Source organism: Ipomoea nil, unplaced genomic scaffold, assembly GCF_001879475.1.
Source record: "Ipomoea nil cultivar Tokyo-kokei standard unplaced genomic scaffold, Asagao_1.1 scaffold1262, whole genome shotgun sequence".
In the NCBI taxonomy this organism is placed as follows: Eukaryota; Viridiplantae; Streptophyta; class Magnoliopsida; order Solanales; family Convolvulaceae; genus Ipomoea; species Ipomoea nil.
The window spans coordinates 1,156,529-1,228,617 of NW_017617690.1; the positions used below are offsets into that span (position 1 = coordinate 1,156,529).

Below are 72,089 nucleotides of genomic sequence, written 5' to 3' on the forward strand. Positions count from 1 at the left end.
TCTTTAAATATTTTACCAAACTTATTAATATATAGATCTTGAAAATTATTGATTTTTTTTTGTTCAAATTCAAATTCATTTTTGTCGTACCCAAAAAAAAGGAGTTAATACTTCAAATAGTCCTCTAACTATTGGGGTAGTACTTCTTTTAGTCCTAGACTTTCAATTTGACAAAAATACATACCTCGACTTTTATTTTTGACCACAAATAGTCCCGTTAGTCTTTATGTTAAGTGGGTGTTAAACTTATGGGTATTATCGTCAAAACAAAGAAAAATAAATAAAATAGTTAACAACAAGTCCATTTAAGCTACCTTTCTTTAGATTTTCAGTATTGCTATTTTTAATATTTAAAAGTAATTTATAAAAAAATTATGTTTTTGAATTTTTATTTTTGTTATTTTTAATATTTAAATGTATTTTATATATTAATATAAATTAATAATGTTGAGAAAAAGATATTAATTTTTTAAAGTTGATTGAATTTGCAATTAATGATATACTGTGATTCTGTGAATACTAATTGATTTGCAAGTTAGATTATGTGAAAGTTAGACATTTTTTAAAATGGAATAAATTTGCATGGGATAAGGATAGGCTTATGGGGGCTTCTTGTCCTTCGTGTACTTCCAACAATCTCTTCTAGGATAACTAAAAAGATAATTAATTAATGTACTGAAAAAACTACCCATTTAAATTTTGCATGTTTTTTGTGAAGAATTCGAAGGGTTGGTGTTGTATCCAATTCGAAATTGCCTATAAAACACCTTCCTTTACGATAATATTTTTTCTCTATCTCAAAACAAAGAACATATACCCCATTTAAGCTGATTCATTTCTTGTTCGTAAAAATGTCTTTGCTAGAAGCTAATGTTTCAAAGCTTCTCCTTGTTTTGCTGCTCGTTTTTGGGTTGTTTGGTGGGCTGACAAACTGCGAGAGGACGACAGTGGGATTATTGTCGTCGGAGAATCATCATCGTAAATCTCCTAGGCCTTATGGTACGATGGTGTTGCCGAAGATTGTACCCGTGCCGCCGTCTGGGCCATGTTGCTGAAGGGAGAACCCCGGACATAACCGTCCAGTTGGAGCATCTGCGCCGCCACCATTTGGTCTATGCAATGAATGAATAAATCTGTGTCGTTTGATCTGAGGATTTTGGATTGTTAGTTTCTATTTTTAATTTGTGCTTTTCGATCGTTTCTTTTAATGGAATCTTTGTCGTGTCGTCTAAAAATTGTCCTATTAACTAGGTAGGTATCCAAAACCATATTTATGCTTCAAATACTCTACTACAAAAATTTTACGCTCATTATCTAATACATGCTCTTTAATAAGAGGAAGAATGCTACAATCAGGACCGTTCAATTAAAAATAGCAGTCCTGTTTAATAGATTAATTTAGACTTTCATTGTTTTTAAACTGCGGTAATTGAATTTAAATCTATTTTAACTCCAAGTTTTTGTATTCTATAACAAAAATAAAAATGTAATTAAAATATTTTGTCCAAATATAATGCATAAAAATTTAATAAAAAAAGAATACAATTCAAAAGTTAATTTAAAAGTGTCATTTTTCGTTTATATTTAAATACAAAATCATTCACCAAAATTTGAAGTCAATTCGTTTTTTTTTTTCAATTACAATTAAATCTAATTTATGAATTCAAAAAAAAAAAAAATTATCAAGTATAAAAAATAATGGATTATATCTATATATTGTTAGACTAAAATATCACATGCATCATATAATATGTGATAACAGGACCGACTAACCTCCGGCCATAACTCTTAACGTGGTTGAACTATCTGGGCTGTTGCAGAGATAACGAGTATTTTGTCTCTAGTACTTTAAAGTATATTAAAGTACGATTATATATATAAATTCACTAAACACCACAACAGTCTGGTAGAGTTCCTCATGCAATACAACAGGGCAATAGAAGAACAGAGGCATCAACAGCAAAAGCTAGATGCAAGGTATGAAGGTTCATTCCCTGAAACGAAGACCCCAATGGCCATAGAATGCCAAGCTGCTGCAGTATACACCATAGCCATCTTCTACGATTTCCAAAAAGAGCTATGGGAAGGAAGTTTCACATGTAGAATCACCAACAAAACCATGGATGATAGTGGCTGAAAGTACATTGTGCACGAAATAGGTGCAAAGCTATTTGAGGTAACGTACCAAGAAACTACACAAACAACAGAATGCAGCTGCAATAAATTCAATAGAGTAGGAATCTTGTGTAGGCATGTGTTGGCGGTTTTTAAGCATGAAGATGTAGTACAAGAAATACCGGGAAGGTATATTGTTCCCCGATGGACTAGAGATGCCTGTGCACAACCCATGTACGATATCGTGTGGAAGGCAACGAGTAATACGCAAGAGGGAAACGAAGGGAAAACATTTGCCAACAAACTTTGGAATGAGTTTTACAACTGCATGGGTTTGGCTAATGGATGGCCATACCAAATCGAGGTAATGTTGACAACTTTGCAACAGCTAAAGTCAACGTTACAAACTGCAAGAGAACCATGCAACCCCAGTGCCACCCCCCGAACAGTGATTGAAGCAATAATCAACTCCACTACACCTACTGACATACAAATCAAGCTAAGCCACCAAGAGTAGCAAAGAACAAAGGTAGTGGGAAAAGATTAAAGAGCAACAAAGAAAAAGCATGTGAGGAAAAAAAGAAAAAGGTGAGGAAGTGCGCTACCTGTGACCGGCCAGGGCACGACAGCAGGAATTGCATTGAAAACACACCACTCCCAGAGGAATTGTACCACAGGCTATTGAATAGAATGAGAGGCAAATTTATTTTACCGTGCGTATCTAGATATGTGTGTCAATGAGACAAACATCCATTATTATTACTGTTATTACCATTCCTAAAATCCGTACTACAATTAATATTATAACTACTAGTATTACTGCAAGTATTATTACTGTTATTTTAAACCCAAGGTAGCATATTCATTGCAAATAATATGACTGCAAATTGACGCATGCATGCACACATATGAACTACTGCGTGCACAGGTTAATATGCACAGGAAAACGTACAACTTAATAACCCGAGATGGAAAACATGTTATCACCGTTGTGCACACAACCCAGTTTGCAAATAATGCGTAGTTAAGTACTCGTTTTATGTGCACACATAGCAACAGTAATACGTACACGCTCACCACAAACTACGACCCAGGTAGCATACTCATTGCAAAGAATATGACTGAATTTTGACGAATCCATGCACACGTATGAACTACTGTGTGCATGGGTTAATACGCGGAAAAAACATAGAAGTTAATAACCCGTGAAGGGAAACATGTTACAACGGGTGCGCACATGAAAACAGGGATCCATGCACACAAGCCAGTTCTAAAAATGCATAGTTAATTACGAACGAGTGCACATATAGCAACACTAATACGCACCCACCAATCCCTCCACCAATTAATAGTATGTCCATCGCCAACTTTCCAAGAGGCATTGGAGATGATAATGTTCTTTCCTTTGGCAATAATTCACCATGTCCACGAGCCGCATGAAGGGATTGGGGCCGAGAAGAAGTCCCACTATTTGACGTATTTATCCCTCATAACCTGGACCCAGATTTTATCGGAGTTGATACACATTTGCCACGAAAGTTTGGCCATTAGGGCTTCGTTGAAATGAATTGCCTTCCTTAGGCCAAGGCCCCCCATTCTTGCGGTTGACAGACTTCATCCCAATTGACGAGATGAATTTTCTTCTTGTCCTATGTGCCCCCTCAAAGAAAGTCTCTACAAATCTTATCAATGTTGGCGCAGACTTTCTGAGGAAGAGCTAACGCTTGCATTGTCTATACCGGAATTGAGGCAAGGGCCAATTGAGTAAGGACTCTTCGCCCAGCTAAGCTGAGGGAGTCTCTCTTCCATCCCGAAAGCTTTTATTTTCATCTTATCAAGGATGTACCCAAACGAGTGGTTGGACACTCATTTTTGTAGGATAGGAATGCCAAGATATTTACCCAAATTTTCGGTGATCGGGATCCCCACAATTTCACCCCGCCGGCGCTTAGTTATGTCATTGGTATTAGGAAAACAGTAGATTAAGGACTTAGCGAAATTAATATCCAAACCTGAGATTATAGAGAACTTATCAATAACTGAAAGGATGACCCGCAGCTGATGTTCATAAGCTTCCCCAAAAAGCATTAAATCATCGGCAAAGAACAAATGTGAAACTTCTGTGCCTCCCCGCGAAACATTAAAAGGTTTCCAAAGATTTTTCCTTACCTCTTCCTGTATAGCCCACGAAATAAATTCCATAGCTAATATGAACATGTATGGAGCCAAAGGGTCACCCTGTCTCACCCATCTACCAACCCCAAACGGAGTTAGTTTGCCACCATTCCAATTAATCATGATCGAACTTTCTCTGAGGGAGAAAAGGATGAGAGAAATCAAACGCCTGGGAAAATTCATGCTAACAAGAGCTGATTCAAGAAAGCTCCAGTCCAGACTGTCGTAGGCTCTATGTATATCGAGCTTTAGGATCATGAAGCCCTTCTTGCCCTTTTTCTTTCCCATACTATGAACCACTTCTTGAACCAACACGACATTATCTAAAGTAGACCTTCTTGGGAGAAAACTATTTTTGAACGGTCCAATTGGCTTCTTCATGATAGGTCGTAACTGGTTGACAAAGACTTTAGAGATAATTTTGAAAACCACATTCAGAAGTGTAATCGGTGTAAAATCCCCGGCATTTTCCAGCCTATCCTTTTTAGGAATGAGAGTCATGTAGGCATTCAGGATCCCAGTTGGCACAGAGACAGAGAGGAGACAATCATTAACAAAACCTGTAATAGAGTGGCCAACAATACCCAGTAATTCTTATAGAAAGCCGCTTGGATCCCATCCGGACCCGGACTTCCAAGCCGTTTCATTCCAAACACCGCTTTACGTACTTCCGCCCACGTGGCTTGGTTATTAAGGAGCTGCCTGTGATTATCATCAATGGTGCGTCCACACATCAAAGGGGTAATTGGGGTACCACCTCTTTGTCTCTTGTCAAATTGAGTTTTAAAAAAGTTAGTAATATGATCTTTAATAACCTGATTATTGGAAGTCCACTCACCATTGATTTTCAGCATAGTCACTCGCGACCGAATTCTTCTAACCAGGGTGGCACGGTGATAGAAAGAAGTGTTTCTGTCCCCGTCATGGATCCAATCCTTGCGGGATTTCTGACACCAGAAGAGTTCCTCTTGTTTTAGAATATCATTCAAATATGATAAAAGACCCGATTCAAGTTTTTCTAGCCCCCTGTCCGCCCCATAGGAAGCAGCCGCTTGAATCCTAGCGATTCTTGCCTGAATTGTCTTTTTCCTATAAAAAAATATTGCCAAAGATCTTCTTGTTCCAATCCTTTGAGAGGTTGGTCACTTTATTGATAGCTCCCGGGATATCGTCCCCATGATTACTCCACGCAAGGTGCCAGATGTTCCGATAGTCTTCCCTTAATAACCAGGCAGCTTCGAATATGAAAGGTTTCTCCTGACGTGAAGGGGGGGAACTGGCGGCACTGATGAACTGAACCGGATGGTGATCGGAATGAGTCCGCGGGAGAATATGGGATTTTCCCTCCAGGAAAATGAATTGGGCCTCCATGTTCCAAAGGACTCTATCCAACTTTCTCCAAAGTGTAACCCTGTCACCAACTTTTCTGTACCACAAAAACCTTGGACCGGACGTGTCAAGATCCATGAGCCCGCAATCATTTAGGGCAACCAGGAACATATCAACCGCGCTAGGGACGATCTCTCCGTTACCCCATTGGTCAGTCTGCCCCGTAATATCATTAAAATCCCCTAACATAATCCAAGGGTCATGAAAGGAACTAACATAAACCCGGCACTCATGCCAGAAAATTTCTTTTGCCCTACGGTTAGGCCTAACATAAGCAAAGGAAAGACGAGTAACATTACCGTCGATTCTCGGGATCACCGTGTGAATGGTTTAAAAGTTGTGCCCTACTACCGAAAGGGGGACACGCTCTTTATTCCAAACAAGCAAAAGACCCCCGCAAAGCCCATGGGTTCCACCACAAAGGACGAAGAGAACCCCAAACTAGCAGCCATTTTTAATAACCTGCCAACCTCTTTGGTCTCTGTCTCCAGGAAGCAAAGTGCTCCAACCTCCGGCAACTTCAGAATCTCTCTAGCATGCCGCCGTGTACCACCACTCCTCACACCCCTACAATTCCATGAAGTAATAATCATTGGGAAACCACAGGGGTGGAGAAATTCGGATTACCACTTTCCTCCGGAGTTATGTTCAAGTCCATCGGTTGAGAATTATCAGAAGAGGACTGGCCGAAGATGAAAGTCCCATTTCCCTGTCTGCCCCCTCACTACGAATATTCGGCGGATCATTCGGATGCTGCAGTAACCCTCGATGCCCCTCTCTTGGTTCTAGCCGTGCTGTTTCCCTGATTATTGGACCTAGCCGAGCCTTCTGTCCTTGACTGTGTCCGCTTGCTACCATCGTTAACCTGTAGCACAAAATTAGGATTAGTTACCGTAATATCTAAAGGAGTGGATACTCTACCTGGACTGCTTTGTTGCATCCCTTCTTCAACGGCTTTATTGCTGCCAGAGGGACCACCTTCTTCGACTACCACTGGAGGCACTTCAGACTCCTGGAGGGCAGCGAACTTATTCATAGACTCGCTCAGAGTCTTCTCTTTCGGTTGAGCTTTCTTGGATTGAATCCCCCGGGCATGGTTTCTCTTTTGATCCCTCTTGTTTGGACAATCATCCACTGGCCATACCGTTTCATCTCTACCAGGGTCAGACTCGGGATGATTTCGGGAACCTCTGCCTCTTGCGGTTGATTCGTGCCATCTTGGGAAGACTGTTTCTATTCTTGGGGCATGTTCAAGGGACATTCGCTAGATCGATGCCCCATTTCACCACATTCGAAACATATGATGTGGATGTTAGACTAAAATATCACATGCATCATTATAATATGTGATAATAGGATCGACTAACCTCCAGCCATAGTTCTTGATACGGTTGAACGATCCGGACTGCTGCAGAGATAACGAGTATTTTGTCTCTCACTTTACTCAGCTCTCTCTATATGGTGTATGAGGTATGTAATCTGAGCAGTGAGAGGACTAGTGACCTTATATAACCACTGGCCATCATTGTGGTTGATTGTCTTTAGGTCTCCTAAACCCTAACCAGACTCCTAATCATAATGGTAGTCTAGCTATTAGGTTATTAGTGTTGCACCACATATCAAACACTGAATATTATCATAACTTATCCTAATGTTATAATAATAGTGACGGATAAATGTTACATTCTCCCACTTGGTGCAAGCACTACCACTCAACAACAGAAAAACACCAACCATAATGATATGTTCTCATTAGCAAGAGTAGTATCCATTATGATCAAATGGAAACTGCTATTGAGCACTTAATTAGGAAACAAAACCCAATGAAATAAACCTTATGTTTATTCCAAGTCTCTGAAGTACATTTTCTCATCAATATGAAGCAAATGAAGGTGTACACACTTAATTGAGAAAATGTCTGAATGCCAAAGAATTTTATTGAAATTGAATGTATATAGGGAACACATAATAATCTCTTCTTCTTCTTCTTCACACTTCAGACTTCAGAGGCCCTTTGGCTCCAGGTCGCCGAGTGCAAATTTGCAGGAAACAAAATTTAAAATAGAAATAGAAAATAAATAAAATCGCGCACCTTTTTACTGGTCTTTCTTCGATCTGTGGGACGTGGTATCTGTAAGGGAAGAATCATGTCGGCTTCGAAGGAGGATGATATCTCATCTCATTCTCAGCTGCCATCTCATGTTTTCAATGAACTTCTTGATTCCATTATTGTTGATGTTGCATCTGAATGTCACCGAATAGCAAGACTGGGACTCGACCGCAATCTGGACGAAGTGGAGGAAGAGCTGCATTTGTCAACGCAAGCTCGGGCCAGGGTTGCTGATCCTAGCAATAGTGGTGAAGCAAGTAGTAAATATGTTGTAGATATATTTGGACAAACCCATCCTCCAGTGGCTGATGAAGTATTCGACTGTATGAACTGTGGTCGATCTGTTATGGCTGGACGGTTTGCTCCCCATTTGGAGAAATGCATGGGGAAGGGTAGGAAGGCTCGTCAAAAGGTAACAAGAAGCACCACTGCTGCACAGAATCGAGTATCGCGAGGAAGCCCTGTTGCTGCCTACTCGCCCTACTCAAATTCCACCGGCATGAGCCGATTGTCGAATGGGAGTTCGGGTGTTGCAGGTGATGTGTACACAAATGGCACAACAGAAGAGCCTTGATCTGACCTAAGTTGAGCAATGCAAGCTGACAGATCTAATCCAAACCAGAGGGAGTTAAAAAGGGAACCATAGCTTAGACCCCCCCCCCCCCCAGTTAAACAGGGAAGTGAATGTCACCTGCAAATGACCTTGTACAGATTTTGAAACTTTGCAACCTAGTAACTGTTATAACTATTTTCCTGTATTACTTAACTTAAAAATTAGGACAATAACCGGGTAAAAAAAATAATAATAATAACAAAAAAAAAAATGTATATACAAATCACAAAGTGGATGAAAGTCTCATTTTCTAAACCAGATCCTTGAATTTAACTGAAGGCATGCATTTAGTCAAGGGATCTGCTAACGCCAACTCAGTATGAATGTGTTCAAAGAATACAAGTTTATTTTTTGACACGCTCCCTAATTGCTAAGAACTTGATGTCTATGTACTTAATTTGACTACCACTTTTGTGGTCTTAGCTAGGAAGACTACAGCTGAGTTGTCATAGTAGACTTTTAATGGCTTAGACATAGAGTCCATAATTCTAAGCCCAGAGATAAAATTCTTTAGCCAAATACCATGTGAAGTTGCCTCGAAACTGGAAACGAACTCGGCTTCCGCGGTAGAAGTAGCTATTAAGGACTGTTTAACACTACTCCATGAGATAGCCCACTGGCCATAATAAAGACGCACCCTGAAGTTGATTTTAAAGAATCAACACAGCCAGCGAAGTCCGCGTCTGAATAACCGACAACATCTAAATTGTCCGTCTACTTAAACCCAAGCTTGTAACCTTTGGTTCATCTTAGATACCTTAGAACACTCTTTACAGCTCTCAAATAGTCTAACCCCAGATTGTGTTGGTAACGCCCAAGCATTCCAACTGCAAGAGCAATGTTCGGCCTTGTACAGACTTGAATATATCCAAGACATCTAACAAGGGATGTTCTCCAAGGATTCTTTCTCCAAGTCATTTTCCGGACATTGGTCCAAACTGAATTTATCCCCCTTAGATATGGGAGTAGCGTTTGGTGAACAATTTCGCATATGAAATCTCTCTAAAACTTTGTTTATATAGGTTTCTTGAGATAAACCCAGTATACCCCGGGACCTATCTCTCTGAATTTTAATGTCAATAACATAAGAGGTATCACCCATATCCTTCATATCAAAGTTCTTATATGCGTGTTTGGGCAAGTAAGATGTCATCCACATATAAAACAAGAAAGTAAATTTTACTCCCACTCACCTTTTGGTATATACAATTATCTGAGGGATTTTCAAAAAAACCAAATGAAGAAATTACCCCATTGAACTTGATATACTATTGACGGGAGGCTTGTTTTAAACCGCATATGGATTTCTTAAGCTTACATACTACATGCTCACCACCCCTAGAAGAGAAACCTTCAGGTTGTTTCATATAAACCTCCTCTTCTAGATCACCATTTAGGAAAGCGGTTTTCACATCCATTTCTTGCAACTCAAGATTGAAATGTGCAACTAATGCCAGAATGACCCGAAGTGAATCTTTCTTTGATACAAGAGAAAAGGTCTCCTTGTAATCGATTCCTTCTTTTTGAGTAAATCCCTTGGAAACAAGCCGGACCTTGTATCTCTTAATGTTGCCTAATGAGTTTCTTTTAGCCTTAAAGACCCATTTACAACCAACGGACTTGGCCCCATTAGGCAACTCGACAAGATCCCAAACACCATTTTCCTTCATGGAATTCATTTCATCTTTCATGGATGCTAACCATAAGTCAGACTGTACACAATTTGTGGCTTGAGAGAATGTTTCAGGATCATTTTCGGCCCATATGTCATATTCTTGTAGATACGAAACATAATAACTAGGAACTGCTGATTGCCTTATCCGAGTAGACCGTCTTAAGGTTGGACCCTCATCACCTTGTACAGGCTGTGGGGCAACTACCTCTTCAGGAACTGGTGGCAGTTCTTGAATTGGTTCAGTCTGCATCGGCTCAGAATCTTGCTGTATATCCTGAGTTAGTTCAACCATTGGTTCGAAATCTAGTTCAGGCGGTTGCTGTAAGTCCTGAACTGGTTCTTCCAAAGGCTGATCCTCAACAGTTTGTGGAATCTCAACGGTAGGTGGTATATCTGCAGGCAGAACTAAAGGAGCATTGCGGATAAGTACAACCCCACCAGATGACGTAGAAGGTCGAGAGTCAGTATGATCGAAGGAAGGAACTAAGTCCTTAAACCGATCACTCCCACTAATCAAGTCATCTTCAAGAAATTTAGCATTCCTTGATTACACTATCCTAGTAGTATGAGATGGACAATAGAATCTATAACCCTTAGAAGATTGTGCATATCCAATAAAGAAAGCACTAATCGTCCTTGGGTCAAGTTTCTTCTCGTGTGGGTTATATATCCTCACCTCAGACGGACATCCCCAAACACGCATATATTGCAAACTCGGTTTCCAACCTTTGAATAACTCAAATGGTGTCTTAGGGACAGCCTTGGTTGGAACACGGTTTAATATATACGTTGCCGTCTTAAGTGCTTCATCCCACAACGACTTTGGAAGCTTAGAGTTGCTAAGCATACTCCGCACCATATCCAGAAGGGTCCGATTTCTTCTTTTAGCTACACCATTTTGGTCCGGAGAACCAGCCATGGTGTATTGGGCAACAATCCCATGTTCTTGAAGAAACTTAGCAAATGGACCAGGTGCTTGTCCATTCTCAGTATATCTACCATAGTATTCACCACCCCTATCAGACCTAACTATGTGTATTTTCCTGTTACATTGGTTTTCAACTTCAGCTTTAAGTGATTTAAAGGCATCCAATGCTTCATGTTTATGATGAAGTAAATACACATAGGAAAATCTTGAGAAGTCATCAATAAAGGTGACGAAATATTTCTGACCAGGTATTGTCATATCAGGACAACATATGTCAGTATGAATAATTTCCAACAACGTTGTACTTCTATTGGCACCTTTCTTTGACTTGTTTGTCTGCTTACCCTTAATACGGTCAATGCAAGTCTCAAAGTTAGTATAGTCTAGAGTAGAAAGTACTCCATCCTTTACTGACCTTTTAATACACTCAAGGGATATATGACCTAATCTCCGATGCCACAAGATTGAGGAATTATCGTTAATACTGCACCGTTCGGTGCCGTTTTGAACATGTAAAGAATTGTAAACTGAATCATTCTTTAATTTAAGACGGAAAATACCATTAGACAATGTACCAGTACCAACACAAGTAGAATAATGAAATAACTTGATATTATTGGTATAAAATTCAAAAGAAAATCCGAAGGGTACAAGTCTAGATACTGAAACTAAGTTCCTAGAAAAACTAGGAACATAAAATGTCTTTTCTAACGTCATTACAAAACCATTGTCCAAAACTAAATTGGAAACTCCGACAGCTTGGACTGGCGATGCAATCTTATGTTTCCAGAGAAGATGCTACACTCGGTTCCCATTGGCTGTCTCAATTTTGTCAAATCCTGCAAAGAGTTTGCAATGTGGATTGTTGAACCAGAGTCAACCCACCAAAAATTAGTATTAACTTCTTACATATTAGATTTGAAACAAACAAAAGAAGATGGAACATACCCAAGCATAGCCACAAGCCTTCGTTCCTCCATTGCACACCTGGTTATCAACTCATTGATAGACCAGTCCACTTTATGTGTGATAGACCAGTCCACCTGAGGGAGGGTATCCAGTGCAAAATGCACCAAAAAATCATCTGGTACAATGATTTCCAACTTCTTTAATTGAGTCGCAATATCCCTGAGTTGCACAATGTGTTCACGCGTTCCCTTGACAATGAAAAGACGCAAATTTCCGAACTTCATGATTAGAGTTACTGCCAAAACTTTCTTTGATACAATGAAGTTATCATCGATAGCTTTGAGCAAGGGCTTAGCTTTCCTAATGTCCTCAAAGCAAAAACGAATTTTTCTGGAAATTCGTGACTTAATGAAGACCACACATAATCGATTGGATTTCTCCAATCGTGCGCGAAGCTGCTTAGCTTCGCTAGTGCTTTCTTCAGTAACCTCAGGGGGTTCATCATTGAGAACAGCGCAATCCAACTCTAATAATCTTAATTGCAGGAGAATTGCATCTTTCCACTCCTTGTGATTATCTTCAATAAGGATTGGAACATTAATTTGAGTTTGGGTGACAGGATGAGTTGCTGTAAAGAATAATAATTAATTTTTGGTTAGAATTTTTTCGAGGCACAAAAAATTAGAGAGAGATACTGAAGTACATAATATTACCAATGTAAAATTATGCGAAAGATAAATTCGGATGCCATAAAAATTGCCTGTGGACTAAATTTTTACTCATAGTGAATTTACCAAAACCGAATGGTGGAAACGGAATGGGCGCGATTTGAGTTTGATTCCACCCTTAATGACAAAACTACCAAAACTATATGCCGACACATAATCCTTGTGGGCAAATTATGATCATAGTATGGTATTTCATCCTAATTAACCCTACAAATATAACAAAATTGCATGTGGGCTAAATTTTGCTATATCACGCAGAGTGAATTACAATATTCTTGCATTAACTTTATGTGAATAAAACTAAATATGTAATTTTGGAAAATTAAAGATGTTGTGGCTACTCTTTAATTAACCAAAGAACATAATCACATTAGCAAGAAAGCCTAATAAACAAACAGATTAAACCAAAATATGATAGACAATCCTTAAGTATACTCCCAGGAAAGTTGGTCGAGACGAAGCTCGGTTAAAAACCAACTCCTTAGACAGAGTAGCGTCGCAAGGGGACTAGTAGCAACAAGGCTTTAAAGCCAGGGCCATAGAACTAGTATTCCTCCCCAAGAAACTTCCCTAATTCATGTGTTCTCATTTTTGAAGTAAAATCGTTTGAGAGATCTAAAGAGTGTAGTTTCACCTATGATAAGGCTTTGAATAGGGTGAACTACGAATTGTTTATGTACTTTATGTGCTTTTAGGAACTTTATAAGAGCACGAATGGAGTAATAACTGAAGAGTGAGTAATAATATGCATAATCTAACCTGAAAGGCACTAATTCACCTAAAGGCACTAAATCATGTAAAGCATATAATTCAGACCTAAAAGGCTCTAAATTTTTCTTAATGAACATGCTTTTCTTTAGGCATATAATTATAACAATCAAATAATTATTGCAATAAAGACATAAATAGCATGCTCAGATTATACATATTACTCACAAAATACTCCACAATTAAATTGTAACACTTAATACAATTTAAACTGAAAAACATTATTAAATTAAAATTCAACTGAAAAATTAAAACTGAATAATTATTCAAAGTTGAATAATAATTTAATAATAAACTTAATAAAAAGAAATTCAATTGGATAATTTAATTAGAAGAAGTCCAAATATGATGAAAATGTTAATCTGAATGAATTGATGTGTTCCAAATATCAATTCAGGTTTGACCCAAAACCAAAACAGGCCCAGTTAAAAAAGAATTGTTTTATATATATAATAATGAGCCCAAGTCTGGCCCAAATGGCCAGACCTGGACCATTACATCATCATCTTCATTCATCTTCTTCGTGAGAGACCAGGGACCAGCAGTAGCGCAGACCAGCGACACAGCCGGAGGAAGAATCAGCTATAAAGTCTCTAACGTCGCCATTAGGGAAGCAGATAGTAGCAACGACGCCGGAAGCCCAGCGCCGCCGCCACCACCTAGCCTCCGTGCAACGCTAAAGCCGCCGCCGTCCGTCCGCCGTAGCTATGTCTCGAAACAGTCCGTCCAGCCAAAGGTTCGTTTGCGCCGCCGGAACTCCATCAGCGGTGCTTCAATGTCGACGGCCAACTGGACAGAACGACGAACCAAATTTTTTTGTTTGTTTATGAATGTCCGTCATCTCCGCCAACAATGGCTGCCCACGACCGAAAGAATTCCGGCGAAGCAGCAGAAGAAAATAATTATCCAATAAATTTTTTTTGTTTCTTAATGCGGAAAAAACTTAATATTCCAGCAGCCCAGACAATATAATTGAAAACTCAAGAATATTCACATAATCTCAATTATATAACAAAGTATATAAAATATGCAAATATTTAAGCAATTAAAAAAAAACTAGGCAAAGATTATTTATGGCGACTGATACCAACTGTTAGACTAAAATATCACATGCATCATTATAATATGTGATAATAGGATCGACTAACCTCCAGCCATAGTTCTTGATACGGTTGAGCAATCCGGACTGCTACAGAGATAACGAGTATTTTGTCTCTCACTTTACTCAGCTCTCTCTAGATGGTGTATGAGGTATGTAATGTGAGCAGTGAGAGGACTAGTGACCTTATATAACCACTGGCCATCATTGTGGTTGATTGTCTTTAGGTCTCCTAAACCCTAACCAGACTCCTAATCATAATGGTAGTCTAGCTATTAGGTTATTAGTGTTGCACCACATATCAAACACTGAATATTATCATAACTTATCCTAATGTTATAATAATAGTAACGGATAAACATTACAGTGGAGACCCTCGAACTCCACGTGTTGGATCATATTTTCAACAATAATCATGGATGCCAACGATTTCGTGAGGTCAATTTCCACCGCAGCTCGTGCAAATCACCCCTATTCCACCCCGGCAGTGGTCCTATCGAGCTTGATCGGAGTACCGACATTATTGAGAATCTCTTTGATGGCAACATCCCGGAAAAGCTCCACTAGAAGACCCGGGAGCTGTACCCAGACCGTCATCTTCTCCACTTTTGCTTTCGCCGGATCAAAACGAGGAGACCAACGTTGGGGCACGACGTAATGGTCTAAAGCCTTCCAAGGACCACCCGTTAGCACTTTTTAAATTTTAGAATTTAACAAACACAACTAAATCAAAGCTCACCCCGTCTTTTTTGTAAGGTGGGACGAACTAATCTAATATGCTAAGTTTACTTTAACGGCTCTAAAAAGAACTTTTATGGAACACATTGACCTCTAGTATCCATCTCATTAGATGAAACAACTTTTTAAATTTTAGAATTTAACAAACACAACTTATAAACAATTGCTGGTTTGCTCGAGAGGTTAAGGGGGAAGACTTAAGATCTTTTGCACAAAAGTGCGCATGGGTTCGAACCCCAATAGCCAGCATTATTTCCTTTTCGAAAATAAACACAATGTTTTTTTTTTTTTTAATGCAAACACAAACCATTTATATATGATGGTGTTATATATTAATAATATACACATTAACATAGTTAACCTTTAAAATTAACAACATTAGTACTTACTCTTAATTTTATGTAATTCAAATTAAATTGATTACATTAAACAAAACCATATAGTATAAAGACTTTTTCAATACATAATTGTGTATGAACCTTTTCATTAAACAAGTTACTTTTTACATAAGATAAAATGTTTTATGGACAAATATATCATATAGTATAGGAAGTTCAGTTTGTGTAGTAAAAATTAAAAAGAAGTTTGAGGTATATTGGGTCTTGGATATGAATTCTCTCTTTTTTATTACAAGGGAAGGGGATACCCAAATATACAAACTACACATCCACTGAGCGAGACTCAAACTCAACACATCTCACATAGGGAAGTAACGTGATACTAGTGGACCACACGATCCTTGGTTTGGATTCTCTCTTTAACTTAATTTAATAATTTATTTACCCTTTCAAAAATCATAAATAAATCATTTTGAATTTCACATAGGGAAGCAACGTGATACTAGTGGACCACACTATCCTTGGTTTGGATTCTCTCTTTAACTTAATTTAATAATTTATTTACCCTTTCAAAAAGCATAAATAAATCATTTTGAGTGAAACGAATTCATTTTTCCATACGGTCTTATATTTAAAACTTATAAATAAAGTAATTTGTATTAAAAACTTTTTAAATAAATCACTCTTATACAATTTCACTCCAAATATAGTAATAGAAATACCTAAAAATAGCCCGCACGGATTTAGCTCAATGATTCAGTAGACAGTATTTGGGAGGAGAGATCAAAGTTTGAACCTCAACAACGGCAGTGTGGGAATTATGCCCAAAATGAGAAAATCTCTTGTGTGCACCATCATCGGCAATGGAATTAATTGTACTTTTGGGGCGTTGTTAATTTGAGTACTTAACTTTTAAAACTCTCAATTTAGTCCTATAACTATGCAATTGTTAGCACATTTGGTCCTGCCGGCCAAAACACCAGTCAATTTTTACCTAAAAAAATATAAATCACTTTTAATTATTTAATCATGGGGGCAATTTGGTCATTTCAAGCTCTTCTTCTCGAGCTTCTCCTCCTCTGAAGACCATTGAATTGATGATCTACCCACAAATTTTCCCAGTCAAATCGCTAAAGGAAATGCAAGAACTCAGTGAAATGATTGCTTAAAAACCAAGATTAACAAAACCCCTCTAAGGCTCTAATTGGGTACTACAAAGGTTAATGCAGATCCTTGATGTTATTTTCTACTTCTACTGCGTCTTGGACTCTTCATTCTCCGTATTGAAAGGAGTCTTGGCCTATCTAAATTAAGAGAGATGGTCTTAGCCTAGGGATTGTTTGGACGTGAAGGAAATATGAATCTTGTTGGGGGAATTGACCAGAGGCAATGTACAATAGGAGAAGAGATATCATAAATCCATTGCATGAAGCAGAGATTTGCCAAACCCAGTCTTAAAATATAAGGAGTATATATATATTTTTAGAAACAATCTTAAAACTCCATAGCTGCAAATTGTCTTCCTAAATGCACCTATTCCGCCATTATAGCTCACCAACCCCACACGCACCGGGATGGTTCCGGTGAGGGAAGTCCCGAATCCCCTGTAGAATCCCCGGCACCCTTTGTCTTTTAAGATCAAATCCGTCATTTTAAGGCAAGGGATCTGAGCCAACAACTGGTGGTGCAATTTCCTGCAAGAAAGAAGAAGAAGAACGAAGAAGTCTGGGGAAGGAAGAAGAAGAGCTTGAAATGATCAAATTGCCCCTATGATTAAATAATTAAAAGTTGTTTATATTTTTTCAGTGAAAATTGGCCCACGGGACCAAATGTGTTAACAATTGCATAGTTATAGGACGAAATTGAGAGTTTTGAAAGTCAAGTACTCAAATTAACAACACCCCAATAGTCACAGGACCAAAAGTGCAATTAATTCATCGACAATGTATCAAATATTTATCCATAAAATAAAAAATAAACAAATTTGTTTAACAATTTAGTAGGAATATTTATCCATAAAATAATAAAAAAAAAACAAATTTGTTTAACAATTTAGTAGGATATAATCTTTTTGTTTTTTTGAGTAGTGAATGTGTTAGAATGTAATGTCTTTCCATACATACTTTTTCAACCTATTAAAGCACAACTATTTAGCTTGACCAAGGACTACCGTTATCCTGCTTGACCACTGAACATGATATAATCAATTGTACTATATCGGCAGTCCATTGTAGTCTTGGCTCTCAACCGGAATGAGAACTTGCCGGCGACAAGATGGACAAGAGGAGTGAGAAACTACCCACGTATCAACGCACCCTACATGGAAGCCATGACCACACGACAGTAGCACTCGAATTTTGTCTCCGACCACATATACCGTCAGACAAATGGAGCACTGTAAAAATTTCTGGGTATGTTCAGCTGTGAAACTGAGCTCCGGCAGCGACTGGTTATTCAAGCATTCGTTCGCCGGAGCTATAGTCCGGTGGGACATCCATTGGTGGAAGGCACAAGAAGCAAAAACTAAAATAAAGAAGATAGTTCACTACTACACAACAGGCTTTTAATGTCGGCTAAATAGCACCTACAACGTCGGCTAAATTCCGAAGTTGTTCTGGGCGACGTTGTATATAATATATATAACGTCGGCTATTTAAAAAGCCGACGTTATATATATTTTTTAATTTAATAAATAAATACCTACAACGTCGGCTAATTAGTATTAGCCGACGTTGTAACTTTTTTATATTTTTTTAAATAACTTACAACGTCGGCTAATAGCTATTACGTTTAATTTTTTAAATAATTTTCTAAAAATTACGTTTTTAGATTTTCAATATTGCTATTTTTAATAGTTAAAATTATTTTATATATTAATATAAATTAATAATGTTGAATAGAAAATAATATTTATTGAAAAAAAAATATTAATTTTTTAAAATTGATAGAATTTGTAAAGATGTAGTGTGAATAGTAATTGTTTGAGAAACTCAAGGTATATTGGTAAGACGTGAAAAAATAAGATGAGGGAAAAGTATATTCAATTACTGACAATAGCAAAGAATAAATAAATGCAAAGAAACTAAGGTAAGCTACTGGAAAGGAAACTGAATCACTATATACAAGGAATATACAGTAAAGAAATCTGCAAGATTTGATCTGCATTATTTGCTTCCTCATTCATCATTATATTCAGCATTATTTGCTTCCTTATTCATCAGTATCCAATTCCAAATTGCACTATAAAACACCTTCGTTTACGATAATGTATTTTGTCAATCTCAAAACAAATAACATATACCCTATTGAAGCTTATTCATTTCTTGTTAATTCGTAAAAATGTCTTTGCAAGATGATGAAATCAGTAAACAAATAAGCTGAAAGAAGCTACTGGCTTGTGAAGTGTTGAAGCCTGATGAAGCCTCTTCTGCTGAGCTGTTCTGCTGAGCTGTGTGCCTAGCTGTGCTTAGCTGGATTCTGTTATAACTACCTGTTAGTTTCATAGATATATAGTAGCTTGTCCTCACCAAGTTCTGTAACATACATATACATTCTTTTCTTTCTCCTCTTCTTCTGCCCCAATGAAACAGTAACCATCATGAATAAGATTTTCCTTCTTTCCATTCCATCAGCCAGTTTAATGCTCTGAATTCTTCATCATGGTATCAGAGCGATATCGGAGCTACGCCGCCGCTGTGATGACAGGCGATGTAACCGGAGAAGGAACCTCAACCGGCAATCCACCACCTCCGGCGAATCAGATTCCAGCAACCTTGAATCAAAGGAATGATGAGTTCGATGATCCGTATTACCTTCACGTCACAGAAAATCCAAACCTGGTTTTGGTGTCTCCTCCCCTCTCTGAGCTTAACTACGCTTCATGGAGCAGGTCCATGAAGATAGCTCTGGAAGTAAAGAACAAATTCAACTTCGTTGATGGAACGATTCCTAATCCAGGAGAGTCAGATCCGAGATATCCAGTTTGGAAGAGGTGTAACAACATAGTTTGCTCCTGGATTTTGAGGTCTTTGAATTCAACCATAGCTGAGAGTGTTCTGTACTATGAAATAGCAGCAGACATCTGGAGTGCTCTTAAGAAAAGATACTCACAGTCGGATCCACACAAGATAGCTGAGTTGCAGAATGAAATCTTCAGGAATCTGCAAGGTAACAGATCTATAAATGAATATTTCACTAAATGTAATGGTTTATGGGAACAATTGAATTCTATGAGGCCATTGCCTGTTTGTGAATGTCGACCTAGATGCTCATGTACTTTACTTAGCAAAATTCAAAAGGAGAGGGAGGATGACAAAGTCATCAGGTTCCTAGAGGGATTAACTGATGAATATGAGTCTATTAAGACAAGCGTCTTGGTCATGGATCCGATTCCTTCTGTGGAAAAGGTCCTCCATATGGCCTTGAAACTGGAAAGGAAGATCAAAGGTACCATCAACCAAAGGAGCACTGATCTGATTCAATCTAATGCTATTCAGAATCAGACTCAGTCTGCCGATGATCAAAACTTAGTGGCAGTCTCAAGCATAAACAACAAGAAGAGATATGGGAATAATGGGGGGAAGAACATACCTAAGTGTACCTATTGCAACATGAGTGGCCATACTGTGGAAAAATGTTACAAAAAGCATGGTTACCCCCCAGGCTGGATTCCAGGGTATAAAACCAGAAACAAGAACCATGTTGATATCCCAAATGCTGTTAATCAAATTGGTGATATAGGGATATCAACAGATCAGCTCCAAAAGTTACTGACACTCCTGCAAGGTCATAACCAAGGGAACCAAACTGATAGCCAGTCCTCTAGCAATGCTGCCATCACAGTGACCAAGCCAGGGATGAGATCAGATTTCAGAAGTCATTCTGAGGAGTTGAATGAAGGCAGGTTTATTTCTAACTTGCATATCAATGATGATTTACATTCTCATGTTGTGTGGATATTTGATTCAGGAGCCACAGACCACATAACCTGTTCTTTAGACTACCTTGAAAACTATTATGAAGTGCAAGGTACTTCTGTCAAATTACCTAATGGAGAAGCTGTGGATGTGACACACATAGGGGAAGTCAAACTGCATTCAAATGTGTTGCTAAGAAATGTGTTATGCATCCCCTCATTTAACTTTAATATCATATCTGCCAGCAAACTAACCAGGCACAGTTCATGCAACATTGTTATAAGTTCTAACTTCTGTAATATTCAGGGGCCTCATGGGACAATGATTGGTTTTGCTAAGGAGAGAGGTGGCTTGTATCTGCTGACTGATCCTCCTATTGGAAGAAAGAAGTTCCAAGTTAATAAGCTTCCTGATTGTAATAAGCTTTCTGATTGTAATAGTGTGTCCCTAGAAGTCTGGCATCATAGACTAGGACACTATCCCATGAATAAAATACAATCCTTGAAAGGAATGAATCATATTATGCGCAAAGCTTCTGATTTCATCTGTGATATCTGCCAATTTGCTAAGCATAAAAGATCCAAGTTTCCTCTCAGTGAGTCTAGGGCTGAGAAATGTTTTGATTTGTTGCATTTGGATGTATGGGGACCCTTTGCAGTTGCCTCCTTGAAAGGAGAGCACTATTTTTTGACCATAGTGGATGATCACAGCAGGTTCACATGGTTACATTTGATGAGTAGCAAGTCAGAAGTTAAGGGATTAGTTCAAAAGTTTTACAATTATGTGAACACACAGTTCTCCTCTAAAATCAAGATGATCAGAACTGATAATGGCAGTGAATTCTTCATGGATAGTTTCTATGATGAAAAAGGGATAGTGCATCAAAAGTCATGTGTATACACACCACAACAGAATGGTGTTGTAGAGAGAAAACATCAGCACATCTTGAATGTGGCTAGAGCCTTAAGGTTTCAGTCTGGCTTGCCTATGGAATTCTGGGGGCATTGTGTGTTACATGCCACCTACCTGATAAATAGACTACCCACCTCTAAAATAGGTGATGAGACTCCTTTTGAAGTGCTTATGAGAAAATCAGTGGACTATGATCAAATCAAGTCTTTTGGATGCTTATGTTATGGCCCTACTGTGGCAAAGGGAAGAAATAAAATGGAAGCCAGGGCAAGGAAGTGCATTTTCCTAGGGGTTCCTACCAACATTAAGGGTTATATTCTCTATGACATGGTTAACCATCATGTTTTTGTTTCTAGGGATGTTCAATTTCATGAGCACATCTATCCTTTTGCACAGAATCAGTCTCCAGGAACTAATGATGTTGAGTCTTTCAATCCCACTTTGCCTCTGATTCCTATATCAACAGAGGTAGCACATCCCTTGGAGATCACAAATCCCTTGGAGGTCAACCTTGATGAAATTGGTACTGCATCCAATTCCAGTGACAGGCCTACTCCTTATGCTGCTGAAAATAGTGAAGATAGCAGTACTGGAGAACTGTCTATGAGTTCCAACACTGATGCCCAACTGGGAGATGAAGCATTCACAGTTGACAACAATCATGGTATTCCTATTAGAAGATCAGAAAGAGTAAGAAGTGTTCCTACAAGATTGAATGATTACTATTGTCATTCAAGTAAGTCACAGTCTAAGTCCTCTCCACACACCATTGATAAAGTCATTTCCTATAAGGGATTGCATCCCATACATAGAATATGTGCCTCATCTATTATGACCACACAAGAACCCCAGTCCTACTCTGAGGCAGTGAAGCATGAATCATGGAGAAAAGCCATGGACTCTGAGATAGCAGCCTTGCTTGAGAACAAAACTTGGGTCCTAACAGACCTACCAGCTGGGAAAACACCTATTGGATGTAAGTGGGTGTATAAAGTTAAGCATAAGGCTGATGGATCAATAGAGAGACATAAAGCTAGGCTTGTGGCCAGAGGTTACACTCAACAATTGGGTGTGGATTACCTTGAGACATTCTCTCCTGTGGCAAGGATGACTACCATAAGGGCTCTCTTGGTTGTGGCTGTAGCTAGGGGATGGGATATTCAGCAGTTAGATATTAATAATGCCTTTTTACATGGAGATCTTGAAGAAGAAGTTTACATGTTGTTGCCTCCTGGTTTTCAGAGTGAAAAGCCTAATCAAGTGTGTAAATTGTTGAGATCTTTATATGGCTTGAAGCAGGCCAGCAGACAATGGAATGCAAAGCTCACAAAAGCTCTACAAGATAATGGATTCTGCCAATCCAATGCTGATCCTTCCCTGTTTATCAAAGCCACAAACACATCCTACATTGCTTTACTCATCTATGTTGATGATATAATAGTGACAGGCACAGATTTCTGTCAGATACAAGAACTGAAAGGGTACTTGGACAGAAGGTTCAAGATAAAGGACCTTGGTCCCTTGAACTATTTTTTAGGCATTGAAGCTTTCAGAACAGCTGCTGGTCTCAACCTATGTCAAAGGAAATATGCACTGGACATTTTAATGGAGAATGGTTTCTTGAATGCTAAGCCTGTATCAACTCCAGCTACTGCTGGACAGAAACTTACTAATATGGATGGGACAGCCCTTGCTAAGCCTGAGATTTTTAGAAGATTGGTGGGGAAACTACTCTATTTGACCAATACAAGACCAGACATCACTTATGCTGTCCAACAGCTAAGTCAATTTGTTGACAAGCCCCTAGACACTCATCTCATGGCTGCTCATAGAATCTTAAGATACATCAAAGGATCACCTGGAAAGGGCTTATTTTATCCTGCTGATTCTCTAGTCAGGCTACAAGGATTCTCTGACTCTGACTGGGCTACCTGTGCAGAAACTAGGAGATCAGTCACTGGCTACTGCATCTTCATTGGGCAATCATTAGTCTCTTGGAAGACAAAGAAACAAGTGACTGTGTCAAGGTCATCTTCTGAGGCAGAGTATAGAGCTCTAGCATCCACAGTGTGTGAGATTCAATGGCTCTTGTATTTGCTGCAAGACCTAGGGGTGAGATCAACCAGTCCAACTGCATTGTTCTGTGATAATCTATCTGCCATTGCCATTGGTGAGAACCATGTATTCCATGAGAGGACCAAGCATATTGAAATAGATTGCCATGTGGTCAAACAGAAAGTTAATGAGAAGATTGTTAAGCTGCTGCCCATTTCTTCACACAAACAGATAGCTGATGGTTTCACCAAAGCTTTACCAAAACAACCCTTTGATGTCTTTCACTCTAAGCTGGGCCTTCAAGATCTTCATGCTCCAGCTTATGGGGGGTGATGAAATCAGTAAACAAATAAGCTGAAAGAAGCTACTGGCTTGTGAAGTGTTGAAGCCTGATGAAGCCTCTTCTGCTGAGCTGTTCTGCTGAGCTGTGTGCCTAGCTGTGCTTAGCTGGATTCTGTTATAACTACCTGTTAGTTTCATAGATATATAGTAGCTTGTCCTCACCAAGTTCTGTAACATACATATACATTCTTTTCTTTCTCCTCTTCTTCTGCCCCAATGAAACAGTAACCATCATGAATAAGATTTTCCTTCTTTCCATTCCATCAGCCAGTTTAATGCTCTGAATTCTTCATCACAAGAAGCTAATGTTTCAAAGCTTCTCCTTGTTTTGCTGCTCGTTTTTGGGTTGTTTGGTGGGCTGACAAACGGCGAGAGGATGACAGTGGGATTATTGTCGTCGGAGAATCATCATCGGAGATCTCCTTATGGTACGATGTTGCCGAAGAATGTACCCGTGCCGCCGTCTGCGCCATGTTGCCGAAGGGAGAACCCCGGGACATAACCGCCCAGTTGGAGCATCTGCGCCGCCACCATTATATTTGGTCCTATGCAATGAATTAATAAATCTGTGTCTGTTAAACACTTTTGTTCGTTTGATCTGAGGATGTTGGATTGTTAGTTTCTATTTTTAGTTTGTGCTTTTCGATCGTTTCTTTTAATGGAATCTTTGCGTGTCGTCTGAAACTTGTCCTATTAGCTAGGTTGGTATCGAAAACCATATTTATGCTTGAAAATTGAAATACTATACTACAAAAAGGTTATGGTCATTATCTAATACTTTCTCTTTAATAAGAGGAAGAGTGCTACAATCAGGACCATTCCATTGAAAATAAGAGCCTTATTAATAGATTAATTTAGACTTTCATTGTTTTTAAAGTGGGGTAATTGAATTTAAATTTATTTTAACTCCAAGTTATTGTATTCTATAATAAAAATAAAAATGTAATTAAAATTTATTATCCAAATATAATGCATAAAAATTTAACAAAGAAATAATACAATTCAAAAGTTAATTTAAAAGTGTCATTTTTTGTTCATATTTAAATACGAAATTATTCACCAATGAAGTCAATTCGTTTTAATTTTTTTTATTCAATTACAATTAAGTCTAATCTATGAATTCAAAAAATAATAATAATAATTATCAAGTATAAAAAATAATGGATTATATCTATAACTAGTTTTTTACGCGCATTGCGCAATTTGGATAATACCAGATATTTATTTTCAAATAAATACTTTAAAGTATATTAAAGTACGATTATATATATTGGAATTGTTCGTGCATAGATTATATATATATATATATATATATATATATATATATATATATATATATATATATATATATATATATATATATATATATGTCCACAACTCTATGTTCATAATTATAGAAATATATATCTGTTCATAATTTTTGAATTATATATTCATAATTATGAATAGTTTTAGAACCGTGTCCATCTGTAAGGTGTACACGGTTCCACAACATAATTTGTCACAGATTAAGACATGTGAGATGGTCTCGACAATTTTTTGCCTTAAATAAATCACTCATACAATTTGACTCCATGTAGAGTAATAGAAATACCTAAAACTAATCCGCAAGGGCTTATTAGCTGAATGGCTTAGTAGTCAGTATTTGAGAAAAGAGACCAAGATTTGAACCTCAACGGTGATAGTGTGTGGATTATGTCTAAAATATACAGATCTCTTGTGCGTAATGGCATTTGGCCCTATCTGCTGAGTCATTGAGTCACCGTGATTTACATCATTCCAAATGTTTTGTCGGGCCGGGGCACGTGTGGGACCCTTAGGGCTGGGAATTAAACACTTTGAGAGAGGAAGAAATACCTAAAAATAAAGAATGCAGTAAACAATTATATAACGACAATGTATCAAATATTTATACATAAAATAAAAAATAAACAAATTTGTTTGACAATTTAGCAAGATATAATCTTTTTTTTTTATTACTATTGATTCTGTTACAATATAGTATCTCTCCATATATACTTTTTCTAACATATTAAAGCACAAAGAGTATGTCGGAGACCAAAATTATGCCGCTTGAACATAAAACATGATATAATCAATTGTACTATATCGGCAACTCTTTGTAGCCTTGACTCCCGGTTGGAACAATGACTTGCCGGCAAAAGGGACAAGAGGAGTGAGAAACAAGCCACATATCAACGCACTCTACATGGAATCCATGACCACACGGCAGTAGCACTCGGATTTTGTCTCCGACCACATATTCCATCAGACAAATAGCACATAACGAGAATGTTTTGTTCTGTTCACCCGCGAAACTAAGCTCCGGCAATGACTTCAAAGTCTTTTTGCTCAAACCTTTGATCGCAGGAATAGCTATCCGGCGAAACAACCACTCATAAAAAGCATAAAAAGCAGCGAATAAAACGTAGATGATAAGTGCCCATACAACAATCAAAGCGAACAAGATCAGTAGTTTGATACCCTTAATTTTTGATGAATCTAATGTTGATGACAACATGTCGGAAAGGCTGCTAAATACTAGCGAGATGAAGGATGACGCCAACTCAAACTTCTTCAGCCTTAATTTATATTAGTAATTTTAGAGGGATTTTGAAAAAACAAAAATTATTGTTTCAAATTCAAATTATTTTTAATAATTCCTTTTTTGGATATTCCTTTAAAATTTTAATATTTAATAACTTTATGATTAATGCCTTTCTAATTTATATAAAAATTTTAAATTTTTGTCTACATACCTTTTAAAATTGGAAATTTCATACCAAAATAACCAAATTAAAATTTAAAAATGTACCATATATGATATATTAAAAAGTTACTCCATAAAATAGTAAAATTGAATTAAATTTTATGAAAGTTTCAAATGTAGGTGGATATTTTGTCGAACTTCCTACTTGACTTTTAGAAAATTGTCATTTTAAATTTAAATGAGTAAACATATTAGTATAAAGATTTTGAAAAAATTATTTACTACTTCAAATTCAGAATAATTTTTATTCATTCAATTTTGGATATTTCGTTATAAATTTCATATTTAATTAGTTTATGTTTTACGAAATTCTAATTAAGTTTCTAAATATGTAATTTAATATGGTCATTCATTAACATAAAATTAATTAATGTAAAATGCTAACTTTTAAATATATATTTTAACCTCGGCCTTGGCTCTCGGCCTCGCCCCGGTGACGCGGTCAAACTGTAACCGCCACCGTCTTCGCGTGGGGCGATTACGGGAGAGCTTTTGGTATAAATATTGTCGTTTGTCATGTTATTACATAATCTTCTTGACTTGACATTACATATCTTGTACTTTCACGAATCATTAATACAAACTTTGTCTCTTTAAGCCATGGTTGAAAAAATCGTTAGGTCCTCCTCGAATGCTCGGGGACGCCTAGACGATTAATCGGCGCCTAGGCACCCGTGTACTTTTTATTTTTTAAAAATTTGTTTAAATTTTTTAAGACTTGATAATAATTATAAACTAATCTCTATGTCCCATATTGCCTGTCATGTTTATTATTCAGTGCTCAAGTCAATTCTTTCTTTATTGTTTATTTTCTTTAGTAATTTTTAATTATTTTTAAATTTCATTGGTTGTGTTTAATAGTAATTTTAATGTAGTTTCTAAATATATAAAGTTTATATACTAATACTAAACTTAATATTATTATGAAAAACTGAATTAAAAATAATTTTAGTCAAGCCTCGTTAACCGAATCAGACAAAAAAAATGAGACGGATGGAGTATTTAATACTTTAATAGTTAATACTAAAATATTAAATATTAACCTAAAAAAAATCTAGAGTTTGAACAATTTAAAATTAAGGGTTTTTTTACTCAAAACGATGTCATTTTGAGTGAAATAACTCATTTTACAAAGAAGGGAACAATAGCTAATTGGTCGACTAGGCGACCTAGTCGGTGCATAGGAGGCCAAGGCAATTAGCGCCTTGACAGGCTTAAGCGGCATAGTCAGCCGCCTAGACCACTGATTATGGTGATACGCTAGGCGGGTGAGTGGCACCTAGCACTTAAGCGCCGATTAATCGGTGCCTAGGCGGGATTTTTGCAACACTACTTTAAGCTCTACATTTTATCCTTATGGTACTCCTTTAATTATTGGGTTATTTGATTCGAGCCACCCGAATTAATTTAATCTATCAGTGGCAATATATATATTGGTTATATAAAAAATATATTTATTTTGGTTATATAATTTCAAAATTATTTGTATTCATTTGTCATTTCTATCGTGCATTGTGCATACTTATCTATACTATATATAAAATAAAATAAAATAAAAATCATGAACTTTAACTTTTCGCCCAATTCCTAAAAAATCTTGCTTTCTAATAAAATATATTGCTTTCTACTTTCCTATTCGTACTATAATTCTAGGTTAAAAGTCATATTCTAATAGCGAAAACGACAATTTTTCCCTCTGAGTTATATACTTATAACACTTTTTTACCCTGAATTATTCATGTATGCACATTAGCCCCCTCAAGTATTCTAAAAGTGGCGATTTTCCCCCCTGATATATTAAATTGACATTTCTACCCTTAAAGTAAACATTTTATTTATTTTTCTTCTCCAACAAATTATTGCGTATACGTAGGGATGATCACGGTTCGGTTTGAACTGAACCGGACACTATAGCAATCGAATTGAAAGTTTCCTCTTATGATTCAGATCAGAACCCAATATTTGTATTTCAATTTATTAAAATTATGAATCGAAAAAACTGGACCCTGAACCGTAAATTGGCAGTTCCAGATCCGGTTCATGATTTTGATACGTCTTTATTTTAGAATTTTATTTTTATATTTTAAAATAGTCTAAATTCAACAATAAATATATTTTATTTTTTCAGTTCAGAACATGAACCGTCCGTTCCGGTTCGCAATTTTAATAAACTCTAAATATCGGGTTTCACATCTAAATTGTAATTGGAATATTTCGGGTTGGTTGCTATAATGTCTGTTCGGTTTGAACCAAATCGTGATCATAATTCGTTCGAGAAAAAAATAAATGAAATATTTATTTTAAGGGTAAATATGTCCATTTAACAATTTAGGTGGACAAACAGCCACTTGAATAATTTATTGAAAAAAAAAGTGCTATTATAAGTATATAACTCAGTGGAAAAAATGCTATTTTCCTATTATAAAACAGTGTAATACAATTCCTAATAGAATATATTGTTTCAAACTTTCCTATTTGTACTATAATTCTACATTAAAATTTCTATTCGTAATACAATAGGACAATATATATATATATATATATATATATATATATATATATATATATATATATATATATATATATATATATATATAAAAGGTGTTTGTTGAACTTGGTTCCTGGTGCAACATGTTATGAAGATCTTCGTATTGTTGAGGGGGTGCAGTATAGTTCGTTTCGAGATGCATGCTATGCTCGTGGTTTATTAGCAGATGACAAGGAATATGTTGATGCGATTAATGAAGCAAGTAAATGGGCATCTGCAACTTCTATGAGGAGACTATTTGTTACTATGCTTACTTCAAACGTTCTTATTCGACCATAAGTTGTTTGGGAGGCAGTATGGATATTCTTAGCTGAAGATGCGGAGTTCAACCAACGGAAACTACTAGATAAACCAGGTTTTTTTTATTTATATTCTTTTGTAGGATCCAAAATACATACATTTTATTAACATGATTGTTCTATATTGGAACATCAGATATAAGTAAGATTTAGATCTTATTTCCTTTTTTAGGTTTAATCCTCACAGATGAAGAAAAGGCTAACTATGCTTTGGTGGAAATTGAAAATCTTTTACGTGTATTTGGAAAAAGTATTTCTTGCTTTCCCTCTATGCCTCTGCCAAATATGAGTTCCTCATCTTCTCATGGAAATCAGTTGTTAGATGAAGAATTGTCATATGATTGTGATGCTCCTAAAACTTATTGCCTGTTAATTTGCGTATCTACACCTGCTTCTTGATAGGAAGCGTGTGATTTCAATCAAGCTGTGTACGGGGAGTGCTGTATTGTTGGCAGAGTTGGTATTTCCTTTAATTTTTTACGGCAGCAGGTATGGCTATCGATGTTACAGTTTCACTACCTTAGTTCCACGCTTATATATAGAAGAAGATACATGTTTTGAGACTTCAGCCTCTATTCAAATACAAACTTAAAAAACAAATTACATATTTCTGCAATCAAGGCAAGAGATATCCGGGCAGTTTATTGTGGGTGCGCAGCTTCATCTTCAGCAGACTAAGGAATCTACTATTGAGTTAATACCAGTGTTGTAAAACTCGGCCGCCTAGCCGCCTAGGTGCCCGCCTAGGCGCTAGGCGGCCACTTGCCTTGGAGTTTTGGCCTATAGGCGGCCAAAACTCGGTCGGCCGCCTAGGCGGCCTGGGCGGTCAAACTCGGCCGAGTCGACCGATTTCGTCCGATTTTGACCGTTTTGACCGATTTTGATCGATTTTGTCTGATTTTGACCGATGTCGTCTTTCATTAATTATTGATTTTAATATTATTATGACATTATGACTTATAAATTATCATTATTTCATTTATTTAGATGTGTTATTTGAGTGAACGTTGAAAACAACCTCATTAAAATTGTCGAACTACAAGTCTGTCACTATTTTTTTTAATTTTTTTGGTGCCCGCCTAGCGCCGCCTAGAATCCGCCTAGGCGCCGCCTAGACCGCCTAGGCGCTAGGCGCTGCCCGGCCGCCCGACTAGCGCCTAGCGCCTACTGCAACCTTGGTTAATACCAACATCCTTTTCTTTTGGAACTCTACTTTACGTAAGTTGTTTAATATGCACACAAAAAAAAAAAAAAAAAATTAGAGAAGGGATCAATAGTTAACAAATGCAGGCAGAATGAAAAGGATGAAGGGATCAACAAGCATATGTGGAATGAGAAAACTTTTATAGAAACAAAAAAGGTACAGAAGCAAACATGGTGTTTTAAATTCAAGCTTTATCAAATTTGCACTTACTATTTGATTTGCACTATGTTCCTGTTTTCCTTTGGATATGTGTCTCAACTCTACACCATCTACACCATATTTATAAAACAATTCTGTTAGTACTAGAAAGAAACATGCATGCTGATCAGAAGTTAATATCATATAAGTAAAGCTTGGTTATTGAATTTGATTTGCATAGTAAATAGTATACAAGGTTAGTTCTTTTATTTCCTTTTTCTTAAATTCATATTTAGTGTCATTATTTACAGCACATTATATATTACAATTATTTATCCTTAAACTGTTTCTATCTTTCTTAGCATTTTATGAAGTCAAGTAAATTTTAGTTGTGAATTTCAATCCTTAGTCCTTTATCTGTCTATGCATATACTGAAAAAAGAAAGAAATTATCTGATGTGAAAGCCCCTGTTGGCTTTTCTAATGTTTCACTATAGTACCAATGGACTCAAGTTATTCAGAGATTGAGCTGTAGTTGCATTAGACTGTGATATGCTCAGAGGTGACCTCTTTGGGGAAACAGGCATGGTGCAAACTAACAAGACGCATGGATATGGATCTGGTTTCTACGGCAATACAAAATGCAAGGTAGCATTATATTTTTGAGTTTTTTTTTGTCCTATTCATTATCTAACCTCACATTGGTGATGAGAATGAATTCCTATTCAGTTTTGTTGGATTCTACTGAAAAATTGTTAACAATTTATGAAGTTTTTAGGCTTTTAGATTTTTAAATTGTAAAAGCTTTTTTGTTAAAATATGATATAATATTTGAATAATTTATTTCTTATTTAAAGTACAAAAACAAGCCATCACCTTTCTTGAGTACAATATAAGTTACACAATATCCAATACACAAAATATTGCTACTTTTCCCATACACCTAGCAGCCCTACTACTAGGCATTAATTGTTGATGGTAAGCTTTGACTCTCATATACTAATGTTTGATAGTGACTTCAATTCTCTAAAAGTTGGTATCTATATATACATGGCATTTAAGAAACAAAGATGTTCTTTCTCAAAGAAAAGTTTTGTATGTGCATAGTAAAGAATTGCAAGAACAGTGAAGAAAGTGAAGGGGTCAACTACCATACGTGGAAAAAGAAAACACGATGTTGAAGATAAAGGTACAATGAAAACATACCTGTTGTTCTACATTCAAACTCAATGAAATATTGACTTAATATTTCATTTGCAATATGTACCTGATTTGCTTTACATGTGTGTGAAATCTGCACCAATTTTTTTTTTTTTTTTTAAGTAACGTGAATTCTAGGAAAAAATATGCAATTGAAACGTATATCAAATTTGTTGCTAATTGTGAAATAAAGCAATTCTAAAATATTCATTGCATGTGAACCAAAATAAACCAAAAATAAAATCTGATATATAAATGAAACACATGAGATGTTAAATGTATAGAGAATAATAATAAAGCATTAATTATATATATAGATGTAAAAAATATAGTTAAAAAGTTATAAAAGAATATTACCCTTCAAAGAAGGTGTTCACTGTATGTATCTCTTCTTTGTAGCTCTACCCAGACATCTTAGTTCCCGTCGTCTGCAATATTGCCATAGTTTTTTGAGGACATGTGCATACAAATAATAGAAATATTATTTTCTGCATTTAAAAGCTTACACTCTAATGTTGAGGTAAATGTAAAAAAAAAAAAAAAAAAAACAAAAAAAAAAAAAAAAAAAAAAAAAACAAAACAAAAAAAAACAAAAAAAAAACAAAAAACAAAAATTGATCTCACTGGAAATCTATTTTTATACATGTTCTGTTCTGGTGCATAATCATAATTAGAATTAGTCAGTATTACAATATAGCAAATATTGCTCATCTAGGAAATGAAACAATGAAGGTGCAAATTTCCATCCACTTTTGGTATCAGCCTCCATTTTTGTCTTAGTACATAGTTCATATCAGAAACATGGAGGATTCATCCCATTTACACTACATTACATGAAGCTATTTTAGTTTTAAACTGAAATTTTACATGTGTTTTCGAGCTTGTAGATTCATCTGCAAAAGCTTTAACCGCTGCAGCACTAACCATCCATCAAAGCAGAAATAGAGTCCAGTGAAAATGATCTTTTGATTCCGAAAAAAAAAATGATATATCAAGAAAACTGCAAGATGAGCAGATTTCTCACAAACCAATGAACTCAGATTTTTCTCAACAGTTAACTAAACAATTTTCAAATATAATCGCATTTGAACTCAAATAAACTCCAAAAAAAATATGACATATAAATTGAACACATGGGATGTTAAATCTATATAATATGTAACGCCCCAAGACTTCAGAAGGAAAGAAAAGATTGAGTGCCGTTAGTTTGTTGTTAATCTGTTAGCTGTTATTAGATATTTTCCACAATTCTTTTCGATATCCTTAGTATAAATAGGGAACATATACAGGAGGTTTATGCTTCGTTTGACTCAAAGTAATAGAATTTCTCTCAACTTTCCTTACCTCTTTCTCCCTCCCAACTCTCTCTTCTCTGTATCTTCCCTTTTCTCTTCTATTTCCCCTCTATTTTCTCTTTTCAAATTCCAGAATCAATAATAAACCCAAGTTTATCCAACAATATACATGCATATAAAAAATAAAAAATCTATATAAAAAACGCACATATGAACAAAAATATTGCACATAACAGATATTAAAAAATAAATAAATACTCCAGCGCTAACTCTTTGTTGATATACTCATAAATTTCTAGATCTGAAAATTATTGCATGTGTATAATATTCCTAAAATCGAAATATACACATCCGTCTAAACAAGAACATACTTGATTAAATGCAAAATGATGGCGTTCACACATGCAGGCAGCTGAAATACAAGTCCCAAGTCTCATGCATTTATTAGGTGCTTTTATTTATATCAAGTATTTATTTTTCATGTGGCTCTAGATGTCTTTTCCATTCTCAAAACATTGCATTTATATTTCTGTTACGGATTCTCATATGGAGTTGCCTATATATTCATATATTCTGTAATCCTGGAGATATTGAAGAAGAATATTATTCCCTTTGAGTTCTTATAATTTGTGTGATTGTTTCTTGAGCTTCGATCCTACGTGCGTTCACACATGCAGGCTGAAATACAAGTCCCAAGTCCCATGCATTTATTAGTTGCTTTTATTTATATCAAGTATTTGTTTTTCATGTGGCTCTAGATGTCTTTTCCATTCTCAAAACATTGCATTTATATTTCTGTTACGGATGCGAAAAACTTGATTTGTATATATTCAAAATTCAAAGTATCGGTTACAAGTAGTATGTATCAATCAAGAAGGGGTACAATCTCTGTATATGAGAAGTCCTCTGATTCTCTACTAGAAGTATGCTTATTAGATGTGTGCCAAATTTGGAATATGCCAAATTGGAAGTGTGCCGAGTCCAGAGTATGCTGAACTTGAAGTAGTTCCTTGTCGGAAGTATGCCGAATCCGGAATATGCCGAATTGGAAGTGTGCCGAGTTCAAAGTTCGGGAGTATGCCGAACTGGAAGTATGCTGAGTTCAAAGTATGTTGAACTGGAAGTATGCCGAGTCCGGGAGTATGCCGAACTGGAAGTAGTTCCTTGCTGAAGGGCCTCCGGAGTTATGTAGCTTGTTCTTCAATGAAGGGCTAATATGCAGCTTGATCTTCAAAGAAGGGCTTCTGGTGTTCAAGTGGCGTGTTCCTACGCAGTACAACTGCGGGCGTGTTCCAGACGATATCCTGGAGAGATTTCGGCAGAGCTTCGATATGCAGATTTCCAGACCTCATTCTTTGAAAATGAAACCACTATTTATAGTGGTGAGGGTGAGGGAAAATCTCCAACCAACTCTTAATTCCTTATTTAATTTAATTTCTTTAATTAAATTAAGGAATGTATCGGGACACCATTGCGCCCAGGTTCATGATTTCATTAAATTTCCAAATAATATCAAATATTCAAATTTCCTCAAAATTATATAATCCACATATAATTTTAGTGGGCCAAGACCATGTCAAGCCCGCTAATTAGGCAACCCAATTCATCCAAGCAGCCCGGTCCAACTCAATTAAATATTTTATCATTTCGGGCAGAACAATCCAACATCCAATTACATTTAATTAAGCAATTAAACCAATTAAATATTTAATAAGTCATTTTAATTAACTCGATTAAATAAATACCAGTCTAATTAGCTTAATTAAAGTAATTAATTTAACAATCAATTATCCACCACGGTGCAACAATACTATTTAAATTTCCAATGCTTACAAATTGCCCCTTCGAGACTTGCTTGACGTGCCTTAAACGCAAAGGGAAGGTAGTCTCGAAATTAATCGTAGTAGTCCAACCGTCCATATTTGTAGATAATAACCCAATAATTAAATTCTGACTGCAAGAAATCTGGCAATTTATATCCTACACCACGGCGCCCGTTGCACTATGCGCCCAGATGCAAAACGACATCGTTTTAATTTTTTTTTTTTTTTGAAATTTCCCGCCCCAGTGAATGGCAGTAGTTTTTTCTTTAAAAAAAAAAAAAAAACCGTTGTTCAAGAATGTACATAATGTTGTACTAGAATACACATAATTGTATACATGAATGTACATAATTATATAACAAAATATACACACTCTTTTTAAAAGATAATACACATAATCTAACATAATACATAATAAACATAAACTTTTAACATAATACACATCAACTATTAACATAATACACACAAATTTTCTGATTTGGATGTACATAATTGTATAAAAAGAATGTACATAATTGTATAAAAAATGTACATAACTGTATAAACCAATACACATAACTATATGAACAAATACACATAATCCCAGCAACTTCCTACCGTGCCTCCCAAAACGACGTCGTTTTGGGAGGCGCGCGGCGCACAGTGCTATGTGCGCCGTGGTGTAGGGTATAACGACTGAAGAAATCTCCAATATATGCACCAAGCCCAACAAGAACCATGTCCACAATCATATTAAAGGCCCATCTTATTTTCCCTCTCAACTTTACTCAGATTTAATTTTATTTTTAGCCAAATTCCAATTTTAATTTAGCTAAAATTAATTTCCTTTCACAGCTTGATAGACGTACATGGACCACTAGTGTAGTTCCAACATCCAATCAGCTCTTCTCTTAGAATTCAAAATTCTATCAACTATATCCCAGCCACATAACCAACCGCAGAATCAGAGCTTGATATAGATTAAACAACAAAATTGGAGTCCTAGCACACTCAAATTCCTCATTCTGCAGCTATAAATAAGACTCATCTTCACTGCCTTGCATCCCCTCTCATCTGAGCGCAGACCAACAACCTTCAGGTAACTCTAATTTTGCCCATATATATGTGTATGTATTTAATTTTTGCAGCTTTTATCAAGAACAAGGAGGGGAAGAATTGAGAGCATTGGATGGGACCTCCTGGGAATTGATTTTCCGGGTTGTTTTCTCACCAATGCTTGGCTCGCCATCTTCACCAACAGTGGACCGGAACCTTCCCGGAATTGATTTCCCGGCTGTTTTCACCACTGTTTGGATCTGTTCTTGCTACCGGATAGTGCCCATTCTCATTGCACTTGGCGATGAAGGACACGGAATCGCGCCGGCGATCTAGTATCGCATCGGACATCTGCTATGCTTCTTCTTGAGCTCTCTGCCGTCACCAACAGCGGACCGGAACCTCTTTGGAAACTGATTTTTCCGGGATGACTTCCACCACTGTTTGGGTTCACGCCGCCGGCCACCGGCCACCGTCACCGGGGAAGGCCACTGCTGGATGTTGCCTCAAGACGTTGCTCCGGCACGTCTTCTATCATCGGAGAAGAAAGCTTGGATCACCATCTTCACCAGTGATCTGGAACTTTTTGAAAGTTAACTTTTCCGGAATGATGTTTGGATTCTTGCCACATGAAAGACATTGGACAGAATGCACTTGGAATTAATTTTCTTGAGATGTTTTTCACCATTGCCAGACTCTCACCGCAACCTGGAAATTTTCCGGAACGGCTTGGTTTCGCGCTGCCGGCCACCATCTCCGATCACCATCATGGGAGACACAAAAGTCGCTGGGTACTCTCCAGGCATGTGCTCCGGCACATTGCTATCGTCTGAGATTAAAACATTGGACCGGAGCTTTTTAGAAATTGATTTTTCTGAAACGTCCTCTACCATTGTTTGGGCTCGCCGCCGCTGCGGGCCACCGCCATCGGAGAAGGACCTGCTGGGATTAGCACATCGGAATCAATTTTTTTGGTTGTTTCCTCTGCTCAAATTTACATCGGCTACCGCCGAAGGGGAGTGGACAAGCTCGCCTCTGGAGAATACTGGCTTGCTAGAATCTTGCGGCTGCCGACTGGAATTTCTGTCATCACCTTGGGACACTCGCCGGGCTGGCTATCGGAGATCGTTGGCTTGACTTTGTCACACTACAATATGAGAATGTCGTAGCCAGGAAATATTCGCCATTGCTCGGCGCTGAAGGCTACTGTAAAGCTTCCAAGTTCACCGTACCGGTGAACTCACCGGAGCTTGCTGGGAAGGAATATTTCGCTGCTTCGGAAAGGAGGTTATGTTTTCTATCAGTTTAATTACAACCGGAGGGAGAGACAATACATATGTGCTTGCCTCGGAAAGCATGAGTCTTCATAGAGCCTTGTGCTACAGACTTTTACCTTCCCATATTCCCATGCTTTATTTAGTTTCTCTGCTTTGCTTGTGAATTTGCCTAACATATTTAATTTTCACCACCTATGTCTTCATTGCTCGCCTGGGTGTACATGTATATATATGTGGCCAAATATCACATATATATATGTTTGCTTTGTTTTCTGTTCAATGCACGACTGAAGTGGAATAAGGGAGGGTCTACATAGAGCCTTTCACGCATTCCCATGCGTACTCTTCCCTTTGCTCTGCGTGTAGATGACTCAAACATTCACATGTATTTTACTTTGCATGCCACTCTCCTCTCTATTTATGTACGTATATTGTGAGTGTGTATATGAATATTAATAATATATATGTACTGCACTGCTTCGTTTGTGCGAATTACATATATGTATATGTACACATAATATAAACTCACGGCGGCCCACTATGCATAATCCACATGTTTAACTTATATATAATATACACACTTTGTGCATAATATATATAATATATGCGTGGTCCATAGGTATATATGTAATATGTTTAATGTTTTTGTTTTGCCCCACCATTTGCATGCACGGTAGATATATTACTTCCACTACTGGTCCATGCGACTGTATATATATGTATACAATATATATATGTTTGGCATTTTTACTTTGCGGATCATATACATATGTACGTACATAATATATGCTTGGTGACGTAAGGAGTCTTGAAAAGATATGAGGCAGTTTCGACTCGTGCTAGGGAGTATCCTGTAGCTTCTTCCCTTTAAGATTTCATGAAGGGTTTGCCCCTATGGCTGTGATTATGACACTTCTATCACTTCTGAGGCGAATTCAGTCTCAAATGCCAAGGTAGAAGTCTCTCTCATTTAAGGGTTGACTCTATTGACTCCAAAAGATGGGGAGAGCTTGAATGAGGCCATTTTCCCTTTAGTCATTTCTTTTTGTTGCAAGACTGATGTTGTTTCTTTCCTCAACTCTTGATAATTGGGTGCTTCTCATTTTTGTGCTTGACTTTTAGCAAACTCGTACATCTTTGCTTTGGCTTGCTGAGCTGAGCGAATGTCTTGATAAACCACTCTTGCAACATGAATTGGATTTGTTTTTGTTATGACTGAACTTAGATAGTCAAACGTACTCCTATGAAGGAGAAGTCAAACGTAGTTCAAATAAAAAAAAATTTTAAGTAGAGCCGTTCATAGTTTAGACTCATGCGGTCCAGGAGCGTCTATGATTTGGGCCCACCCACCGGTGTAAACTTCTAAAATAACGTAGGGACCATCCCACCTTGAAGTGAACTTGTGACCGGTTTTTCTCGTGACAATGATGGGCCTGCGAACAGCTAGGACTTTGTCCCCAATTTGAAAAGAACGGGTCCTAACCCTTTTGTTAAAAGCTCTGGACATGCGAGCTTGATAGCACTCCAAGCTTTGTTGCGCTTGCAGACGTTTTTCATCCAAGGCTTCCAACTCAGCCAAGCGTAACTTAGCATTTTCTTCATCAGTAAGCCCCTATTGTATAGCCAACCTTAAGGAAGGTATTTGGCGCTCTAGAGGCAAGACCGCTTCTACACCATACACCAAAGAGTTTGGAGTGCTTTGAGTAGGTGTGCGGTATGTGGTTCTATACGCCCACAAAGCTTCTTCCATTCTATCATGCCAGTCTCTTTTTGATTTTGAGACCACTTTCTTCAATAAATTGCATAGGGTCTTGTTAAAAGCTTCAGCAAGCCCATTCGCAGCTGCATAGTAAGCTGATGAGTTTCGTTTCTTAAAGTCAAAAAGCTTGCAAATCTTGTCCATCAACTTGTTGTCAAAAGGGCTTCCCATTATCTGTTAAGATATATCGTGGGATACCAAATCGATAGACGATGTGGACACGGAGAAAGTCTGCAACATTTTCTTTCTTCACCTCCTTCAATGTCACAGCTTCCGCCCACTTTGAAAAGTAATCGGTGGCAGCTAGTATGTATGCGTGCCCCGCAGATGATTTGGGCGTAATTGGGCCAACCACATCAAGTCCCCAAGCATCAAATGGCCAAGATGCAACTGTTGGGTGTAGAAGTTCTGGTGGCTGATGAATAAAGTTTGCATGATATTGACAAGCTTGACACCTTCGAGCATAGTCTATGCAATCCTTTACCATTGTAGGCCAATAATAGCCCATTCGTTTAATGTGAAAGTGTAACTTGGGACCGGATTGATGTGCACCGCAAACCCCAGAATGAGCTTCTTGCATAGCTTGTAAAGTTTCATCTTCCCCTAGACATCGGAGAAAGACTCCCTCGAATGAACGACGATATAACGTCTCTTTATAGTAGATGAAGCGAGGAGTTCGACGCTTTATATCCACCCTTTTCCGGGGATCTTCAGGTAACTTTCCATCAGTGAGGTAGTCAATTAACGGTTGCCTCCAGTCGTCTTTGCCTATATCATAAACTGAGGCAGTAGGTAGTTCAACAGTTTCATCAACTGAGCCGTCTTCATTGAAGATTGGTGGAACTACCCACTTTTGGCATACTCGCACTCGGGCTGCAGGATGAGCAATAGTCGAAGCCAATGCGGCTAAAGCGTCAGCCTGCTTGTTTTCTTTCCTTGGTATATGTTCAATTGTGACATCCCCTAACCATTGCATTAGTATCTTTGCATAGTTGTTATATGGGATTAACTCCGCCTTTTTCACTTCATATAAACCCAACACTTGGTTTATGATCAACTTTGAATCTCCATAAATGTTAATTCTCAGTTGCTTCATGTCAGCCGCTATTTCGAGCCCAAGTATCAATGCTTGATACTCAGCAACGTTGTTTGAACATTGCTCGGTCAAGGTGAATGAATATGGCAACACCTCGCCTTCTGGAGTGACGAAGACAACTCCAGCACCTGCCCCTTCTCTATGCGAAGCCCCATCAAAGTACATCTTCCATAGGGGTAGGACTTCAATGATAAGTACATCTTCATCAGGCAAATCGTCAGACAACTCCCATTCAGCAGGTATTGGGTGATCTGCTAGGAAATCGGCCAAGGCTTGCCCCTTGACAGACTTTTGCGGCACATATATAATTTCAAACTGTTGAAACAATAAGTACCACCTTGCGAGGCGGTCGGAGAGAACGACCTTCGCCATAACATATTTCACCGGGTTCGCTTTGGAAACAAGCCGGATGGTATGAGCTTCGAAGTAGTGCTTAAGTTTTTTGATGGCGAACACAAGTGCCAAACATAGCTTTTCAATTGGGGAGTACTTTAACTCGTTCGGGGTCATCATTCTACTGAGATAGTATAGAGCATTCTCCTTCCCCTTGTCATTTTCCTGAGCAAGCAAGGCGCCCATAGAACTGTCTTGGGCGGAGATATAGAGGATTAGTGGGCGACCGTGAACAGGAGCGGTTAACATAGGCGGCTTCATCAAGTATGACTTGATACTCTCAAATGCGTTCTTGCATGCCTCATCCCATATGAACGGGATGCCCTTTTTCATCAATCGACTAAACGGTTGACATCTTCCCGCTAGGTTTGATATGAACCTTCGGATGTAAGCCAACTTCCCTTGTAAGCTTTTAAGCTCATGAAGGTTTCTCGGCTCAGGCATCTTCATTATGGCGTCAATTTTGGCTTGCTCTATCTCAATGCCCCTGTGTCGAACAGTAAACCCGAGGAACTTTCCAGCAGCAACCCCGAAAGCACATTTCAAGGGGTTCATTTTGAGTTGAAACTTCCGTAGGCGGTCGAAGACTTGCCTTAAATGCACCAAGTGATTTGTGCGCAATTTCGACTTCACAACCAGGTCGTCTACATAGCATTCAACCATTTTGTGCAGCATATCATCAAATATTGTCTGCATAGCCCGTTGGTATGTAGCACCTGCATTTTTCAAACCAAAGGGCATTACTTTGTAACAGTAAATGCCTTTCGGCGTTCGGAATGCAGTTAAGTCTTCATCTTCCGGCGCCATGCGGATTTGATTGTAACCGGAGGAGCCATCCATGAATGACAGGATCTCATGCCCGGTCACGGCATCTATCATTAACTCCGTGATAGGAAGCAGGAAGTCATCTTTCGGGCATGCCACGTTGAGGTCCCGAAAATCTACGCAGACGCGTATCTGGCCGTTCTTCTTGCGCACAGGCACAATACTAGATATGCAGGTTGGATATTTAACTTCACGAATGAAGCCAGCCTCAATAAGCTTATTAACTTCTGTTTCAATCGAGGGAATGAGCTCGGGGCGGAAGCGTCGTTGAGCTTGTTTAACCGGGCGACACCCCTTCTTCACTGCTAAGCGGTGCACAGCTACCTTTGGGTCTAACCCTGGCATCTCCTTGTATGTCCATGCAAAGACATCAATATATTCTTTCAGCAATGTGACATAGATTTCTTCATCTTCATCGGATAGGAGTGCGCTAATGAAGATAGGACGAGGATTTTCAGGAGTTCCCAGATCAACTTCTTTTAATTCATCCACTGCGGCCCGTACCCCTTCTTCTAACTCATGGGGTGCCTCTTCTGCATCTTCTCCCTCAATCGGAGTCTCATCACACAAAGTGATATGGAACGACGATGCCACCTCTCCCTGAGTGGTTGGTGGTACGTCATCACTTCAACCTACGCTTTCCTCATTTTCCTCTTTATGTACACGAGTGTGTACAATGGTCTTCGGTTGGACTTTCAACACTTCACCGCATGAAACATGAATATATGTTTCTCGTCTCATCCGAGAAGGAATCATGCTTCTAAGCCTTTTGGGAGGTTCCACTTCAGCAGGAACATTGGCACTGTCTTTAACAACTTGGACAGCTCCGAGTCGATCATGCATTGACTTTCTCTTTAGGGCTTTAGGACTTGACCCCAGTCTATCAAAGACTGAGCGTCAAGAGTCCGCCTTACCGATTCGGTCGAAGACTGACTTCTTTTTGTCTTGCCCATTATCATTGGTAGGAGTGAGCTTTGGGTCATACTCGCTTCCCTCCGTGGAGATACAATTACTTGCAGCCCTGTTTATAAGAATTCGCACTGGTTTAGGGGGAACATAGCCCAACCCTTTGCGCGTTTGAGGTTCTTGGTGACTTGCATTGCCTTTACCACCGACTTCGGGGATAAGCTTTCCCAACTTTTGTGGCTCGTTGGGGTTATAGCCAGCCTTGGCTAGAAGCTTATAAGCGTTAGGGTCGAAACCCTCGGTACGTTTGGCGGGGAATATTTGGCCCACTTTATCACCACATTTCTCTTCGGATGATTTTGCTGCATTTGTTTTGAGTGTATCAATCCTCGCAAGCGGGAAGATGAGTTTTGTGTTGTGTTGATCTCTCTGTATAACTTGTTTTCCCTTTGACTTCGATCGGGAAGGTGGATCGTCATTGTTTCCCTCGATATCTTCAACAATAACTTGCCTTTTAATGTAGAACTTTGCATCTGTAAAGTAAGACTCAGCCTCTGTGAAAGGGCTTTCATCGGCGACAACCTTTTCAACTACGCCGTTCTTTTCAAACATGAGGCATTGATGCCAAGACGAGGGTACCACCCCATTTTCATGTATCCACGGCCTTCCAAGTAACAAGTTATAAGATGTCCTCGCATCTATGACATGGCAGAGGACACCTGAACTTAGGCTTCCAATTCTTAAGTCAAGTCTGATGATGCCGATTGCTCTTTGCCCTCCCTGGTTGAAGCCTTGTATCATTAGACGACTTTGGGCAAGCTCATCTGTAGATATACCAAGGTCCTTCACAGCTCGGAGGGATAGGATGTTGACAGCTGAGCCTTGATCAACCATAATTCTTTTGAGTTTTTGCCCACGGGTGTAGCCTTCAACAAATAATGGCCGATTGTGTGGCGTGCCTCCAAGTAACAAGTCTTCATCCTTGAAGGTAATTTCTGTGGAGTAGGAAGTAACCTTATGCATTAGCACTTCCTCATCCTCGATATGTTTAGGAGATGAACATTCACCTCCATCTTCTGGCTTGTCATTTGTATTTAGGCAGGAGCCAGAAGTGCCGGCCCCTTGAAGATCAAATCCTTTTGGCATATATTGAGCCAAAGGAACTGGTGCACGTGGCTGTTTGACATGGCCCTTCGTCTTTGATTTGTGGGCATGAGTATTTTTTGAAGTTTTCTCAAGCCAACTTTTCACTATGTGTTTTTGATGCTTCACAGGCTCAACTTTCTTCTTTCTATGAGTGACAATCACCCATTTTCCTTCGGATGTGTTATCATTCCGCCGTGGTTCTGAACTTTGACCGACAGCGTGCTTAACAATGAAGGGGAGTGGACGCTTCCATTGTTTCCCATCTTCCTTTTCAGTGCACAGCGGAGCGAACCGTCCGGGTGTTCGCCTCATATCTTTCAAGGCTCCTTGGCACTCCTTGGCACTTAAATGATACTCCTTGGCACGAGTTTAAACGGCCTCATGTTCATGCTCCTTGGCACGAGTAAAAACGACCTCATATCTTTCAAGACTCCTTGGCACGAGTTGAAACGGCCTTATATCTTTAAGTTGTAGTGTCGAGACTTTCTTGCACTACATACTTTTGAATGCTATATGCTCTCAAGTGGTGTATAAGCAAGTCTCGAGGGGGCATTTGTAGACAAAATATTGATTATTTATCAATATTAGTATATTTGAATATATTTAAAATATTTTGGATAATATTGATATTATCTAATTTGTTTAATTAGATAATATCAAAAGAGTTTGAGCTTATCAAAACTCTCTATCCTACAGCTATAAATAGGGCATTTCATTTCTATGTAATCACACACATCCTAGGAAAAGTGATGTAAACATCTAGAAAAATATTATTCAGGATCACAATAAAAATGTGATCCTGAAAGCAAAAGCCCCTCCTCCTCCATATGTTGATGCATGTTGATCCAAACCTCTATTGAAGATCAAGCCATTTGAACCCGGAGGCCCTTCAAGAAGAACAAGCTATATATACAAGCCCTTCTTTGAAGATCAAGCCACTCGAAACCCGGAGGCCCTTCAATGGTGGAGTGTTCAAGACATCAAATTGAAGAATCAGAGGACATCCAGAGATCTTGTACCCACACCCCCTTGATATTTGACATGTAATCAGAATTTTGAATATTAAAATATATTATTCAATTTTCTTTGTTTACAAATTTGTAAGCATTGGAAATTTAAATAGTATTGTTGCACCGTGGTGGATAATTGATTGTTAAATTAATTACTTTAATTAAGCTAATTAGACTGGTATTTTTTTAATCGGGTTAATTAAAATGGCCTATTAAATATTTAATTGGTTTAATTGCTTAATTAAATGTAATTGGATGTTGGATTGTTCGGCCCGAAATGATGAAATATTTAATTGAGTTGGACCGGGCTGCTTGGATGAATTGGGTTGCCTAATTAGCGGGCTTGACTTGGTCTTGGCCCACTAAAATTATATATGGATTATATAATTTTGAGGAAATTTGAATATTTGATATTATTTGGAAATTTAATGAAATCATGAACCTGGGCGCAATGGTGTCTCGATACATTCCTTAATTTAATTAAAGAAATTAAATTAAATAAGGAATTAAGAGTTGGTTGGAGATTTTCCCTCACCCTCACCACTATAAATAGTGGTTTCATTTTCAAAGAATGAGGTCTGGAAATCTGCATATCGAAGCTCTGCCGAAATCTCTCCAGGATATCGTCTGGAACACGCCCGCAGTTGTACTGCGTATACCGCGCTGAGGAACACGCCACTTGAACACCGGAAGCCCTTCTTTGAAGATCAAGCTGCATATTAGCCCTTCATTGAAGAACAAGCTACATAACTCCGGAGGCCCTTCAGCAAGGAACTACTTCCAGTTCGGCATACTCTCGGACTCGGCATACTTCCAGTTCAACATACTTTGAACTCGGCATACTTCCAGTTCGGCATACTCCCGAACTTTGAACTCAGCACACTTCCAATTCGGTATATTCCGGATTCGGCATACTTCCGACAAGGAACTACTTCAAGTTCAGCATACTCTGGACTCGGCACACTTCCAATTTGGCATATTCCAAATTTGGCACACATCAAATAGGCATACTTCTAGTAGAGAATCAGAGGACTTCTCATATACAGAGATTGTACCCCTGCTTTATTGATACATACTACTTGTAACCGATACTTTGAATTTTGAATATATACAATTCAAGTTTTTCGCGTTTAAATATTTTGGCACGCCCAGTGGGACAGCTCTGCCTCTCATCTCTCTACTACTATACCTCTACCTGCGCATCAAATGACATCAAACAATCCCATGTTCAGGAGGACCTATGCCCAAGCTACCAAGTCCAAGTCTACGCCTGTAGCTAGCCCTGGCACAACCCAGAAAACGCAAGGTCCGCTGACAAGGAACCGCGCAAAGGATTTGGGGGTCCAAGTGCCTGAACCTCAGTCCATGGCATGACGTGTGGTTCGAAGGCTTGATAAGGCCCCTGCTGCCTCAAAGGCAATTGCTTTTGCTAGAAGTCCACCCTCTCCCAAGGGAGCTACCGATGGTGGTAGTCCAACTTCTATGCAAGGGAACGCTTGTAGCGGGAACACTTCCCCCGTAACTCCGCCACATCCATTATGGAAGGCTGCACCTGAGTGGTCGCATGTCTACAACGTCATGCCGGCCATGGCGACAAACACAGAGTCTGTGGAGGAGCAATTAGCTAGAATTGCTAAGTCTCTGGAAGGAATGGCTGTCACTCTCCAAAATCAAGAGAAACGGCTTAACACCCTCGATAATAGGGTAGGAAGCATCATGGAGGAGCAAGGAAGTCGTGCTCCAGGAAAGCAACCTGAAGGGCAAGAAGAGGTTGGTCAGCAATCACCACCACCTCATGTTAGCCATGTGGTAGGAGAAGCTGCTCCCCACTTACCTGCAACTGAGAAAACTATTCCAGTTACCGAAGGCATGATACCGGTGGATCAGTTGAAGGGCTACATAATGGGGGCCATCAAAGGCAAGTTGGATGAAGGACAACCTTCATATTCATATGCTAAGCCCTACACACAAAGAATTGAGGAGTTGAAAATGCCCTACGGCTATCAACCTCCTAAGTTCCAGCAATTCGATGGCAAAGGAAATCCCCGACAGCACATTGCCCACTTTGTAGAGACATGCAATGATGCAGGGACTTATGGCGATCTGTTGGTAAAGCAGTTTGTCCGTTCATTAAAGGGAACTGCGTTTGATTGGTACACTGACCTTGCGCCCGGCTGCATTGATAGCTGGCATGATATGGAACGTGAGTTCTTAACTCGTTTCTATAGCACAAGGAGAACGGTTAGCTTCTTGGAACTCACCACTACTCGCCAATGGAAGGGTGAACGCGCCGGTACCTACATCGAAAGGTAGAGGGAACTATGCCTGAATTGCAAAGAAAGAATATCCCAAAGTTCTGCAATTGAGATGTGCATCCAAGGAATGCACTTTGAACTCTCCTATATCCTACAAGGGATTAAGCCAAAGTCCTTTGAGGAGTTATCCAGTCGTGCTCACGACATAGAATTGAGCATCGAAGCCAGCGAAGGGCTCAACATATTGAACTTGCCTAGCTCCTCCAATGCACCTGGAAAACAAGAAGTTAAAAAGTGGAACAAACCTTTTCCAAAGCAGGAAAAGAAAGAAGTGATGAATGTGAAGGCTACTCCTATGACAGTCTTCACTAAGGCAACTGAAAGGCCTAGGTCAAGATCATTTTCTGGCCCGTCATGGGGTGGTAGAAGGCCAACAATTGAAGAAAGGTAGGAGAAGACTTATCCTTTCATGGATTCCGATGTATCTCCCATGTTTTATGAGCTACTCAAACTTAGGCTCATTGAGTTGCCTGAAATGAAACGTCCCGATGAAGCTAGAAGGGTGGATGACCCATATTACTGCAAGTACCACCGTCTTCTTGGTCATCCGATTGAGAAGTGTTTTATCTTCAAAGATAAAGTCATGGCACTGGCCAGGGATGGGAAAATTGAGCTCGCTGATGCTAATGCGAGCTCGAATCAAATCTCGATCACGCCCGCATTTGATACTCAATGTAACCCAGAATTTTGAATTTAATATATATATATTCAATTTTCTTTGTTCACACATAGGGAGTTGCCTATATATTCATATGTTCTGTAATCCTGGAGATATTGAAGAAGAATATTATTCCCTTTGAGTTCTTATAATTTGTGTGATTGTTTCTTGAGCTTCCATCCTACGTCACAAAATCAGAAAGGCAAGGTTTTACCTTAAAGATGTTGTGGTCTCTATTCGATGCATGGTATTGTTTGCTTTGCCGCCCAGATTGTTTCTGCCCGACGAACACCTGCCGCTGGATCGAGAAGAATTGACCGATTGGTTAGCAGAGTTTCATCCGGCCGGGTTTCGATTTCGGAAACTCCAATTAGCTATAATTCCGATGGTGTGGTAATTTCAGAGTCGTGGTAATTTTCGAGTCGTAGCAATTTGTTATTTTCAGTGAATTAATCCAGCGTCAGCTTCATTTCTTCTCTGCATGCAATCTCAATTTCTGGGCGATGGAATTTGGTCTGGTGCGATGGCAATTCTGGGCAGAACTTATTAATCAGCATGAAACTCTTTTTTTTTTCTTTCATTCATTTGCTATTGTTGTTTCTATTGGATTTGCTTATAGTTTCTAGAAACGAAAGGGAGAGTGTCGAGAGAGGTCACAGAAGCGAGAAAAGAGGGAAGCTGCAATAATGTCTGCGTAGTCTAGATTCTTTTGGTCTTTTATTGTGGGTTGTGGGTTGTGGGTCTTGAATTGGGCCGGTGGTGTGCAGTTTGGATTGCTAGGATCAATGGGCTGATTGTTATCCATGTGTGTGTGTGTCTATATATATATACTAGTATTTGTCCCGTGCGATGCACGAAAAATATGTTATAAAATATACCTTATATGAGGTTTATTCATATATAAAATTTTTGTTAGTTAATAATTATTACCCGCGTGATGCACGGGGAAAAAATTATGTTATTATAAATATAAATAAATAAATAGTTATTTTAAATTGTTTAATATAATAATATTTTTGAGCTTCCATTTGTTAAGTATTTATTATTTTTATAGAATACAAAATTACAATTAAAATTTTGTATGGTTAATATAATCTCTAATTATGTACATATTCAAATAAACTTATAGAGAAAATTACATAATTACATTGATTTATTCTTAATTGTATTTCATCTATATTATAATTTTCACAATACGAATAATAACTAAGATAATTACATTTAGAAAGCAAATTTCAAATTTTGTATGAGTAAATTTAAACTCTAATTGAACACATTTTTTATATGATTATATAATATATTCTTTATGCACATGTCATTCCATAAACCCAAATGTCATTCTATAAATCCAAGACCACTTTTTGTGGAGATAATTCAAATGTATTTTTTTTTTTTTAATTCTGAAGTCCAATAATTGACCCACGATCCGGAGCATTTGCTTTCTTCATCCCTTCTCGCTTCTGCCATTTCTTTAATTTGAAGCATTTGAGAGGGAGAAAAATTATATGTAGTGGCTTGCATTAATTGCACTGTTTCAGATATCGAATAGGCTTTCATCGAAAATTTAATTAATATTGTAATCACAAGAAGCACCATAAATAACAAAAGCATATCAAATAAGCTTTCATTGTAAAGCCAGAGATTTAATTGATATTGCATCGTTTCATATTTTCTATTAATCGGGAATCAGAATCCTTAATCCTAATATCATAACATTTAATAACTCCATTAATTCAATAAATGTAATCCTTTGTTATGGGCGAGAAAAAAATAATTATTTTATTTTTCAAATGTTGTGATTTTTTTTTATTTTTTTATTTTTTATAGTAAAGGATGTTGTGGCTATTTTATATTTATAGCTTGTAATAATAATAATGTTGGTAATTAATTGTAACATTAATCTTAACTATATGGTTTGAGAAGTAACATTAATTGTAACATTAATTACTTCCCAAACCATATAGCTTTATTATAGTTTATATATATATATATATATATATATATATATATATATATATATATATATATATATATATATATATATATATATATATATATATATATATATATATATATATATAGGGTGGCCTTCAAGTGAGAACTCATCTTTAGGTAAGAACATAGGAACTAATCCAAGCCCTACAATTTTGCTTAATCAATGGTCTAGATAATTAAGCATTTTTATTTACATCTTACACGTTCTTAATTAAAAAGGTTATAAGTGTAATTTATTCCAACTAACAAATAAAAACAAATATTATATTTGGATTCTTCCCTTGATTTTAGGATGACAAGATAAGCAAGGATTCTAATGATTGTTGGATTTGCATTCCACTAGTTTACGACAGGGGATGAAGGACGTCAGTTCAGCACTCGAACGGTCTCGGAGAGTGATGCCGACAAGCGTTCATCGGCGGTTGGTGCAGGACAATGGCTAGCGGCGAAAACATGGGTAACATTAAAAATTGTTCCTATATAGCTGTGCATACGTCCAATTTGGATGTATTTGAACACATACATTCGTGTTATTCCGTGGAAGCCTATAGGTGACTGAAAAGAGCGGCTGCGTTTATAAACACTGTTATTTGGTTGGGAATGTTGACCAAGAGGATTCTGCAGATTTGGGTGGGTACATATAATGGTTCTGCCATTTTTGAAGATGTAACGTTACAACACACACTGAAACACACAAGTGCACACACAAATGCTTTTGGTCTTGGAAAACACACGAATTCAGCAAAGAAGGGCACACACTACCTTACCCAAGTGCACAATCTAATGTTTTCCGACTTGTCATACACACGTTAATCCTGCATATTTGGGCATACACTATGTTACACAAGTGCACACACAAATGCTTTCTATCTTAACATGCACACACAAAGCTATCATAGAGTGGCACATACTACTTTCCCCAAGTGCACACACTATACCAACCTGGGTTGAGTGCACTGCTGGGGTAATGAGTGTGCAACTTCGGCCACAGAAACCCCCAACGCGTGCACCTTGGTCTGGATGTTTGTGCCACAGTGGTTAACCACATTTGAAGTAAATAATGAGTGCCATATTCCACAGGTCATGGTTGCACATATGGGAGTTCATTTGGGTGTTTGATGAATATCTCACCTGGATAAACGAAGTACCGGACACTAGAGGGTGAAGAGTAATTAAAGCATGTGGTTGGGCAGCGGTTCACAAAGTTAGAATCAAGAATTGAATTCTACACAATGTACACAACTACAACAGGATTTGATGTGCGGTGAGCGACTGAGAAAAAGCGATGGTAGGTGAAATCATATGGAAGTACGTGTTGTGTTCACGAGATAGGTTCAAATTGGAGAATCCGAAATTAGAGTATAATTATGTGTACATTCTAGTAGTCACCGTCAGGAATGGATAATCCAAAATTAGAGTGCACATGGGTTATGCGGTGTGTGACAAAGTGTGCAGCTATATTGACAGTTTGATTCCTCTAAAATGGAGAATTTGCAGACAGTGTGCACATGGGTTATGCGGCAAGTGCCAAAGTGTGGAACCGTACTGACAGTTTGATTCCTTGGAAACTAGTATGAGTTGCGGCACTAGGGTGTGCACTTGGGGCTCACGTGAGTCCCCTAACGCCTATAATTAGTTTATGGCCTAAAAGGCATAAAAAAAAGGTGGTGTGTACTTGGTTTACACCATGTATGCCATACTGTGAAGCGTTATGGTGGCCATGAACTAACGTGCACATAGTTTAGTGTGTGCGTTCCACTGTGTGCCAAAATGCGGCTTTTTATTGAACTATGCGTGTCATAATGTTCCAAAAAAACATTAGTTCGAATCCAAACAACTTAGGGCATAGTGAAAGATACCGTTGTGCACATGTGTTAAATTGCATGTGCCATAATGTACAGAAGGAGCATTTGGATGAACAGTCGGTGACCGAGATGTTGTGCAGATTGGTCATACTGTGTGTGCCATACTGCATTGTGTGTGCCAATCTGAGCAACAGTAGCCATTGGTGTGTACTTGAGGATCGCGTGTGTGCCATATTTCCCATAATAAGTAAGCAAACAAAAATACGTACAAGAAGGTGGTGAAATATCACGTTGTCACATGGGTAAAACTGCGTGAGCCATACCTTGTGTGCAACATTACAACAAAACGTCATTAATTATGAGAAAATTGGCCCAAAAAGAAATTATAAACAAATAAAAGACGCACTATCAAATACCATAATCAGAATTTCTGAATGTACCCAAGTGTAATAAACTAAACAACTGATAAACTAACTATAGATGAGCACACATAGCTAAATTTGTCAGAGGCCGGCACAGTATTCAACAACGCTAAGAATGATGTTGGAACGGTGAATGTTAATCTCTGCCGACAAAATCTGACACATATAAGACATCCTCAACAGATCAAGCCCCTAGTATCACCCTTTTGCAAGCCACTATCCCATGCATTCACTTATTGCCCCAAAAAGGTCTTCATGTTCCGCATCACAATGACACCACAATCTACTTTGTTACGTGCATCACGCCAACACATCGGCATCCTTCTAGGGACAATCCTCCGTAAGAAAGCCCCATACCGATCATCAACCTCATCATCAAGGAATACAGACAACAAATCTTTCTGACAAGCATTAGAAAACATAGCTGAAAAAATGAAACGCATAATAAAACATTGGGGATTAAATTAAAGTTGTATGACAAATGGTATACAGCTACTTGTGCACTTAGGGAGATCTGTATGAGCCATAATGTGCAACCACAAAAATAACCAGGCAGTCGTGTGCATATGGGTCGTTCTCTGTGTGCCAAAACGTGCTTCATTTATTTACGTACATGAAAATGAGGGACTAGAAAGATGATGTGCCGTTGTGATGATTTGTGTGTGCCATACTGATGTACAAAACTGAAAGAATAAATACAGGATGACAACCAACAAAACAAACCGACCACGAACAAAACCACAACCCATATACAAGTGCACACCCACGGCCCGAATACAAGACTCCCGACATCAAATGACAACGAACAACCCCAACAAAAATCGGGAAAAATCTGAAACATGGGAGAATCGAAAAAGAAAAAAAATGTCATGGCCACCGACAACGAACACAACCCCAAACCACACACAACTACATACCCGCACCCAATAATAGATGAAAAAACAAAAATAGAATGATTAAAAAAAACATCAAACAACTCATAATAGCGCAGACAACGCAAATGAAAAAAAAAAAAAAAAAAAAAACCGACCTTGAACGAACGACCTTGTCGCCGGACGATGACGTTTGGGATTCCTACCATGAACGTCGACCATCTAGCTGAGAACAAAATCAGTGAAACGCGAGAGAGAATGACGAACAATTGGGTGCAGCAGTCGAGTTTACGAAGGAGTCCACCCAAATTCGAAAGAGTTTTTTGCACTTTTGGTCCCACGACTATAGTGGCACTAGCAGAATTGATCCACGACTTTTGAACCTTGCAATTTTAGTCCACGACTATTGATTTTTTTGCAAAAATGGTCATTCCGGCCACTTTTTTGTCAAAATTCCACCGGAAAATTTTTTTTATCCATTTTTAACAGGGCTAAAATTGATATTTTACTTATATCAAAATATAAAGGAAATACATAAAACGGAAAGGTAAAAGCGATTGCATTTAAGAATCTCCGCCGCTTCTCTCGCCAGAAATCTATACAACGAAGCTTTTCTGATGCCTTCGGATGATCCCGCAGGCGTGCTGGCTCCACCTCCAATGCTGCTGCCGGATAACCCAACTAGCCCGGGGAACGCCACGGCCGCTCCGCCGCTTACTGACAGCCCTACCTGCTCCAGGAACTCCGCCGCCTGGGGCAGTAGTATGTAGCCCAGTAATTTGTATGTAGTCAAATGTCAATTTTTTTCTTTTATTTTTTGAGATAAGTAAAATGTCAATTTTAACCCTTTTAAAAATGGATAAAAAAAAATTTCCGGTGGAATTTTGACGGAAAAGTGGCCGGAAGGACCATTTTTGCAAAAAAATCAATAGTCGTGGACTAAAATTGCAAGATTCAAAAGTCGTGGATCAATTCTGCTAGTGCCACTATAGTCGTGGGACCAAAAGTGCAAAAAACTCAAATTCGAAATTACCATCTGTAAATAGAAGCCTATTATCACGCCAACACACGCATTGATCAGCATTGGAAAATACTAAACTACCCCCACTTGCATTAAATTAAATCCCTTTAGCGTAAAAATAACCTAATTAAGCTATTAAAAAATATGGACCATTGATTGATTAAAATAAGAGGCTACGATTAGTTCCTATGTTCCTACCTAAAGATGAGTTCTTTTATATATATATATATATATATATATATATATATATATATATATATATATATATATATATATATATATATATTACTATATGGGTTTAGGTTGAATTTTTTTTGGGCCATATATATAAAATACCAATAATTTGATATATGTTTGTCTTGGCCCAGAATTATTGGATTATTATTTATTTAATTCAAGAAATTGTATTTTAAATTATATTGTCATTTCATTTTTTTTTTAATTTTTGTATGGTTTATAGCGAAAATGTAAATTAAGATTTGTATGTTATTTTATTTATATTAGTAAATAAATTTTATTTATACTAAATTGATGTAGAGAATATTGATGGTCAAAGACCATTTCTATGTCTATTATGAATATCGTGGTGTGCATGGATTGTTGTTGAAAAAATAAGTTTATGTTCATGGATAATTATATGTAGCTTTATCTAGAGTTAGAAATCTAAATGGTCTTAATGCTTTGAGCTATTTTAGGTCTCAAACTTGTCATAAAAAGTACAAACTCGAATTACAATAATAGAAAAATCTTAATAATACTTGGTTTTATAGTTTTGTTGTTGTCAATAATATATATATATATATATATATATATATATATATATATATATATATATATATATATATATATATATATATATATATATATATGCTATATCTACTATACTAATAAGAGCCCAAAAGAGTTAGGCCTATAATGGGTATAAAAAATGACGGTCAAAATTTTTAATCAAATGAATGGCTCAAATTGATCATATTTTAATTTTTCTTTAAGATTTCCTAATTTATCCTTAATGAATATGATTATCGACTTTTCCGTTAAATATTATATCTTCCGTTAATTTCTATTAGTTTACCGTTAACTTACTCATTGATTTCGATAAGAAAGGTCTTAGGTTCGAATCTCATCCCAATAAAGTTGGCATAATTAGTACTTTATTTTACTCTTATTAAATTAAATAATAATTTAGTAGCTACAACAAAAAAAAAAAATACATATGCATTTCTTTAATTTAGAATTATGTGTCTACAATGTCTTATTAAAAAAAAATTATTCATTATCAATAAATTAAATAAGAGAAATAATTTCATTAGTTATATTGGCTTTATCAATAAATAAAATAAGAGAAATAATTTCATTTTGTGCACTATTTTTTTAATTAAATATCAAAGTTATAATACAAAATAATGCTATATATTTATTTACCAAGTATTTTATTAATACCATGAAAAATTTAAAATATATATAAAATTAATAAAGCTAATGTTATTAATTACTTGAGAGATTTGTTGACAAAATGAGTATTCAAATCACACAACAAATTGAAGTGAGAACTGTCTCGCAATGTCCTTGTTTGATAATAAGGAGTTAGCGGTTAGCGTTAGCAGATTATATTAGCGGATTTGACCAACGAATTATATCAACGGTTGGTAAAAAGATATTTAAAAAAAAATTTGCTGTTTAGATTAACATGTAAAATAACCTAAGGGTAATAATAATAATAATAATAATAATAATAATAATAATAATAATAATAATAATAATAATAATAATAATAATAATAATAATAATAATAATAATAATAATAATAATAATAATAATAATAATAATAATAATAATAATAATAATAATAATAATAATTATTATTATTATTATTATTATTATTGTTATTATTATTATTATTATTATTATTATTATTATTATTATTATTATTATTATTATAGTTATAATTATAATTATAATTATAATAATTGTTTTAAAAAAATATAATTAAGCCAATCATATTAATTACTTGGGGGATTTATTGACAAAAAGAGTATTCAAATCACACAACAAATTGAAGTGGAAAAACTACCTCGCAATGTCCTTGTTTATAATCCGCAGTTAGCTCTTCAATATTAGTATATATTTAATATTTTATTTCCTAATTTTTATTTGCTCTCCCTTATGTCTCGTATTTGGTTTCAACCATACCTATACAATTAATTTATTGACAATTATAATCAATCTTGACTATATTAACTTGCATTTGTAAACATAGAATTACCTATTTAAATACGAAAATTCAACATTCAATTATCAATGCGTGAACAATTCTAATATAATCTTGTCTTGATATACTTTTTTGAAGGTCAACCAATGGGTTGTATTTATAGATAAGCTGAAATAGCGTCGGGTGGGATATCATCCCAATACATAGCTGCATCATAATGAAAAGCCGAAACTGCTAAACTATGTGCTAAATAATTCTGCGATCTAGGAATAAAATGAACATGACAATATGTAAACGTAGTAATATGGTTCCTGCATCCATCAAGAGCATAGCCAATATACGATCTCGCTAATTGATATGGTGGTGTCAAATATTTATGTAGCGTCTGACAATCCGTAAGGAGCTCAACCGATTGTACTCCACGATCACGTAACCAAGATAGGGCCTCCTTGCAGGCGTATGCCTCTGCCATTAGAGGGGAGTAACAATGTGATAATGGCGCGGCAAAAGCTGAGATAAAGCGTCCGTCCTCTCCCATAAGCACCGCTCCTACCGAAGCTATGTCGGAACCACCATGGTAGGCTGCATCTACGTAACACTTGCTGTGTTGGCGCTGGAGACCAGGCTGGCGCGGTAGCTGCCGCATGGCAGTAGGGGTTACTGCTCCTTGAGACGCAACAGCAGTAGATGGGGCAGCAGCACTTGGTGGATTGGCGTGGACTTGGCACCATGCACTGACAGCTACACGGACCGCAGCCAACGTCCTCTTCGGGTGAGTTAAACAAGCATCCCATACTGCTTCGTTCCAGGCTCTCCATAGATAGTATAATATTGCAGCTGCGTAGAGAATTTCATCAGAGTCTAGAATATTCAACAATTCATCAAACCACTCATAAAAAATATTTGTTATAATGCTCGGTAATGGTAGGTTAGATTGTGCCCAAATGGTTTTTGCATAATCACACAAAACCAATGCATGCATAACATCCTCATTTTCCACACCACACACGGCACACAGCGGACTAACATCCACCCTTTTAATACGCAAGTTGATGGTAGTGGGGAGGATATCACTTATGGCCTTCCATAAAAAAAGTCCTACATTTGGGTGGTATTTTTTGTTTTCATAAAGTGAGCCATTTATTAAACCCCGTATTCATATTATTCTCATAATTTCCCACAATATGTCTGTACTGATTCTTAACAGAATAGCAACCATTGGGGTCCCCATGCCAATACCATAGATCCTCATACTCCTGGGAGACCGGTATCTTTACAATTCTTGCCACATCATTAGGCTCAAAAATATCAGTAAGCAAATGATAGTCCCATGTTCCTGCTCCCTGATCAATCAAATTGGCTACTTTAGCATCAGCCAGTTGGGGAGGCATTTCTGTTTGGATCATGGGATCCTCACCATCCTGTAACCAAGGGTGCTTCCACACAGAGGTAGAATTTCCATTCCCAATCCGCCTTCTCACAACACTACAGATTAGGCTCTTTGCCGCCATAATACTCCGCCAACAATGACTGGGATTATTTCCCAGGTCTGCTTCCATAAATGAGTATCTAGGGTAGTACCTGGCTTTATAAATTTTTGAGACCAACGATTCTGTATTGGTAAGCAATCTCCACGCCTGTTTACCCAATAGCGCCACATTAAAAGCTCTTAGATCTTTAAATCTCAGTCCACCATACTTCTTAGGGAGACATAACTTATCCCAAGCTTTCCAATGTATCTTCTGATCAGTCTCAGATCCCCACCAATACCGATTCATAAGTCGCTCAGTGGCAATACAGACAGACACCGGTAACAAAAATACACTAATTGAAAAAGTAGGCATAGCCTGGGCCACATTTTTCAATAAGATCTCTTTTCCTGCCTGTGATAACAATTTCTTACTCCAAGATCCTATTCTCTGTCGGATCTTATCTTCAATGTAAGCAAATGCTGCTTTCTTATTCCTCTCAATAAACGATGGCAAGCCAAGATACTTCCCAAAGTTAGGAGCCTGCGATACTTCCAATACCTGCGCCACACCATCCCTTTCCTCATCAGCTGTATTCCTGCTAAAACAAATGCTAGACTTCTGGAAATTGACAATTTGCCCAGACAGTTTCTCATATAGTGACAGACAATTCTTTATCTCCATAGCCTCCTGAATAGTCGCTTTAAAAAATAACAAACTATCATCCGCAAAGAAAAGATGTGATACTGGGGTGCACCTCGCGCTACCCTGCATCCATGTATAATGCCTCTATCCTGCGCTTTCTGTAATAATACTGAGAGGCACTCTGCACAAATAATAAACAGGAAAGGTGACAGTGGATCACGTTGTCGTAGTCCTCTGGTTGGCATAACTGCATTACTACGCGTTCCATTCACCAAAAAGCTATAGGAAACTGTAGATACACACATCATTATAAGATCAATCCATTTCCCATGGAATCCCAGCGCCATAAGCATACCTCTCAAAAAAGGCCATTCCATTCGATCATATGCTTTGGCCATATCCAATTTTAGAGCACTCCAGCCTACCACTCCACACTGTTTCCTGTTCAAATAATGTCCTATCTCAGAGGCCACCAGAATATTACCCATAATTAATCTACCGGATATGAAGGCACTTTGCGACTCGGATATAATAACATCCATCAGGGGTTTCATTCTCTGCGTCATGATCTTAGCCATAACTCTATAAATTACATTACTGAGCGCAATCGGTCTAAAATCAGAAACCAATTCAGGGGCATCTTTTTTCGGGATTAACACCACATCAGTGTCATTGAGACCCGAGGGGAACGAGCACGTATTCAAACACTTGACAATAAAGTTCGAGACATCTCCACCTACAATATCCCAAAAATTCTGATAAAACCCCGGATTCATTCCATCCGGGCCCGGTGCTTTATCAGGAAACATTGAGAATAGAGCAGACTTAACCTCATCCACCTCAAATGGCCGAACTAGCCACTCGTTTTGTGCCTGAGTGATTTGTGGTGCTACATTATCAAATATAAGATCTCCATCCATAGGATTATTTGTTGCAAAGATTTGCTTGAAATAATCCAACACCACACCTGTCATATCATCACCCTCCACCCACTCCCCACTATCATTCATAAGTCTATGCAAAGCATTCTTTCTTTTTCAATGAGAGGCATACCTGTGATAAAATTTGGTGTTCGCATCAGCATCCTTGAGCCAGTGCTGCTTGGCCCTCTGCCTCCAATATACATCCTCCTGGATCTCCAATAGAGACAAGGACACCTCCAGTCGATTATATTCAGCTAGTGAAATTGGATCAGTACATCCCCGCAACCGCTCCTGCCCTTTACGAAGTAGCTATATCTTTTCCCCAAACTTATGATATCGGTCTCCACCCCACCGGGGCAGGCGATTCCCACAATGTTTAATGCAATTCTGTGTACCACCACCCTTTCCTTCCTCCCATGATTCCGCCACTACTGCCCTGCACCACTCGTCATAAAGCCATGCCATTTCAAAACGTAACCTCCTCCTTCCTCCTTTCCTGGCCCCGTAATGTCGGGTAGCCATAAAGATTGCCGAGTGATCCAATTTCCTTGTTAACAAATTGGTCACCAAGGCTCCATTAACAATATCCCGCCATCGATCCGTAGCCAGTACTTTATCCAGCTTATCCTCAATCCAGTCCGGGGTGCCCTTACCAGTTTCCCACGTAAACTGGTAGCCATTCATCGATAATTGAGACAACCCACAATGCTCAACAGTCACCCCAAATCCGCGTAGGAGGCTATTTGGATGCGGATTCCCCCCTTTCTTCTCATACTGATATAGAAGATCATTAAAGTCGCCAATCACAATCCATGGTAACTCAGATTGCGTTGCCGACCATTTAAGCAGATCCCACGATTCTGTCCGCCTTGTTCGCTGTGGATAGCCATAATAACAAGTCATTCTCCAATTTGGAAAGCCACTAATACTCACCTCCACATCAATATGGGTCCTTGAATAACCCAAAAGTCTCGCCATATTGTTCTTCTTCCACAACAATGCTAGACCACCACTCAACCGCACATTATCAACATAGAACAGACCTTCATAACCAAGCTTGGCGCGAAGACGCTCAGAATGTATTCGCGCCACCTTAGTCTCCATAAGAAAAATAAAATCTGGTTTCCTTCTGGACACCATGTCCTCAATCTAGCGAACTGTCCGTGGATTGCCCAAGCCACGGCAGTTCCAGCTTAAGGTACTCATTGTTGTGGGCGGGTCTGGGAACCAGAACCCGCCATCTGCAAGTTTTTTGACCCGTCAATCATGTTAACATCCATACCGGAAGCTATTTCCCCCGTCTCACCACTCGGCTCATCCTGGCGCCGGCGCTTAGCCAAAGCCGTGACCTCTCCCTCCTCATCAGCATCTTGGAGGTCCACGGCTTGACCCATGCATACAGGTTCCGCCACTTTCCTCATGCCCTCCTCCATCCGTATCGGTTCATCCGATGTAAGCAACCACGGTTCCCCAATTGGCCGAGAGCCCCTCGACTGACCAGCACGTAGCCATGCACCATACAGATACTGCTCGGTTGTCAACACCGAATCCCTTGCTTTCAGACAAAATTTGTCCTAATGCCTTCACAGACCATAGAAAAAACAGAAGGTATGTAACCTCTCATATTTGAAGTTCACCCACCCCCACGTCTTGTCCCGGCAAATAAGCTTCATCCTTCGTTTGAGGGGCCTATCTACCGGTATAGAAACCCTAACTCGGTAGAAACTTTTTAGCGGTCCCTTCAACTGCCTTTCATCATACTTGAGGAACTTGCCCAAGAAATTCCCCGTTTGTTCAAGCACCGGAATCGTGTTATACCCAATCGGCAGATCGTACACCTGGACCCATATATCAACCGAGTCAATAACCACATCCCCCGGTAGCTGGCCGTCAACCAACTCCTTGCAGATCAATGTACAGTTTTCAAACGACCATGGCCCCTCCTCCAATACTCTCTGAATATCCATCCTGTGATGAAACATAAACTAGAAGAGATTAGGTTGGAGCTCCGTAATGTGTACACCTTTAACCGGTTTCCATACCGAAGCCATAACCTGCCGCATGTACTCAAACTTAATGAAACGCTGCGTCAAGAAGCGGCCTACTAGAGTCCACGACTCCGTCACCGTTGTTGCCGTATTGTCGCCCATCGGCGCCATAACGCCGACGTCCTCTTCTTCTAAAACCATGTCCGCCCACCTATCGGAGAGCCCTGCCACAGCTGCTGCACTGGCAGACGCCATCGCCCCCTGGTTCACGTCGTCGACAATTGATTAACGTCGCTGGCTGGAAACCCTAGGCGGGTTGTTCGATCGCAAAGCTTGTTCGGAAAAAACCCTAGGCGATTAGGGAAAAAGCTAGAAAGAACCCTACGTGATCAGGGAGAGAAAGAATAAACGAATTATGACTAAAATATTGGGCATTGTCTCAGTAAAAAACTAGTTCTATATATAAAAAACAAAATTCTGAACTTTAACTTCCTGCCCAATTCCTAAAAAATCTCGCTTTCTATAAAATATATTGTTTTATACTTTTCTATTTGTACTATAATTCTAGGTTAAAATCTCTAATTTTTTTTTTAAAACCTTAAAATTCCTATTCTGATATTATAAAATAGTGTAATACAATTCCTAATAGAATATATTGTTTCCTACATTCCGTTATTCGTACTATAATTCAATATTAAAATTCATAATCGTAATACAATAGGACAAGTATTGGTCAAATTATTTAATTATGGTAAACTATTGAATAATTAATGATCATAATAGAAATCTTAAAAGAATATAGAATACAATAATATTTAATTAATAGCCTTCAATGATCGTAATATACTTTTTAAATTTTTGAATATAATTTTTTAAGTATAAATCTATTAATACAAATTATAATTAATGAAATTATATTATAGAATTTTCCTATATACATATTATGTGTATATACAATGTATTATTCAATTATATAAGGATATGCGTCCGATTGGAGTTTATATTTATTTATACAAAATTTAAAATTTACATTTTTATTGATTTCTAAGTACAATTCTCTTAGTTATTATTATTATTCATATTTTTTGAATTATAATATATATGAAATACAATTTGGAAAAAATCAATTTAATTTTATAATTTTTTCTATAAATTTATCTAAATATGTACATGATTAGAGATTATATTAACTATACAATATTTAAAATTTAATTTTGTATGTTATGAAAATAGATACTTGACCAAATATATAAAAGTCCAACTTTATTATTATATTGTACATTTTAACATCTTTTTATTTTTTCTATTTTAATTTTAAATTCATAATAACGAAAAAATTTCCCGGGTAAAACACTATATTTTAAAAATAAAATTTGATAAATATAATAAATTAATTAGTATAATATCATTTATGTTTATAATAATTAAATAAAAAATAAATAATTCAAATATGTGAACCAATGATTTCAAAATGAAATTAATATATAGTTACAAATAAATATAGTATGATTATATTTACTTTAATTAGTTTTAATTCCCTTAATGATATGATTTTTCTTTATCAATTTTTTTATGGGAGACTAAGGGAGTGTTTGAGTGAGGGGAAATTTTTTTTTTTAAAAAAATACTTACTAATAAAAAATAACTTTAAAATATTTTTTAATCCCTCAAAACATGTGTAAATCTTATAAATTCTGGGTAACAAATGAGAAAATTCGTTTGAAATTCTGCGTAATTTTATAAAGAAATAATAATTTATTAATTATTATTTACACCAATTTATACTATTAATAAAAGTAAAATTCTCATCTTCAACATTCTCACCCAAATTAATATGAATATTAATTAATTGCCCGCATGGGTAGCTCAACTGATTATAGAGGTGAACCTCTCAAAGTGAGGGGGGCTCCTTGTGCACAGTGAGCACCGAATTCTAGCCTTTGGGAAGAATTAATATTAATTAATTGGTAAAAAAAATTAATAAAGCTTAATTGGTAACAAAATTTTATATGAAAATTAACTAATATCTAATAAATTTTTTATCACAAATTAAAGTCAATGTGTACTTAAAAATGGAAAATGGTTATCAAAGTTTGAGAATAATTAAACCATTATAATTGTGAGAATAACATAAACAAATTCTGCGTAATAAATGAGAAAATCCATTTGAAATTCTATGTAATTTTATAAGGAAATAATAATTTATTAATTATTATTTACAGCAATCTATATTAATACTATTAATAAAAGTAAAATCTGCAATTAAAATGTCTTTCACCCTTCTGATACGAGATTGCCCTTCAAGTTCTAACGAAAACAATTCATGTTGATGCTCGCATATGCCATGACTATCAACAAAAATCAGGGTCAAACACTAACTCACGGTGAGTTATTACTGGAAAAAACCAGTCTTTAATCACGGTTAATTGTATGTGAATTTTTTTCGAGTCACCCATCCTGATGGTCTAATAGTTTTAACTCTAGACGAGGATGAATAAAATTCTGTTACTACTACCAATGTTGTCTATAAAGAGAGTTTCAATAATGTATAATTCAAGCCATTGATATTATGATTTTTTATATACAAAGATGACAAAATTGCTATAAATCTACATAGAAAATATATCTTCCGTATAAATAATTTCTATAACTGAGTTTCTAGACAACGAGCTAATTAGCCCAATTAATAAAAATTCTAAACACTGATATAGAAAATCACTAAAGTTGCAGCACCGAATGCGTATATCTACACGTTAGCTATTAATAGGGAAATTATTTACTTGAATTCAAGCATTGATAACATCAGAAAACATAATAGGTGCAACTCAATTCTTTAATTATATTATATAATATTCGATGTTATAATTTATGCAATTGTATATCGGTGTAAATATTTTTAAAATATTATAACAAATTCATTCCGTGCAACGCACGGGCGAAAATACTAGTTGTAATTAAGGTAATAACATTATTATTATTATTATTATTATTATTATTATTATTATTATTATTATTATTATTATTATTATTATTATTATTATTATTATTATTATTATTATTATTATATTACATAAATGCCCCTAAGTTTTGGGGGGAAAACTTGGCTAGGAGAAATAAATAAGTCCTTAACTTGTCCAAAACTATTTAATTCAAAGTAGAAATAAATAAAATAATTATAATTAGGTTATTCACTTGTTCAAAACTATGCAATTCAACGAAAAAATTTGACATGTTCCTCCGGTCATCGCTGATGTGGCGGTCGTCAAATTAAAATTTTATTATTTTTAGGGAAAATGGTATATATCTTCCATACAAATGAATTAGGATAGCAATTTATTCCTATAACTGAGTTGCTAGAGAACTAGAACATTTGCCAAATTTATAAAAATACTAAGCACTAATAAATAAAATCTCTAAAGTTACAGCACCGCATGCGTACGTCGACACATTAGCTATTAATTTTAGCAATTATTTACTCAAATTCAAACAATGATAACATCAAAACACATAAACAATCTAAAGCATATCTTTAATTGCATTATATAATATTTGATTTTCTAGTTTAAATAATTATATATAGGTCCAAATATTCTTAATATATTACAACAAATCTATTTCGTGCATCGCATGGGTGAAAATACTAGTTAATTTAATAATAATTTTAGTAATCTTTTTTCTGTTTAGTGCTATTGACTCTATTACAATGTAGTAGTATCTGTCCATATATACTTTCTCAACATATTGAAGCACAAAGGTAGAGTCAATGTCCCCACTGTGGTTTAAACCTATGACATCCCATTTGGGAGGGTAACAGTTATGCCGCTTGACCACAAGGTTGTTGGGAAATAAATTAATCAAATAATAATTTCAGTAATCTAGCATAATATGGACAATATTATTTAATTTCTATTCTGGCATATAAAAAGGAAATCACTAGTATTTGGAAAATTAATTAATCAATTAAGAATTTCAGTAATCAAGTAATTAACAATATGGACCATATATTTTAATTTTCATTCTGGCATATAAAAAGAAAATCACTATTATATGGAAAATAAATTAATCAATTAATAAATTTAGTAAACTAGTAAAAGATATAACCGTGCATTTTTGGTTTAAAAAGCTGTATTATATAGACTTAGATTTTAATTTCCATTTCTGGCATATAAAAGGGAAATCACTATTATATGGAAAATAAATTAATTAATTAATAATTTCGGTAAACTCGTAAAGTCTAAAAGATATAATCATGCATTTTTGGTATAAAATCTGTATTATATAGACTTATTAGATGGTAAACATTTATTGCAATCACTTATTATTATTATATATATATATATAGTCCAAGGGAAATCACAAATCAAGTACAAGCTCTAGACGTTGCTTAGAAAAAGATGGAAAAAACACAAAAGAATGTTCTTTTCAATATTATCATCCTCCTCGTTTGTTCAAGTGAGACTCTATTGCCTCTTTCCCCTCAATTATGTTGTAATTCAAATTTCGTATTTCTTGTAAATTTTTTAAGAAAAAAGTATTCTAACTTCTTAACCATATAGTTTTAATCGGCCATCTTTTAATAATTGCCAAATGCACTTTCATCCTTTCACAAAAGTTGTCATTTGGTCTTTCAAACAACAAAATCGTGATTCTCGAATCCAATTTGATTCATAGTGCATGTTTGATTAGTAATTGTTTTAATAAAAATTACATATATTCTGTTTTGGTTTTTTTTTTTTTTTTTTTTTTTTGGCTAATGAGTAATGGCGTTGGTTTCATTGTTTAACGGATGAAAATCAAAACACACACACACATATGTGTGTGTGTGTGTGTGTATATATATATATATATATATATATATATATATATATATATATATATATTGTAAATGTATGTGTGTATTTTGAAACAACAAATAGAGAAATTAAAATGACTAGAATGAAGTAATCCCTGCCAGATAGCTAAGGATACAAACTTGTAACTATTTTGAATCCCAGCCTTCTTACTGACAGGTGGCACAATGTAAGGATTATCTAGTGCACACTGCACCCTCAGATAAAATTGGGGTAACCCTAGCCAAGATTTGAAGGATACAAACTTTTAACCATAAAGTCACAAATTTGAATGCTAGCTTTATTGCCAGCTAGTGTCATAAGGCGAGGTTTACCTTGTGCACGCTCTCGGGTAGAATTAGGGATAACTGCAGCCAAGAAGACTAAGGATACAAACTTGTAACCACAAGGTCACAAGTTCGAATCTCAATCTTTTGCCGGCTAGGGTCAAAAGGCGGAGTTTACCCGTGAACACCTTCGGTTGGTGGATGTGGATTTCCCTTATCATCCAAAATGACTAGAATGATATAATTGAAGACTATAAATAATTTTTTTCTCAAATTTTTATGTATATGGGATATAAATATAACCCTATCTTTTTAATCCACATGTATTTTAAGTTGTGAAGCTTCCCGTCTCAATGTTGTGAAGGAAGGTAATCTTAGAACTGAGTCATCAATCAATGTTAATCCTACTTGCACCATTTGGAAAGAATGTATGTGGTTTTGTGGAAGTAATGCCCCTTATTGTATTCATGACCACTGCGAATGTGGGGGGGGGGGGGGCCATATGGACTCCGATCCCCGGCATATGAATGGGTGAAAAGTATTGTTATTATATACATCAAATTAGTTTATGCATTTTAATTATCTTTGATCGGTTATTAGAGCTTTAATAAAATGTTTTTTTTTTAAATGCAACGCAACGTTATTAACGTTTACCTGCAATTGTTGAATAATTTTAATAGTTGCAAATGCACGAATAGCATGGTAGCATAATCTGTAAAGATAAGAATTGGTCCTACAATGTATCATACAAGTTTGAAATCTATGATAAAGTTGGTTAGGCTTAACTAAGTTTGAAATTAAAACTCAACAAATGATTATCAATTTTTTTTATATAGATTTTTTAGTATTTATCTATTTAGAAAAATTAAGTCAATTAAAAAATTCTAAATTTGGTTGAAGGGAAACAAATCATTTTGGCAAAAAATGTATTGTGAAAATTTTATCTATAAAACATTTTCTAGATTCATATCTCATGCTGATTTCTCTCCCTCAGTATAAGTAATGTCAAATTGGCAGGTTGGGCCACAATTTGTTTGTATATTATTTGAACTGGAATGGGTCATTGTATTTCCACCGAGCGATCACATATTCCTTTGCCTTTTTATACTTGAACAAGGCCTCCCCCGTCAACTTAGGCAAATTATGCTCTGGACCCGTGTCCACATTGAATTGTGGACACGGGCCCAAAACGACGTCGTTTTTTAAAAAAAACGCGTCATTTAGTTAAAAAAAAAAAATTTTGCGCGTGTTTTGCCGTTAACGGCGTTAACGGCGTTATTTTTTTTTTTTTTTTTGATTATGAATGTACAGTTATGCCGTTATGAATGTACAGTTATGCCGTTATGAATGTACAGTTATGCAATTATGAAATTATGAACACAGAGCTCTAACATTATGAACTTACAATTATGAACATATATAGTGATAAAATTATGACCATGGAGCTTTAAAATTGTGAATATAGAGCTTCGAAGATTATAAATGTACAGTTATAGAGTTATGAATCTACAGTTATGGAGTTATGAATCTACAGTTATGAGATTATGAATCTACAGTTATGGAATTATGAATGTACAGTTATTGATCGAATTATGAACAAAGAGCTCTAACATTATGAAATTACAATTATGAACATATAGTGATAAAATTATGAACATAGAGCTCTAAAATTGTGAACATAGAGCTTCGAAAATTATGAATGTACAATTATGGAGTTATGAATGTACAGTTATGAAGTTATGAATGTACAGTTATAGAGTTATGAATGTACAGTTATAGAGTTATGAACGTACAGTTATGGAGTTATGAATGTATAGTTATTAACATATAGTAATAAAATTATGAACATATACTTCTATAACAAAGTGATCTGAAATTAAAAAAAAAAAAAAAAAAAAAAAAAAAAAAAAAGGAGATAACAGTGCCTAACGGCACTGTTACCCGTGTCCAGCAAGCATCTGGACACGGGTCCAAGGCATAACGATTGGTCAACTTAATTCGTTGGTTTCCCAACGGTGTCTCTTGAGGTTCTTCTTGTTTCACGGTTACTTTAACACCTCTTCTTTCCCCTTGGGCAGTTGATTCTCCTTTATCTTTCCCTTCCTTTGATTTGGGGACCTTAGTTCTCTTCATTTCCTACAATAAGATATTTCCAAACATAACACAAAAGAGCAACATTCTCGATTCTCATTGGTAGCAAAGAAAAAATCAAGTGTGGCAAATCAACATTATTCCATATGGTAAGAGGTAGGCAAATATGGAGGACATTAATCTCACATATGTAACACAAGAGAATTCCAGTAATCACCATGAAAGTTATTGACAATTTAGAGAAGCCATCATATTAATGTCAAAAAGTCAACACAATGCATGCCCAAGGTCTAAAAAGTCAACTTCTTTTGCAACAATGGTGGTTTGATATGCAAGTTCAAATTTTGAAGCAACGTGTAAACACCTTTCATCACACTCAATCTTAGAAAATATGTAACAATGCAACTCTACCCACAATTGCTCTTCAACAAAGAAACATTATCAAACCCATTCAAGAATTTCCTAAACTAAAAATAGGGTTCATACAAGAATTCCAAATCAATGAAGGCTATTTTCAATCCATATAATGTTCCCAAATGCAATTAATAGGTATTTAGCTTTAAAAAGTCTTCAAATATATGAATTATACATAGTAGCATGGAATCAATTAGTAGGACAATTATATTAGGTAATCTAATTAATAATTTACTTTTTAAATTATATCTCATTTTCAATAATGAATATTTTCTTAAAGTATATACACAGACTATGCTTATCAATATAGAATTAAAAATGTGCGTGTTTGTGTGTGTGTGTGTGTGTGTGTGTGTGTGTGTGTGTGTGTGTGTGTGTATAATGTATAATATGTATTCAAAATAATTTAAAAATATTATTTAACCCCTAAACAAGAGAAAATTTTATATTTAAAAAAAATACAATTTGATAAATATTATAAATTAATTATTGCAATATCATTTATGTTTACCATGAGAATAATTAAAAAATAATAATTTAAATATGTGAACCAATGATTTCAAAATGAAATTAATATACAGTTACAAACAAATATAGCATAATTGGATTTAATTTAATTAGTTTTAATTTACTTAATAAAATGATTTTTCTTTATCACTTTTTGATGGGACATTAATGGAGTGTTTGGGTTGCTAGAAAATATTTTTTAAATAAAAATAATTTAAAAATTTTTTAACCCATAAACATGTGAAAACTTTATATTTAAAAAAAACAGACAATTTGGTAAATATCATAAATTAATTATTGCAATATCATTTAATTTTACCATGTGAATAATTAATGAAAAAATAAAGAATTCAAATATGTGAACCAATGGTTTCAAAATGAAATTAATATATCTATACTATTAATAAAAAGTAAAATCCTCATTTTCAACATTCCCGCCCAAATTAATATGAATATTAATTAAATAGTAAAAAATTAATAAAGCTTAATTGGTAACAATAATATTTCTAATTGAGTAATTGACTAATTGACTAGAATGAAAAAAGAAATTGTCAAGATCATTGCATTTTAATTAAAAAAAAAAGGAACAAAAATTAAAAATTAGACGGAAATATTTCAATAATAATATTCTACATCATCAATAGGAAATGCATATTTTAAAGTTTAAACAATATAAAGGTAAATTAAAAATATAACGGAAATATTTCAATAAAAATATTATACATCATCCATTAAAAATGGAACGGAAATTAGGTAAAAATATCACTGCATCTAATAGTCTAATTGACTAATTGATTGAAAATAAAAAAGAATAATTGGCTGAAAATGAATATGATAGTACTAATTGACTGAAAATATAAAAGGATCACTAATTGACTGATATTCTACCATTATATATTTTTTCACCCGAGTCACCCATCCTGATGGACTGAAGGTGTTAGCTCTAGACGAAGATAGACAAGATTGTGTTGCTATTACCAATGTTGTCTACAAAGATGTTTCAATAATGTGTAAATACAATCGGTGATATTATATTTTTTTTAATGGCAAAATTGCTATATATCTAGACAAAAAATATATTTTTCATACAAATGAATTAAGATATCAATTCATTCTTATAACTGAGTTGCTAAAGAATGAGCACATTTGCTTGATTTATAAAAATATTGAACAATGATAAATAAAATCTCCAAAGCTACAACACCGCATGCATACATCGACACATTAGCTATTAATTTGAGCAATTATTTGCTCAAATTCAAACAGTGATAACATAAAAACACAAACGATCCAAACCATACCTTCAATTGCACTATATAATATTTGATGTTCTAATTTAAATAATTATATATCGATACAAATATTCTTAATATATTTCAACAAATTCATTTCGGGCATCGCACGGGTGGAAATACTAATAATAATAATAATAATAATAATAATAATAATAATAATAATAATAATAATAATAATAATAATAATAATAATAATAATAATAATAATCCAAATAAAATTATATACAAAATAAAATTAAAATTAACAAAAAAAAAAAAAGAAAAAAAAAAAAAGAAGAAGACAAAGGGGAGCCACAAGCTCCCTTTGTAAATGATGTGGCATCAATTTGATCCCACATTGAAAATGTTCGAAAAGATGAGCTCTTGAGCTCTTCTATATAAGAGGTACAAACATAATTGTTTGTCCATCAATGTGGCAAGTATTGAGAAGTCAAAATGTTCTTTTTTTTTTTTTGAAAGTTACTAGCTCTATTACATTGTAGTATCTGTTCATATACTTTCTCAACCTACTGAAACACAAAGAACCAGTAACGCCTCCACTGAGGCTCGAACTCATAATCTTCCAAATGGAAGTCCAACCCGGGTACCATTGGACCACATAGTCCTGGTCAAAATGTTCTTATTTAAGAAACCTTAGCTTTGTATTCTTTTTTTAGTTTTTTGTTATTTATTTATTTATTATTAGTGGGGTTTGAGAAAGATTAACCCAAAATGTATGTGTTGTTTTAGTTTGTAGCAGTTTGGAGCAAATTACTGAGTTATTAAATAATATTTTGATGTTTTGATTAAAGATAAATTGTTAAAATAGCAAAGTTGTTAAAATTTTGGCAATAATAATAATAATAATAATAATAATAATAATAATAATAATAATAATAATAATAATAATAATAATAATAATAATAATAATAATAATAATAATAATAATAGTCCAAACAAAATGATATACAAAATAAAATTATAAAAAAAAAAAAAAAAAGGAGCTTGTGGCTCCCTTTGTAAATGATGTGTGATCATTTTGATCTCACATTGAAAATGTTTGGACAGATGAGCTCTTCTATATAAGAGGAGCATCTCCTCTTACAAATATAATTGCTTGCCCATCAATGTGGACAAGTATTGAGAAGTCCAAAGTCTTTTTTTTTTTTTTTTTTTTTTGAGAAGTAAAGGAAAATTAAAAATGGAAAGGAAAAATATTTCAATAATAATATTTTTACATAATCAAATAGTAAAAGGCATATTTTAAAAAATAGTAAAGGTAAATTAAAAATGGAATGAAAATATTTCATTAATAATATTCTACATCATCAAATTAAAATGGAACAAAAATTAGGTAAAAACATCACTGAATCTATATTATAATTGACTGAAAATAAAAAAAAGAATAATTGAGTGATCGAAAATGAATATAATATTACTAATTGATTGAAAATATAAAAGGAAATGAATATTAATAATTGATTGCAAATAAAAAATGATCCATAATTGACTAAAATTAAAAAAAATGGTCAGATCATTGCATTTTAATTAAAAATTGGAGAAAAATATTTCAATAATAATATTATACATTATCAATAGTAAATGCATATTTTAAACAATAGTAAAGGTAAATTAAAAATGGAACGAAAATATTTCAATAATAATAACTACATCATCAAATAAAAATGGAAAGAAAATTAGGTAAAAATATCAATGCATTTGATATTCTAATTGACTAATTGACTGAAAATATAAAAAAAAATTGATTAAAATGAATCTGATATTACTAATTAATTGAAAATATATAAGGATAACTAATTAAGTGATA

The 72,089-nt window shown here is 36.2% G+C and overlaps 1 protein-coding gene and 2 long non-coding RNA genes across 4 annotated transcripts; 2 read left to right on the top strand and 1 right to left on the bottom strand.

The window, feature by feature from the left end:
- Window positions 1-7,688: 7,688 nt before the first annotated feature.
- Window positions 7,689-8,571, top strand: LOC109184406 (SAGA-associated factor 11 homolog). Its single transcript, XM_019334406.1, has one exon. It carries the CDS (start codon window positions 7,827-7,829, stop codon window positions 8,361-8,363), a length of 537 nt encoding a protein of 178 aa, XP_019189951.1. The 5' UTR covers window positions 7,689-7,826; the 3' UTR covers window positions 8,364-8,571.
- Window positions 8,572-30,870: 22,299 nt separating this feature from the next.
- LOC109184407 lies at window positions 30,871-48,119 on the bottom strand. Of its 2 annotated transcripts, XR_002054772.1 has the most exons (3): window positions 47,722-48,119; window positions 32,327-32,397; window positions 30,871-30,900 (listed from the first exon to the last, which is right to left on the bottom strand). It is a non-coding gene; the product is annotated as an uncharacterized LOC109184407 (long non-coding RNA). The 2 variants fall into 2 exon arrangements; XR_002054771.1 differs by lacking the exon at window positions 30,871-30,900 and having other exon boundaries at window positions 32,197-32,397.
- Window positions 32,546-33,211, top strand: LOC109184408. Its single transcript, XR_002054773.1, has 3 exons — window positions 32,546-32,614; window positions 32,850-32,852; window positions 33,195-33,211. It is a non-coding gene; the product is annotated as an uncharacterized LOC109184408 (long non-coding RNA).
- Window positions 48,120-72,089: the final 23,970 nt, after the last annotated feature.

What these genes read in the sequence shown, in the direction of transcription:
- LOC109184406 (XM_019334406.1), top strand. Translation starts at nt 7,827, where the DNA reads ATGTCGGCTTCGAAGGAGGATGATATCTCATCTCATTCTCAGCTGCCA.